The sequence below is a fragment of the Pinus tabuliformis genome, chromosome 7 (assembly GCF_031772625.1).
Source record: "Pinus tabuliformis cultivar Carrire ecotype Pingquan chromosome 7, CPIR1, whole genome shotgun sequence".
In the NCBI taxonomy this organism is placed as follows: Eukaryota; Viridiplantae; Streptophyta; class Pinopsida; order Pinales; family Pinaceae; genus Pinus; species Pinus tabuliformis.
The window spans coordinates 1880418364-1880490452 of NC_142293.1; positions in this window are offsets into that span (position 1 = coordinate 1880418364).

Sequence of the window (72089 nt, forward strand, 5' to 3'; positions counted from 1 at the left end):
GGATAAATTTTGCAATTCTTTAATAGAAAATTTTCCAGGGAAAACTTTGAATATTAATGATAATTTAGAAGAATCTCAAAAGAAAGAATTAGTAAAGATGTTATAAGAACATTCCTCTGCTTATGCATGGGAATACATTGATATAAAATGAATTGATACTAACACTTGTATGCATCATATCTATATTGAAGAAAATGCCAGACCAATCTGACAACCCCAGAGGAGAATCTAAGGGAAATTGTTAAAGACGAATTACAAAAATTGTTAAATTTGAATTTCATTTATCCAATATCAGACAACCAATGGGTTTCACCATTGGTAATTGTTCCAAAAAAGAATGGAAAATTGAGAGTATGCATTGATTATAGGGAATTGAATAAAGCTACCTTAATAGATCATTTTCCACTTCCTTTTATAGATCAAGTCTGGATACATTGGCAGGGAAAAAATGTTTTCATTATTCGTTGGTTTTAATGGATATAACCAGATCCACGTAACTCCAGAAGATCAAGATAAAACAACTTTTACCTGTCCACAACAAACTTATGCTTATTGAGTACTTCCTTTTGGTTTATGTAATGCACCTTCAACATTCAAAAGGGTAGTTTTAGGCATCTTTTCTAATCTAATTCATGATTGTGTGAAAGTTTACATGGCTGATTTTACTGCCTATGGAAACGCTTTTGAAGAAGCTCTTAAAAATTTGGAAAAATTTATCATTAGATGTAAAGAAGCAAATCTCTCATTAGCCCCTAAAAAATGTTTTATGATGTTCACTGAGGGAATTGTTTTAGGCCACCATATTTCAGGAAATGAAATTAAAGTGGATGCATCTAAGGTAGAAGTTATTTTTAAATTATGAGTTCCAACTTGTCAAAGAGATGTTAGAATTTTTCTTTGTTTTATTGGCTATTATAGAATGTTTATAGAAAAAATTACAAAGATAGCCTCTCCACTTTTCAAATTGCTTACAAAAGATTGGAAATTTATCTGTAATTCTAACTACCAAAAAGCTTTTGAAACATTTAAAGAAAAGATTTCTGAAGCACCCATTTTAAGAGGACCAAATTGGAAATTATCTTTTCACGTTTCAGCTGATGCCTCAGATATAGCTTTAGGAACTGTATTAGGACAAAAATAGTTAACTCCTTATGCCATTTACTACACAAGAAAAAATTTGACTCCCGCAGAGTTAGATTACATTATAACAAAAAAAGAGTTTTTAGATGTTGTACATGCCATCAATAAATTCAGACATTATATCACTGGTTATGAAACCTTCATTCACAGAGATCATTTTGCAATTAGATATTTAATGAATAAAACAATTGCTAATGGCAGAATTATAAGATGGATAATGTTATTACAAGAATTCAATATTACTATTTTGGATAGACTTGGAAAACAAAACATAGTTGTTGATTTTCTATATAGAATCTAAAATGATAATAATGATGTTCATGTAGAAGATAATTTTCCTAATGAATAGAATTTTGAAGTATCTATTAGATCTCCTTGGTTTGAAAATATTGCTAATTATTTGGCTAGAACGATGTTACCATAATACTTGTCTCCTAAAGAGAAAAGGAAGGTTATTCAAACTAGTGAATCTTATTCATGGATAAATGAATAATTGTACAAGACAAGACATGACTTAATCATTCAAAGATGTGTTAGAGAGGAGGAAGTACCAAATATATTATAATCTTGTCATAATGAACCATATGGAGGAAATTTTGCTGATAAAATAGTTTCCTATAAAGTCTTTCACTTAGGATATTATTGACCTTCTCTTTTTAAGGCTGCCAAGGAATATGTTGAAATGTGACTGTTGTCAAAGAATGGGGAAACTTGTTCCTTCAGATGAAATGCCTCTACAACCTCAGGTAACTATTGAAAATTTTGAGAAATAGGCTCTGGATTTTTTTGGTCTAATCAATCCACTGTTAAGACAAAAAAGGTACATTCTTGTTCGTATAGATTATGTCACAAAATGGGTAGAAGCTAAAGCACTTCCTTTTGCTACTGAAAATGTTGTAGTTTCATTTATTTTTGAGGATATTTTTATTCATTTTTGTGTCCCAAGGGAAATTGTGACAGATCAAGGTAGTAAATTTACATCCAAGTTGGTATAGAAGATAATGGAGGAGTAAAAATCCAAACATTGGAAGTCAACTCCATATCATCCACAAGTCAATAGACAAATTGAATCTACCAATAAAGTAATTGAAACTATTCTTACCAAGACTCTACATCTGCATAGAAGGGATTGGGCAAAAAACCTTCCAAAAGCTTTAAGGGAATATAGTACCACATGGAGAAACACAACATGAAACACTCCTTATGAAGTTGTTTATGGAAAGGAAGTCTTGTTTCCTATTGAGCTCTAAATAAAGACTTTTAAAACAACCACCATGTTGGGTCTTGATCTATTAGAATCTCAAAGACAAATAATGGAGCAATTAAATGAACTTGATGAGATATGAAAAATATGTTATTCATAGAACCAATATAGTCCAACAACAAAGATCCAAGTGGCAAGATAAGTTTATCAAAGAAAGAAAATTTCAGCTTGGTGATTGGGCATTACTTTTTTTTGGGGCCTTCATTTTGAATTTTGAGTTTTGTGGAAAGAAAAGTAAAGACATGTGGTGGGGACAACTGTTGGAGTTGTGGAGCTGACAGCTGAGGGAGGGATCAGGAACTAAGAGTGAACGAGCAGCTGCGGCAAGGTGGCGAACAAGAGAAAGAGCAGACGAACAAGGACAGATAGAAGGCAACTGAGAGCAGAGTCAATCGAGCAAGAGACGAGGGGAACTGGCAGTGGGAGTGCGATGCAAATGATAAAAGGAAAAATATAGCATGAGGAAGGGGTTGGTCGTGAAGTAGACGAAGGAGGATAGGATCAAGAGAGCCTTCCTCAGTTGCGGAGAGGTGTGCCTCGTCCTCGGTTCTGGTTATGACTGGTCTTGCTGGTTATGTTCTTTATGTATTTTCTGATCAAGATTCAAGCTTTCTATAATATGTTGTGTACTCTATTATGTTCAAGTTAATGAAATAAGAATTTTGGGACCTATAATGTATTGGTATGATTTATGTGGGTTATTTAAAACTTTTTTTCATGAATGGCTATACGCTAGATGGTTTCTCGTAATGACATGAGTAGAATAGCTTGATTGGATAGTGTAGTTGATTGACTGTTGTAAGTTATTGATTGAGAAACTCCTTGATACTCCATTCTACCACATATAACTTCAATTGCAACACACCTTGGGTGAGACTCATTGCCCCTCCGAGTAAGATGAAAACATTGGCATTGTTCTAGACTACAGTAGAGCCTTGTTGGCCCCTTGTTCCTGAACCCAGATGATGAGCCCCAAATTGGGTAACTTATTGGGCTCATTTTTCCTAATTTTTCTTGATCAATCCACCATTTTTCATAGATTATGCATGTTTTTTAAGTATGTTTATGTTATTTGAACGAATAAGGGTGGTCACTTTACCAAGGAGGCTAATACGTGGTTATTTCAGGTTTTTTTGGACAAATTTTGGAGTAAAGCCAAGCAATTATAAGCCAGGTGACAACCAAGCATATAGAATCAAGGGTGAGGATTCGTAGGGAGGTTGTCTCTTGCATTAAATGGCCCTTCCTCAAAATATCCACCCTCAACTCGGAGCTCAGCAGGCCACTAAAACAAATCCTAAAGGCAACCGAGCAACTTTGTGAAGAGTGACTACTTACTGGCAGTTTGAACAACCGAGTCCCTTGAGTTAAGGAGGGTTGCTAGGACCCTCATAGGGCATAAATAGGGCATCCTCTTTCTTGCATCAGTAGGGCTAGCTGGTAAAATTAGGGTTTGCTAGGGTTTACGCTTCCTTTCATCTTTCCAATTTCTTTCTGCAAGTAGATCAGCCTTCTTCGAGTTAGCTTTCATCCATCAGTTAAAAAGCTTCTTCTCAGAGCTCATAGAAGTTGGCTTAAGCTCCTAGCGGACTTGTGCCAGCTGATCAAGTGACAGCTGCGGCAAGAGCTAGTACTTGTGCATACAACACCGTCGCTTCCAAGTTTGTTACGAACTACCAGGTTGAGAAGAGTAAAGAAGGGAGTCCCAAGAGTTGCGGCATTATTGCTGCAATACTGGAGCCCACCACCTTTTTGGCGTCGCTGCCGGGGAAGCGTCAGAGTATTTGTGATTGCTGCTTTTCTTCTATTTTTTTTCTACTCCAACCTTCTACTAAGTAGTTTATTTCAGTTCCATTCTGCAATTTCATTTCTGGAAAAGTAAATTAGACATTTCCTTCTTTCATAGATTAGCCTTTCAATTCCGCAATTTCAATTCTGCAAGCATAGAATAGAATTTCAATTCTGCAAGCGTAGAATAGCATTTCCATTCTACAAGTGTACTCTAGCATTTCATTTCTACAATTTGATTTCAACAAAATAAATTAGTCCTTTCCTGCTTTCATTTCAATTCCGCATTTTCATTTCCGCAAGATAGATTTTAGTTAGTTGCAATTCCATCTGTTTCAGTTTTGCAGGTACAAGTAGAAAAAAGGAAAAGAAACCAAAAATCTTTTCATGCCTCGTAGGAACAGAGATAATACCGGAAAATTCCTACCCAACACCCCCACCACTTCACTGAGTCACCCTTCTCTCTTCTTTGGTGGTAGTGACCTATAAGAACCTATAGGTGAACCTCCTGAGATATACGAAGATCCTATAACAAAAGAAGAGCAAGAAAACATTCCTTTTGAGACCATGGCTGAAAACAGAAATGGTAGAGAAGATGATGAGAGAATAGAAGGTGCCTTTCCCATCCGAGAGACCAACGGGGACATGAAGATGAAGAACAAAAGTCCCTTAGCCTTACCTCATTTCCATGGATTGACCACTGAAGACCCTGATACCTTCCTGTTTGAGTTTGCTGTCCTTTGTCGAAATTATGGCTGTGCAGAAGATGAGCAAAAGTTGAAACTCTTTCCGTCTACCCTCAAGGATGCAGCATTATGCTGGTTCATGGGGCTACCTAGAAACAATATCACAACTTGGGCTCAGATGTAGCAAGTCTTTAACAACAAATACGGGACTACTGTAGGTCAAAGGAAACAAAGGGAGAAATCTTTCGGATGACCAGGGAAATGATGAGTCTTTAGAAGACTACGAGGAAAGTTTCCAACTCAGTTATAAACGGGCCAGGTGCACACTTGAACCTGAATCTCTAAAGCTGGTTCTGCTCCAAGGAGTCCCTAAAGACCTTCTAGATACCCTTCACATGCTCGTTGGAGGAGACATCTACCAATTGCCTTATGAGGACATAAAGACTGTGTTTAGAAACCATTCTAGGGTAGCCCGGAAAAGAGGTAGGGGGAATCCACTTTCAGCTAGTAGCACCTTCTCCAAGCATGAGTTTGCTAATCAGATGGAAGACCTCAAAAGTGAGATGAGATAGACCATTGCCATGCAAATTGATACTTTCTGAATCCAAAAAAAGAAAGAGGAAGCTGAGAGGGCTTTGGCCATTTTTTTTCCCAGATGTACGAGGAAGCACCTTAAGAATGAGTGTCCATTGCACTCAGTAGAGGTATGTTTCATTTGTGAGGAAACCCACCTCACAAACCAATGCCCAACCTTACCCAGATTTAAAGCCATGTACCAAGGGACTGAGGCAACCACTGAACCTCTCTACTTCCTCAACCAAAGGAGGCTGCATGGGCCCAGACCTTACAGCAGGGGATGCAAGGGACAACCAAAGCTTATTATAGCCCCAACCAATCTTCTCACATAACTTCTTGGGGTCCCCCTGCTCATCCTTCCTGGTCCACACCTCCTGCGTGGTCTTATCCATCTCAATACCATAATCAACCCACTGCTCATTCGTTTCACTCACATGTCTAGCCACAACCTCAGTAGAATGCACCTCAACCAGGGTGGATGCCCCAATACAACTCTCCTCCCGCTTTTCTGCCTCCACCACCTGCTCAGCCACAACCATTACCTCCTACTCCTCCAAGACAACCCCATATGTCTGCTCAACCGAACTTGAACCCCAATAGCCGACAGGCCCAACAGGTATACACTAGGGAGACAACATGCCCTACCTATGCTGTGGAGATCCAGGAGATCAACCTGCGATCTGGGAAGACCCTTCCAGATTTCCAACCTCCTCTCCCAGAGGATGAGGAAGAGAAATAGGAGAGTGAACCCGAAGCCATTCCACCCTTTCCTGAGCAACTAACAGTAACCACACAACCAAACCCAGAGGAGACTGAACTTCTGGGAGAACTTAAACAGTTGTGTGTGAAAATACCACTTCTCCAGGCCATAAAAGATGTACCAATATACAACAAATTGATTAAGGATAAGTTTTTCAGGCACTCAAGCAGGCGAAAGAGAGATGCCTTGACTATCAATGTCATAGGACAATTGTCCGATCTAATGTTGGGGCAATTAATCTGTCCAAAGTATTTGGACCCTGGAAGTCCTGTAGTTGATGTCCACATCATTGGCACCATTATCCCCCATACCTTGATTGATCTAGGGGCTGCCATTAATGTGATGACCAAGGACACCATGCTTTAACTCAACCTTCAGAGTTCTTTAAGGAAGACCTCGACAGTCCTACAGTTAGTAGATTGCTCCACCGTGACTCCCAAAGGGATTGTGGAAGATGTCTTGGTCTTTGTTGACTCTTGGGAGTACCTTGCGGACTTCTTGGTCCTTCAGCAAAAGGAAAATCTCACTGGATACCCCCTCATTTTGGGAAGGCCTTGGTTAGCCATTGCGAATGATTACATCAGTTGTCGAGCTGGAAGCATGACCATCAAGAATGGGCCCATGTCCAAGCAACTAGTTCTATACCCTCCTGCCCAACCTCTGCTAGAACATGACTTACCACTTTGGTTGGAAGAGGGAGATGAAGATGAGATCTACTCTGCACCCTTGTGCACAGTAGAAACCATCAGGGGAGGCCCTCAAACCGAGGATGACTTGATTGAGAATTTGATTCAAAATCCACCTCCCAATGCACTTTCCTTAGAGGAATTGGTGGAAGATACCCAAGCCAGCACTTTAGTGGACCTCTGTGTGATTGATCCGACCTCTCCCAGAGTTAATAATGTGGAGTTTGGCCCCGAAAGAACTTTAAAGATTAGCTCCTCCCTATCTCCCTCCCAGGAGAAGGAGTTGTGTAGCTTACTGAACAATCACTTGGATGCTTTCGCTTGGAGCTATAAGGAGATGAAAGGAGTCCATCCTTCGGTCTATACCCATCACATTTACATTAAAGGAGATTGTAAACCAGTCAGGCAGCCTCAGAGTAGAATGAATCCAGCCCTTAAAGACATTGTCAAAGAAGAATTGCAAAAATTGTTGGATGCAGGATTCATCTACCCCATCTCCGATAGTGAGTGGGTCTCACCTCTAGTGCTTGTTCCCAAGAAAAACAGGAAGTGGAGAATCTATGTAGATTATTGAGAACTTAAAAAAGCCACCAAGAAAGACCATTTCCCTTTGCCTTTCATAGATCAAGTGTTGGATGGACTGGCAGGGAAGAAGTTCTTCTCTTTCCTAGATGGGTTCAACGGGTATAATCAGATCCAAATCAGCCCGGAGGACCAAGATAAGACCACCTTCACTTGTCCATGGGGTACCTTTGCCTACCAAGAACTTCCCTTTAGGATATGAAACGCTCCTGCCACTTTCTAGAGAGAAGTATTGAGAATATTATCTAAGTTGGTCCACGATTCGGTAGAAATCTATATGGATGACTTTACTCCTTATGGGTCCAACTTCCAAGAAGCATTGACTAATCTGGGAAAAGTTCTAACCAAGTGCATTGAGATGAACTTGTCCCTCAGTCCCAAAAAATGTGAATTCCTGATGACTGAAGGGACCGTGCTAGGTCATACCATTTCTCAGCAAGGACTACAGGTGGATCCTAACAAGATTGCTATCATCCAGAAGGTCCCACCTCCTCAAAAGGTGAGAGATTTTCGGAGTTTCCTAGGCTTAGCAGGATATTATAGAAGATTCATTAAAGATTTCAGTAAACTAGCCTCGCCATTATTTGGCCTCTTGGGGAAAGATGTTAAGTTCAAATCGACTGACGACTGTCAAGGGGCTCTGGAAGAGTTGAAAGATAAACTAGTGTCTACCCCGATCTTGAGAGGTCCAAACTGGGCCCTACCTTTCCACATCCACATTGATGCCTCGAACAAAGCCATAGGGGCAGCCTTAGGACAAGTTGAGGAGAAACTGCCATATGCCATATACTTTGTCAGCAAAAACCTGTCCAAGGCAGAAATGAACTATATTGTAACCGAGAAAGAATTCCTAGCTGTAGTCCATTCCCTAAACAAGTTCAGACACTACATCACTGGTTATCAAAAATTTGTACACACTGATCATGCTGTGATTATATATTTAATGAATAAGCCTGATGTCAATGCTCGTATCATTAGATGGTTACTTTTGTTGCAGCAATTTGATTTGACTATTGTCGACAAGCCAGGTAAGGAAAATGTTGTTGCTGACTTCTTGTCTAGATTGGATTTGCCTGCAGGTGAAGAAGGGACAGTGGATGACTAGATGCCAGATGAACACCTGTTTTCTATCTCAGTACTCTCTCCATGGTTTGCTGATATAGAAAATTACTTGGTCTCAGCACAGTTCGCTCCGCATCTATCTTCAAAGGAGAAGAGCAAAATTGTAAGGAAGAGTTCCCCATTCACTTGGATCGGGGGCACCCTGTTTAAACTTGGTCCAGATCAGATCTTGAGGCGTTGTGTTAGGGAGGAGGAAGTCTTTGACATCCTCCTAACCTGTCATGACGGACCTTGTGGAGGCCACTTTGCAGCAAAAAGGACTGCTTTCAAAATTCTACAGGTAGGCTTCTATTGGCCTACTCTTCATCAAGATGTCAAAAGATACATCAGCCAGTGTAACCGATGTCAGAGGATGGGGAAACCAACTCCAAGGGATGAAATGCCTCTCCAACCTCAAGTGACCTTCGAGCCATTCGAGAAGTGGGGCATGGATTTTGTGGGTCCTATCAACCCTCCTTCAAAGCAAAGGTGTTACATCATTGTGTGCACTGACTATCTGACAAAGTGGGCAGAAACAAAGGCAATCAAAGCAACAACAGAAGAAAAGGTGGTTGAGTTTTTAAGGGAAAATATCTTCTACAAGTTTGGCTACCCAAGAGAGTTAGTCACTGATCAAGGAAGCCAGTTCACCTCCAACCTGATTGAAGACTTGCTCGCTCATCACAATATCAAGCACAAGACTTCCACCCCATATCATCCTCAAGTAAATGGGCAGGTGGAAGTCACTAATAGAGCATTGGAAGGGATTTTGACTAAGGTGGTGAGCAACAACAGAAAGGATTGGGCATATCGCCTAGTTGACGCATCTGGGCCTACAACACCACTTGGAAGACTATAACAGGTTTCACACCTTATGAGTTGGTCTACAGGAAGAAAGCTTTGCTGTCCATAGAGTTTGAGTACAACACATTGAGGGTGGAAGCTCAGCTGGACCTAGATCTCAGCCATGCTCAATGTGAAATATTATTGCAGCTGAATGGATTAGATGAACAACGAATGCAGGCTCTCCTCCACTCAGAAGTAGTTCATCTTCAGAGGAAGATATGGCATGACTAGCACCTTAATGAAAAGCAATTCCAGCCGGGAGATTGGGTGCTGCTATATGACTCAAGATACAAGGATTTCAAAGGAAATCTGAGGAAAAGATGATTAGGACCATATACAATGGAGAAATGCAATGACAATGGTTCAGTCCTTATCAGGATCATTGATGAAGAAGCCATTCCCGTGATTGTTAATGGGCATCGATAGAAAATCTACAGAAAACCCCTTTCGAGGCAGGAGTTCATTGAAACTTTGGAAAAATCAGTGCTGGTAGTGGAGCAGGGCTCTGTCTCTAGGCCTCCCACACCTTGATCATCAAAAAAAAAGAAGAAAAGGAATACAAAGATCCCTGGGTGAAAACCTCTCTGAGGTGCCCAGGGCAGATAGTGGGGGTGAAAACCTCATGGAGGCACCCTTGTTGTCCCTCAGAAAATAAAGAAATGGAATAATAAAGATCCTTGGGTGAAAACCTCTATGAGGCGCCCAGGGAAGATAGTGGGGGTGAAAACCTCATGGAGGCACCCCTGCCGTCTCTCTCTCAAAAAAAAAAAAGGAGAAAAAAAGAAAAAAGGGAAAAGAAAAAAAAAGGAAGAAAAAGAAAAAAAGAAACAGGTATAATCTCTGTAAAATTATTGTAGGTTGCAGGGAATACATTGCAGATAAAGAAGGTCGCGAAAAACAAGTACAGGGGTTTGTACCAGGCTACAGGACATCCTTACAGACACTACCTCCATAGCCACTCACTTTTCCCAGGATTTGAACACATTCAGGTCGAGATTCCACCTCCTATAGGAAGTTCTGGGCTTTCTACAAGAAGTTCTGCATTTCTACAGGAAACATCCTATAGAGCCTTCCGACAGGCCAAATTCAATTTTAGAAGGGGATTTGAAGCTTGAAGTCTATTGATTAGGCATGCAGCCACCCCTCTCTTCCATCCATCACCTGTTTCATCTCTTCCCACCGCCATTGCAACAATCTGGTTATGTATTCCTGCACAGTCATACAAAGAGTCCTGTTTTCCTCAGATTGATATTTTTTTTCAAGTGACAAATCAAGCACGCAAAGGCTCGCACACTCTACCTGTCGAAGCTCCATCAGGACTCTTCATCCACGAATACAACCTTGCTCGTTTAAGCATGCATCCCAGGAGGAGAAGCAGCTATAGGATGTCCTACAGGAATCCTGTAGCAGCCGATCCATCTGGAGCACATACTATGGAGTCAATAGTAGTTGAAATCGACACAGGGGACATGTAAAAAATTCCGCTTGGATGTGAACACCTCCTCGACAGCTGAAATCAGACAGAGCCTGTGCATGCAGTGTTTACAACCATAGGATCGAGTCCCAAAGCCGTGCATACAACATCAACCAATGAAAGAAGGAGTTCCAACACTGGTGCACGAAGCAGAAGTGAGCAAAGCCATTGTTCCATGTCTCGAATCCCACAGAACATGTCCACGGGCACACAGGTAAGTGTCTAACCTTATTCGTCAAATTGCATAGACTATATTCCGAAAATTGCATGTCTGTGAAATGGGTCAGATTGAACGAATTCAGTGGCCAGTCAACTGGCCACCCACAGTCAGTTGAATGGCTTCATGGGCTCCGAACGAGCTCGGTTACATTCGAATCTGCCAAAGAGACGTGCAGCCGACACATGGAAAGTGTCTAGCCAGGGAGAATCGGCGGGATTGGCAGTGGTGGCGGCGTTTAATGGCAGAGGAAAGGTAATGGCAGTCAGAGACACGCAGAGGAATGATGTCCGTGATGTCCGATAGTGGGGGTTTTGAGTTGTGGCTTTCCCTAGATATTTATTTTTTTATTTTCCATTGACTTGTCTTCATCTTGCTATTATTGTTTTCATTGATCTATTGGCTTCCGCTAGTTGAAAGTAGAAGTAGATTCTTGTCTGGTGCTTTAGTAAATTGCATCATCTTGTGAATCTACAAGATTTTATATATTTGCACTATTGCAACTCTTTTGTCAAGTGGAAACATTGAAAGTATTGGGAGGATCATAGATGAGATGCATTGTAAAACGGGGAAAGAAATCCAATTTTAAGATTATAGTTACAGATAATTTTATTTGTTAATGAAATATTATTCATTTAATGGCAGATATGTATTAATAATTTCATGTTTTGCACTTTTGTAATTCTTTTTTACTAGATTAACTCTTTGATCTAATAGTTTTATAGATCTTCTATTTATTTTCGATTTTCTCTTGTATTTGAACAATTTGTTGAGTAATTATTTACTCAAAAATTTCCATCTTAAATCAATTTAATTGCCATTGGAATTGAGTGAACTACTTTCATATTTCAGCAACACATCTTTTATCATTTTAAATCTCTAAATAGAGCATGTTTTTCATTAAATATTTCAATTGTTAGAAATAATTCGACAACTTAATACTCATCAGAAAAAAATCATGTTAAATCCCCAACACATTTAAATCATTACACTTGGTATTTGGGAGCCATCTCCTAGGTATCGAGTTAGAGTAGTTTTCCTTGTTTTTTTGCGTCTGTAAGTACACCTGAATTTATATTTAGTTCTCATATTTTAGAAGTTTCCTTACACAGGAGAAATTGCATTGATGGCTTGGCTATAGTAGATCTTATCTACAAATATATTAAACTTGCAAAATATTCCCAAAAAATAACACAAGAGATTGATAGAAATGAAATATATTTTTATTATGATCTGTAAAAAACCCTTGAGGTAGGGAAACACCACAAAATCACTCCTTAAGGAAGGAGAATACTCCACAAGCCATATGCTTGTCAATACAAAAAACACTACTTGACATATCTGCCATAAAGAGTTTCTAACATCTATATAGGCTTCATACATATAATACCATGGGCCCTCAATACCATACATCCAGTACCATGGGCTTATTTCATTTACCTCACATTAAGTCCTAACTACTTGTGGTCGCTTGCCTAATGCAAGTTAACTACTTTATTTATTAACTATGACTCATTTATTCATCATAATTAACTAAACTAACTAATCGTAGTCCTATTTTATAATGAGGGTCACCACTTATAATCATCATTAATGTGGGTAACCATTTACGACCTTTATTCACTAAATAACTATTTGTGGTCCCCTTTTTAGATTACAATATGCCCTTGGGTACACCCCTCGGTATCCCATATTATCCACCCTTACGTATACTACATTCCATCCCCCTTAAAGCATGTTTCATCTCTGAAACATGAGAATAATACAAATAATAAGATCTACTCAAAAGAGTAGTCCACTGGTACCATGCACGTGCATGCATCCATCCATCTAAGAGAAAGGTGAACACTTTATCTATTAGCTGCCATGCTCGTTTGAGATGGAAACTGGTTCTTGTGGTTCCCATGTGTAGATGTGTTGTGCGTATATTTTCATACCTCTTTATGTGTCCTTTAGGTGCCTTCATCTTTGTTGCTAATCGGTGCCATATTGTTGGTTGTTGTCTTGCTGATTGTAGTCTTTTTGGGTGACGTGGGTGGTGATATTCCAAAGCTTTAATTCATGGGGTTTCTTTCTTCAATTCCTCAACTGATAGTGCTTGAGTGGTGTTTGGGTCCTTTTGTGGCACTTACTTCTCTTTTTGTGCTAGCTTATCTTCAAAATTTGCTTCCACTAAGGACTCATCGTATGATCTGTTAGTGTCTATAGAGGTTTATGTTTGTGCCTCCTTGGGATCTACCATTTTACTAATGGAATATCCTGTAAGGTAATTTCTTCTTTTTGCACTAAAGCTTCAAAAATTTCTTTTGTACATTCACATTGATTGTATTGTTGAAGCCCAAAATTTTCTCTTTTTGACTACCTTCTTACACTCCATCCTCCTTATTTTTTACTCTAATAACTCTAATTGAGAATTAATATACAAGGTTCATGGAAATAACAGGTACTTAAACATTTTTTATTTCATAAGTCTCATTCTTCTTTATTATTTAACTTAATATTTGCATGAGCTATTGAATTGCACCAATTCTGTAGCTAATGACTGATTCTATAGCAAAGTCGAAGGTTTGATAGGTTTTGAAACTTTAGCCGAGGAATGAGACATATGGGTAGGTGGCTAATCACTGGCACACCGATGTTTATCTGTCGTCCATGGTATAGATCAATTATGAGAACACCACATAGGCTTAGTTATCGTGGAAGTGAACAAATGAAGAAGGAGTCGAAGGCGAACCATGCGAGCGAGGAAATTAATTGAAGCAGATATTTAGCCTCATGATTTGCTTCTCTGATAGAAAATCACGAAGAAATCATGAGATATTATATTTTTATGATATTTTTAGTCTTTTTCGAGTAGGATAGGCTCATAAATCTCTAAACAGTTATTTGATGGAGGTTATAAATATACCTCTCTGCATGACAAACACAAACTTCAATATTGTTTGAAAAACTATGTTTTACAGTTATAAAACTTTGTTTTATTTGATATTTGTGATGTGCATTTCCTTGATGCATATATAGTCCATTTGAAGAGTCGTGCTGTTGCCTACATCTCGCAGGAGGCCCCCCTAGAGTTGTAAGGTTTTATTGTTTTCAAACTAACATTTCAATTTTGCCTTCTATATTGTGTTTAATTCATTTATTTCACTGATAGTTCGATTGTTAATGAATACTTTTAACAGTGATCATAGAGTTGATAACAGAGCACATTTTGTTTAATCATTTTGTTGTAGGATGAATGAGTGAAGCCAAGATCTCTTGTGCACATGATAAGTAGTATAGCAGAGTGTGGATTGAGTTACAATTTATAGTACAGTTTGAGTTTGGTGAAGAGGATTTCAATTTCCAATTAGTGTTAATTTCTCTTTTTCTGTCAGAGTGATTTAGATTTAGTTTCATTATTTAGTTGAATAAGTGCGATATTTATTTTTGCAAAGTGTAATCTTCCTTTTAAGCAAGTGCGATAATCCTAGTTTCTTATTTCCTTTCAAGTAAGTGTGGTAATCCTAGTTTGATATTTCTCTCAAGAAAGTGTGATTTTTCTTTCAAGTAAAGTGTGATTTTTCTTTCACGTAAAAGTGATATTTCATTTAAGAAAGTGCAATAAGTTTTATTTCATTTTTGTTAAAGAGTGACATATTTACTTTCATGAATGAGTAATGAAAACATGTGCATCTCAATATCTGAATTTAATCTAGGAATTGCTTGAATAATAAGTACTTCTAGTATATACATTACACATACACTTAATTAGTATACTAGCCCTGATATATAATTTATGTAGTAATTTAACATCAATTAAATTACCAAACATTTTGGTGTCATTTCCGGGGAAGTGTATATAGGAGTCTTCTTCTTTTTCTTTTCATTAAAAAAAATAAAAATAAAAATGATATGCATAGGGAAAGAGATTCTAGAGGTAGATTTGTAAATAGAGGTAGGAGTTTGATTCCAAAATCATCACTCACCCCACTATGACCTCGTAGTGCCACACCATCCACCCAAACTCATATTCCATCAATTGCAGGTAGGCATAGACTTCCTGAGGTACTTAGATCTGAAATCCAACCAAAAGATTGACCAACTTCCTCTACTGAAGTTGTAGTTGAAGAATGAGATCCTACATCTCCAACTGAAGGAGTAATTTTTATATCTTCAATTGGAGAACAAATTCTAGGATAAGAATTATAAATCCCTAGTGAAGAGGAACAAGAAGAAACCTATTTTAACATTACATTGATAGAAGAACCAAAGGAGCTAGAGGAGGAACTGGAAAAAACAATTTTGGAACATTACATTCGTTTTGAGGAATCTACAATGGCAGGAGAAGGGCAAGAAGAAGTACATAATGTGAATGGTGAACAACCTAGTATTGGCGGTGGAAGAGGTGGAGGAATAGGAAGAGGAGGTGGTAGGATAGATATAGAACCTTTTGGATTTCCCATCTTTGATGAAGATACCACAATCACAATAAAAAGTATCTCACCCTTCATCCTTCCTAATTTTCATGGATTAAGAAATGAGGATCCTAAAATATTTCTCACTGAGTTTGAAGTCCTATGTAGATCCTATGACTACTTGCTTGATACTCAAAAGTTGAAATTGTTTCCAGCTACTCTTAAGGATGCAACATTAAAATGGTTGATGGGATTATGAATACATTTTATAATAACATGGTAACAAATGAAAACTGCATTCTTAGAAAAAATACAAGGATTATTGTATGCCCCATAACATTAAAGATGAAGTCTTTAAAATAATACAAAAAAAAGATGAAAATATTGAAGATTTCGTTGAAATATTTTCTTATAATGTAGAAAGGGCTAAAATGCATAATCTAGATGAAGAAACTTTGAAAACTCTCTTACTGAAATCTATCAGAGGTGAGTAGATAGATCTTCTCAATTTGATGGGTTAAGGAGATATATCTCAGTTATCATTTGGAGATACTTGTGAGTTATGCATACACATTTCAAGAGGAAAGACAAGAACTGGGAAAAATCCAAGAGATCCTGTTATGTGAAGGATTAATAAATTTGCAGCTGGGACAATAATTACGGCTAAAATAGGAAATTTTATTGACAACTTTAAAACAAATACTTTGGGGAGTCTTAGTGAACAAAATGTTGAAAATGTTGCATTATCTATATTTTGTCCAAAATGTGGAAAGAAGCATGCCTTAAGAGAATATTATCTTGACTTAAAAAGAGTTGCAACCTATATTATATGTGTAGAAAATCACGATACAAAGGAATTTCCTTTAATACCAGGTCTTAAAGTCGTTTTTCAATAGAAAGTAATGCCAAATCAGGTAGAACCTCTTTGTTTTTTTGCCAAGACACAATGGAAAAATCCACAATCGAATATGACTCAAGGTTTCAACACTCAAACATATGCACAACCATCACAAAGAAATTGGACTGCACCCATGCCTTGGAAACCTTGGCCTCAAGCTTGGGAATAAGGATGAAAAACTCCTTATGGAAAGTACCCTCAATATCCTCAATTTCAACAACCTTACCCTGTTTTTCCACCACAATATTTTCCTCAGCCTGTTCAACCTTCTCAACCTCAAAATCCAAACCCACAACTTTCACTACCATTTCCACAAAAGCCAAATCAACTACTTTCTCAACCACTTCCAAATCCAAATAATAAACATGTAAAACTTGTTTACAACATGGAAGGACATAATTTCCAAACTTACATGACAACTCCATTAGGTCTAAACAATGTCCAACTTAGATATGGTAGAGTATTGGGAAATAATTCACCATTCTTTCCTATCCAGGAGTCTGAAAATGATGACCTCTCTGAGAAAGAGACATATCTTAATCAATAGGAAAATCCTAAGAAAGAAACCACCCCTATAAATTATGATGATACTCCAATAAACTCAACTCCCATTATAGAACAACGTTCAATTTCTATTCAAAATCCACCTTTTCCTGAAAGATTGGAAATCGACAAAGGGGTAGAAAAACAAATTGTGTTCCTTGATTATGATATGATATATGAACTGAAGAATGTTTTTCTAAAAATTCCTTCGTTACAAGCTATCAAAGAAATATCAATATTTGCAAAGACAATCAGGGAGTTAAGTATTAAAAAACTAGGAAGAAAAAGGAAAGAAGTTAAAAGGATCTAGTTAGTTGGAAAAATTGTAGATATCATGATGGGAAAGGAAACAACTCAAAAATATCTAGATCTAGGAAGTCCCATTATGAAAAAACACATTAATGGTGTTGAGATTCCAAATATATTGATTGATTTAGGAGAAACCCTAAATATGATGAGTAAACAAACTATGAATCAATTCAAACTTCCTAATATTCAATATACACCTACATTATGGCAACTAGAAGATATATTTGTTATTAAACTTGATGGTGTGTTAGAAGATGTATTTGTATCCTTAGATTCTTTGGAATATCCTGTTGACTTCATGTTCTTGCACCAAAGAATAATCTAGGAGGACGCCCATTGATTCTAGGAAGACCATGGTTAGCTACAACTAATGCTTTTAGAAGTGGTAGATCTGGTGATATGTTTATCTCTGATGGAACTTCGAAAAAGAAATTCACATTATATCCTCTTGCAAAAGAAATGATAGAAGTAGAAAGTGAAGCATGGATAGAAGATGATAATGAAAATTTTGATATACGACCAATTTTTTCTACTTCACAAATATATGAAGAAGATCAAATTCTGAATTTAATGGAAAATAGTGAATCTTCTTCATATTGCGAACAAAATCAAAGTTTTCAAGAACAATGTAATATTAAATATCTATAATCTCGTCAAATGGCTTCACGTTCTATGGATAAATTTTGCAATTCTTTAATAGAAAATTTTCCAGGGAAAACTTTGAATATTAATGATAGATTAGAAGAATCTCAAAAGAAAGAATTAGTAAAGATGTTATAAGAACATTCCTCTGCTTATGCATGGGAATACATTGATATAAAATGAATTGATACTAACACTTGTATGCATCATATCTATATTGAAGAAAATGCCAGACCAATCTGACAACTCCAGAGGAGAATCTAAGGGAAATTGTTAAAGACGAATTACAAAAATTGTTAAATTTGAATTTCATTTATCCAATATCAGACAACCAATGGGTTTCACCATTGGTAATTGTTCCGAAAAAGAATGGAAAATGGAGAGTATGCATTGATTATAGGGAATTGAATAAAGCTACCTTAATAGATCATTTTCCACTTCCTTTTATAGATCAAGTCCTGGATACATTGGCAGGGAAAAAATGTTTTCATTATTCGTTGGTTTTAATGGATATAACCAGATCCACGTAACTCCAGAAGATCAAGATAAAACAACTTTTACCTGTCCACAGGAAACTTATGCTTATTGAGTACTTCCTTTTGGTTTATGTAATGCACCTTCAACATTCAAAAGAGTAGTTTTAGGCATCTTTTCTGATCTAATTCATGATTGTGTGAAAGTTTACATGGCTGATTTTACTGCCTATGGAAACGCTTTTGAAGAAGCTCTTAAAAATTTGGAAAAAGTTATCATTAGATGTAAAGAAGCAAATCTCTCATTAGCCCCTAAAAAATGTTTTATGATGTTCACTGAGGGAATTGTTTTAGGCCACCATATTTCAGGAAATGAAATTAAAGTGGATGCATCTAAGGTAGAAGTTATTTTTAAATTATGAGTTCCAACTTGTCAAAGAGATGTTAGAATTTTTCTTTGTTTTATTGGCTATTATAGAATGTTTATAGAAAAAATTACAAAGATAGCCTCTCCACTTTTCAAATTGCTTACAAAAGATTGGAAATTTATCTGAAATTCTAACTACCAAAAAGCTTTTGAAACATTTAAAGAAAAGATTTCTGAAGCACCCATTTTAAGAGGACCAAATTGGAAATTATCTTTTCACGTTTCAGCTGATGCCTCAGATATAGCTTTAGGAACTGTATTAGGAAAAAAATAGTTAACTCCTTATGCCATTTACTACACAAGCAAAAATTTGACTCCTGCAGAGTTAGATTACATTATAACAAAAAAAGAGTTTTTAGATGTTGTACATGCCATCAATAAATTCAGACATTATATCACTGGTTATGAAACCTTCATTCACAGAGATCATTTTGCAATTAGATATTTAATGAATAAAACAATTACTAATGGCAGAATTATAAGATGGATAATGTTATTACAAGAATTCAATATTACTATTTTGGATAGACTTGGAAAACAAAACATAGTTGTTGATTTTCTGTATAGAATCCAAAATGATAATAATGATGTTCATGTAGAATATAATTTTCCTAATGAATAGAATTTTGAAGTATCTATTAGATCTCCTTGGTTTGAAAATATTGCTAATTATTTGGCTAGAAGGATGTTACCATCATACTTGTCTCCTAAAGAGAAAAGGAAGGTTATTCAAACTAGTGAATCTTATTCATGGATAAATGAATAATTGTACAAGACAAGACTTGACTTAATCCTTCAAAGATGTGTTAGAGAGGAGGAAGTACCAAATATATTATAATCTTGTCATAATGAACCATATGGAGGAAATTTTGCTGATAAAATAGTTTCCTATAAAGTCTTTCACTTAGGATATTATTGACCTTCTCTTTTTAAGGCTGCCAAGGAATATGTTGAAATGTGACAGTTGTCAAAGAATGGGGAAACTTGTTCCTTCAGATGAAATGCCTCTACAACCTCAGGTAACTATTGAAAATTTTGAGAAATAGGCTCTGGATTTTTTTGGTCTAATCAATCCACTGTTAAGACAAAAAAGGTACATTCTTGTTCGTATAGATTATGTCACAAAATGGGTAGAAGCTAAAGCACTTCCTTTTGCTACTGAAAATGTTGTAGTTTCATTTATTTTTGAGGATATTTTTATTCATTTTGGTGTCCCAAGGGAAATTGTGACAGATCAAGGTAGTAAATTTACATCCAAGTTGGTATAGAAGATAATGGAGGAGTAAAAATCCAAACATTGGAAGTCAACTCCATATCATCCACAAGTCAATAGACAAATTGAATCTACCAATAAAGTAATTGAAACAATTCTTACCAAGAATCTACATCTGCATAGAAGGGATTGGGCAAAAAACCTTCCAAAAGCTTTAAGGGAATATAGTACCACATGGAGAAACACAACATGACACACTCCTTATGAAGTTGTTTATGGAAAGGAAGTCTTGTTTCCTATTGAGCTCTAAATAAAGACTTTTAAAACAACCACCATGTTGGGTCTTGACCTATTAGAATCTCAAAGACAAATAATGGAGCAATTAAATGAACTTGATGAGATATGAAAAATATGTTATTCATAGCACCAATATAGTCCAACAACAAAGATCCAAGTGGCAAGATAAGTTTATCAAAGAAAGAAAACTTCAGCTTGGTGATTGGGCATTACTTTTTTTTGGGGCCTTCATTTTGAATTTTGAGTTTTGTGGAAAGAAAAGTAAAGACATGTGGTGGGGACAACTGTTGGAGTTGTGGAGCTGACAGCTGAGGGAGGGATCAGGAACTAAGAGTGAACGAGCAGCTGCGGCAAGGTGGCGAACAAGAGAAAGAGCAGACGAACAAGGACAGATAGAAGGCAACTGAGAGCAGAGTCAATCGAGCAAGAGACGAGGGGAACTGGCAGTGGGAGTGCGATGCAAAGGATAAAGGAAAAATATAGCATGAGGAAGGGGTTGGTCGTGAAGTAGACGAAGGAGGATAGGATCAAGAGAGCCTTCCTCAGTTGCGGAGAGGTGTGCCTCGTCCTCGGTTCTGGTTATGACTGGTCTTGCTGGTTATGTTCTTTATGTATTTTCTGATCAAGATTCAAGATTTCTATAATATGTTGTGTACTCTATTATGTTCAAGTTAATGAAATAAGAATTTTGGGACCTATAATGTATTGGTATGATTTATGTGGGTTATTTAAAACTTTTTTTCATGAATGGCTATACGATAGATGGTTTCTCGTAATGACATGAGTAGAATAGCTTGATTGGATAGTGTAGTTGATTGACTGTTGTAAGTTATTGATTGAGAAACTCCTTGATACTCCATTCTACCACATATAACTTCAATTGCAACACACCTTGGGTGAGACTCATTGCCCCTCCGAGTAAGATGAAAACATTGGCATTGCTCTAGACTACAGTAGAGCCTTGTTGGCCCCTTGTTCCTAAACCCAGATGATGAGCCCCAAATTGGGTAACTTATTGGGCTCATTTTTCCTAATTTTTCTTGATCAATCCACCATTTTTCATAGATTATGCATGTTTTTTAAGTATGTTTATGTTATTTGAACAAATAAGGGTGGTCACTTTACCAAGGAGGCTAATACGTGGTTATTTCAGGTTTTTTTGGACAAATTTTGGAGTAAAGCCAAGCAATTATAAGCCAGGTGACAACCAAGCATGAGGAATCAAGGGTGAGGATTCGTAGGGAGGTTGTCTCTTGCATTAAATGGCCCTTCCTCGAAATCTCCACCCTCAACTCGGAGCTCAGCAGGCCACCAAAACAAATCCTAAAGGCAACCGAGCAGCTTTGTAAAGAGTGACTACTTACTGGCAGTTTGAATAGCCGAGTCCCTTGAGTTAAGGAGGGCTGCTAGGACCCTCATAGGGCATAAATAGGGCATCCTCTTTCTTGCATCAGTAGGGCTAGCTGGTAAAATTAGGGTTTGCTAGGGTTTACGCTTCCTTTCAGCTTTCCAATTTCTTTCTGCAAGTAGATCAGCCTTCTTCGAGTTAGCTTTCATCCATCAGTTAAAAAGCTTCTTCTCAGAGCTCATAGAAGTTGGCTTAAGCTCCTAGCGGACTTGTGCCAGCTGATCAAGTGACAGCTGCGGCAAGAGCTAGTACTTGTGCATACAACACCGTCGCTTCCAAGTTTGTTACGAACTACCAGGTTGAGAAGAGTAAAGAAGGGAGTCCCAAGAGTTGCGGCATTATTGCTGCAATACTGGAGCCCACCACCTTTTTGGCGTCGTTGCAGGGGAAGCGTCAGAGTATTTGTGATTGCTGCTTTTCTTCTATTTTTTTTCTACTCCAACCTTCTGCTAAGTAGTTTATTTTAGTTCCATTCTGCAATTTCATTTCTGGAAAAGTAAATTAGACATTTCCTTCTTTCATAGATTAGCCTTTCAATTCCGCAATTTCAATTCTGCAAGCATAGAATAGAATTTCAATTCTGCAAGCGTAGAATAGCATTTCCATTCTACAAGTGTACTCTAGCATTTCATTTCTGCAATTTGATTTCAGCAAAATAAATTAGTCCTTTCCTGCTTTCATTTCAATTCCGCAAGATAGATTTTAGTTAGTTGCAATTCCATCTGTTTCAGTTTTGCAGGTACAAGTAGAAAAAAGGAAAAGAAACCAAAAATCTTTTCATGCCTCGTAGGAACAGAGATAATATCGGAAAATTCCTACCCAACACCCCCACCACTTCACTGAGTCACCCTTCTCTCTTCTTTGGTGGTAGTGACCTAGAAGAACCTATAGGTGAACCTCCTGAGATATACGAAGATCCTATAACAAAATAAGAGCAAGAAAACATTCCTTTTGAGACCATGGCTGAAAACAGAAACGGTAGAGAAGATGATAAGAGAATAGAAGGTGCCTTCCCCATCCGAGAGACCAACGGGGACATGAAGATGAAGAACAAAAGTCCCTCAGCCTTACCTCATTTCCATGGATCTACCACTGAAGACCCTGATACCTTCCTGTTTGAGTTTTTTGTCCTTTGTCGATATTATGGCTATGCAGAAGATGAGCAAAAGTTGAAACTCTTTCCGTCTACCCTCAAGGATGCAACATTATGCTGGTTCATGGGGTTACCTGGAAACAATATCACAACTTGGGCTCAGATGCAGCAAGTCTTTAACAAAAAGTACGGGACTACTGTAGGTCAAAGGAAACAAAGGGAGAAATCTTTCGGATGACCAGGGAAATGATGAGTCTTTAGAAGACTACGAGGAAAGTTTCCAACTCAGTTATAAACAGGCCAGGTGCACACTTGAACCTGAATCTCTAAAGCTGGTTCTGCTCCAAGGAGTCCCTAAAGACCTTCTAGATACCCTTCACATGCTAGCTGAAGGAGACATCTACCAACTTCCTTATGAGGACATAAAGACTGTGTTTAGAAACCATTCTAGGGTAGCCCGTAAAAGAGGTAGGGGGAATCCACTTTCAGCTAGTAGCACCTTCTCCACGCATGAGTTTGTTAATCAGATGGAAGACTTCAAAAGTGAGATGAGATAGACCATTTCCATGCAACTTGATACTTTCTGAATCCAAAAAAAGAAAGAGGAAGCTGAGAGGGCTTTGACCATTTTTTGTCCCAGATGTACGAGGAAGCACCTTAAGAATGAGTGTCCATTGCACTCAGTAGAGGTATGTTTCATTTGTGAGGAAACCCACCTCACAAACCAATGCCCAACCTTACCCAGATTTAAAGCCATGTACCAAGGGACTGAGGCAACCACTGAACCTCTCTACTTCCTCAACCAAAGGAGGTCGCATGGGCCCAGACCTTACAACAAGGGATGCAAGGGACAACCCAAGCTTATTATAGCCCCAACCAATATTCTCACATAACTTCTTGGGGTCCCCCTGCTCATCCTTCCTGGTCCACACCTCCTCCGCGGTCTTATCCATATCAATACCATAATCAACCCACTGCTCATTCGTTTCACTCACATGTCTAGCCACAACCTCAGTAGAATGCACCTCAACCGGGGTGGACACCCCAATACAACTCTCCTCCCACTTTTCTGCCTCCACCACCTGCTCAGCCACAACCATTACCTCCTACTCCTCGAAGACAACCCTATATGTCTGCTCAACCGAACTCGAACCCCAACAACCGACAGGCCCAGCAGGTATACACTAGGGAGACAACATGCCCTACCTATGTTGTGGAGGTCCAGGAGATCAACCTGTGATCTGGGAAGACCCTTCCAGATTGCCAACCTCCTCCCCCAGAGGATGAGGAAGAGAAATAGGAGAGTGAACCCAAAGCCATTCCACCCTTTCCTGAGCAACTAACAGTAACCACACAACCAAACCCAGAGGAGACTGAACTTCTGGGAGAACTCAAACAGTTGTGTGTGAAAATACCACTTCTCTAGGCCATAAAAGATGTACCAATATACAACAAATTGATTAAGGAGAAGTGTTTCAGGCACCCAAGCAGGCGAGAGAGAGATGCCTCGACTATCAATGTCATAGGACAATTGTCCGATCTAACGTTGGGGAAATTAATCTGTCCAAAGTATTTGGACCCTGGGAGTCCTGTAGTTGATGTCCACATCATTGGCACCATTATCCCCCATACCTTGATTGATCTAGGGGCTGCCATTAATGTGATGACCAAGGACACCATGTTTAACTCAACCTTCAGAGTTCTTTAAGGAAGACCTCTACAGTCCCGCAGTTAGTAGATTGCTCCACCGTGACTCCCAAAGGGATTGTGGAAGATGTCTTGGTCTCTGTTGACTCTTGGGAGTACCTTGCGGACTTCTTGGTCCTTCAGCAAAAGGAAAAGCTCACTGGATGCCCCCTCATTTTGGGAAGGCCTTGGTTAGCCATTGCGAATGATTACATCAGTTGTTGAGCTGGAAGCATGACCATCAAGAATGGGCCCATGTCAAAGCAACTAGTTCTATACCCTCCTGCCCAACCTCTGCTAGAACATGACTTACCACTTTGGTTGGAAGAGGGAGATGAGGATGAGATCTACTCTGCACCCTTGTGCACAGTAGAAACCATCAGGGGAGGCCCTCAAACCGAGGATGACTTGATTGAGAATTTGATTCAAAATCCACCTCCCAATGCACTGTCCTTAGAGGAATTGGTGGAAGATACCCAAGCCAGCACTTTAGTGGACCTCTGTGTGATTGATCCGACCTCTCCCAGGGTTAATAATGTGGAGTTTGGCCCCGAAAGAACTTTAAAGATTAGCTCCTCCCTATCTCCCTCCCAGGAGAAGGAGTTGTGTAGCTTACTGAACAATCATTTGGATGCTTTCGCTTGGAGCTATAAGGAGATGAAAGGAGTCCATCCTTCAGTCTATACCCATCACATTTACATTAAATAAGATTGTAAACCAGTCAGGCAGCCTCAGAGGAGAATGAATCCAGCCCTTAAAGACATTGTCAAAGAAGAATTGCAAAAATTGTTGGATGCAGGATTCATCTACCCCATCTCCGATAGTGAGTGGGTTTCACCTCTAGTGCTTGTTCCCAAGAAAAACAGGAAGTGGAGAATCTATGTAGATTACTGAGAACTTAACAAAGCCACCAAGAAAGACCATTTCCCTTTGCCTTTCATAGATCAAGTGTTGGATGGACTGGCAGGGAAGAAGTTCTTCTCTTTCCTAGATGGGTTCAACGGGTATAATCAGATCCAAATCAGCCCGGAGGACCAAGATAAGACCACCTTCACTTGTCCATGGGGTACCTTTGCCTACCGAGTCCTTCCCTTTAGGATATGAAACTCTCCTGCCACTTTCTAGAGAGCAGTATTGAGAATATTATCTAAGTTGGTCCACGATTCGGTAGAAATCTATATGGATGACTTTACTCCTTATGGGTCCAACTTCCAAGAAGCATTGACTAATCTGGGAAAAGTTCTAACCAAGTGCATTGAGATGAACTTGTCCCTCAGTCCAGAAAAATGTGAATTCCTGATGAATGAAGGGACCATGCTAGGTCATACCATTTCTCAGCAAGGACTACAGGTGGATCCTAACAAGATTGCTATCATCCAGAAGGTCCCACCTCCTCAAAAGGTGAGAGATTTTCGGAGTTTCCTAGGCTTAGCAGGATATTATAGAAGATTCATTAAAGATTTCAGTAAACTAGCCTCGCCATTATTTGGCCTCTTGGGGAAAGATGTTAAGTTCAAATCGACTGACGACTGTCAAGGGGCTCTGGAAGAGTTGAAAGATAAACTAGTGTCTACCCCGATCTTGAGAGGTCCAAACTGGGCCCTACCTTTCCACATCCACATTGATGCCTCGAACAAAGCCATAGGGGCAGCCTTAGGACAAGTTGAGGAGAAACTGCCATATGCCATATACTTTGTCAGCAAAAACCTGTCCAAGGCAGAAATGAACTATATTGTAACCGAGAAAGAATTCCTAGCTGTAGTCCATTCCCTAAACAAGTTCAAACACTACAGACACTACATCACTGGTTATCAAACATTTGTACACACTGATCATGCTGCGATTATATATTTAATGAATAAGCCTGATGTCAATGCTCATATCATTAGATGGTTACTTTTGTTGCAGCAATTTGATTTGAATATTGTCGACAAGCCAGGTAAGGAAAATGTTGTTGCTGACTTCTTGTCTAGATTGGATTTGCCTACAGGTGAAGAAGGGACAGTGGATGACCAGATGCCAGATGAACACCTGTTTTCTATCTCAGTACTCTCTCCATGGTTTGCTGATATAGAAAATTACTTGGTCTCAGCACAGTTCGCTCCGCATCTATCCTCAAAGGAGAAGAGCAAAATTGTAAGGAAGAGTTCCCCATTCACTTGGATCGGGGGCACCCTGTTTAATCTTCGTCCAGATCAGATCTTGAGGCGTTGTGTTAGGGAGGAGGAAGTCTTTGACATCCTCCTAACCTGTCATGACGGACCTTGTGGAGGCCACTTTGCAGCAAAAATGACTGCTTTCAAAATTCTACAGGTAGGCTTCTATTGGCCTACTCTTCATCAAGATGTCAAAAGATACATCAGCCAGTGTAACCGATGTCAGAGGATGGGGAAACCGACTCCAAGGGATGAAATGCCTCTCCAACCTCAAGTGACCTTCGAGCCATTCGAGAAGTGGGGCATGGATTTTGTGGGTCCTATCAACCCTCCTTCAAAGAAAATGTGTTACACCATTGTGTGCACTGACTATCTGACAAAGTGGGCAGAAACAAAGGCAATCAAAGCAACAACAGAAGACAAGGTGGTTGAGTTTTTAAGGGAAAATATATTCTACAAGTTTGGCTACCCAAGAGAGTTAGTCACTGATCAAGGAAGCCAGTTCACCTCCAACCTGGTTGAAGACTTGCTCGCTCATCACAAGATCAAGCACAGGACTTCCACCCCATATCATCCTCAAGTAAATGGGCAGGTGGAAGTCACTAATAGAGCATTGGAAGGGATTTTGACTAAGGTGGTGAGCATCAGCAGAAAGGATTGGGCATATCGCCTAGTTGAGGCCCCTGGGCCTACAACACCACTTGGAAGACTACAACAGGTTTCACACCTTATGAGCTGGTCTACGGGAAGAAAGCTTTGTTGTCCATAGAGTTTGAGTACAACACATTAAGGGTGGAAGCTCAGCTGGACCTAGATCTCAGCCATGCTCAATGTGAAATATTATTGCAGCTGAATGGATTAGATGAACAGCGAATGCAGGCTCTCCTCCACTCAGAAGTAGTTCAACTTCAGAGGAAGATATGGCATGACTAGCACCTTAATGAAAAGCAATTCCAGCCGGGAGATTGGGTGCTGCTGTATGACTCAAGATACAAGGATTTCAAAGGAAATCTGAGGACAAGATGGTTAGGACCATATACAATGGAGAAATGCAATGACAATGGTTCAGTCCTTATCAGGACCATTGATGAAGAAGCCATCCCCGTGATTGTTAATGGGCATCGATAGAAAATCTACAGAAAACCCCTTTCGAGGCAGGAGTTCATTGAAACTTTGGAAAAATCAGTGCTGGTAGTGGAGCAGGGCTCTGTCTCTAGGCCTCCCACACCTTGATCATCAAAAAAAAAGAAAAAAAGGAATACAAAGATCCCTGGGTGAAAACCTCTCTGAGGTGCCCAGGGCAGATAGTGGGGGTGAAAACCTCATGGAGGCGCCCTTGCTGTCCCTCAGAAAATAAAGAAATGGAATAATAAAGATCCTTGGGTGAAAACCTCTATGAGGCGCCCAGGGAAGATAGTGGGGGTGAAAACCTCATGGAGGCACCCCTGCTGTCTCTCTCAAAAAAAAAAAAAAAAGGAGAAAAAAAGAAAAAAGGGAAAAGAAAAAAAAAGGAGGAAAGAGAAAAAGAACAGGTCTAATCTTTGTAAAATTATTGTAGGTTGCAGGGAATACATTGCAGATAAAGAAGGTCGCAAAAAACAAGTACAGGGGTTTGTACCAGGCTACAGGACATCCTTACAGACACTACCTCCATAGCCACTCACTTTTCCCAGGATTTGAACACATTCAGGTCGAGATTCCACCTCCTACAGGAAGTTCTGGGCTTTCTACAGGATGTTTTGGGGATTTCTACAGGAAGTTCTGCATTTCTACAGGAAACATCCTATAGAGCCTTCCGACAGGCCAAATTCAATTTTAGAAGGGGATTTGAAGCTTGAAGTCTATTGATTAGGCCTGCAGCCACCCCTCTCTTCCATCCATGACCTGTTTCATCTCTTCCCACCGCCATTGCAACAATCTGGTTATGTATTCTTGCACAGTCATACAAAGAGTCATTTTTTCCTCAGATTGATTTTTTTTTTCAAGTGACAAATCAAGCACACAAAGGCTCGCACACTCTACCTGTCGAAGCTCCATCAGGACTCTTCATCCACGAATACAACCTTGCTCGTTTAAGCATGCATCCCAGGAGGAGAAGCAGCTATAGGATGTCCTACAGGAATCCTGTAGCAGCCGATCCATCTGGAGCACATACTATGGAGTCAATAGTAGTTGAAATCGACACAAGGGACATGTAAAAAATTCCGCTTGGACGTAAACACCTCCTCGACAGCTGAAATCAGACAGAGCGTGTGCATGCAGTGTTTACAACCATAGGATCGAGTCCCAAAGCCGTGCATACAACATCAACCAATGAAAGAAGGAGTTCCAACCCTGGTGCACGAAGCAGAAGTGAGCAAAGCCATTGTTCCACGTCTCGAATCCCACAGAACATGTCCACAGGCACACAGGTAAGTGTCTAACCTTATTCGTCAAATTGCATAGACTATATTCTGAAAATTGCATGTCTGTGAAATGGGTCAGATTGAACGAATTCAGTGGCCAGTCAACTGGCCACCCACAGTCAGTTGAATGGCTTCATGGGCTCCGAACGAGCTCGGTTACATTCGAATCTGCCAAAGAGACGTGCAGCCGACACATGGAAAGTGTCTAGCCGGGGAGAATCGGCGGGATTGGCAGTGGTGGCGGCGATTAATGGCAGAGGAAAGGTAATGGCAGTCAAAGACACGCAGAGGAATGATGTCCGTGACGTTGGCTAACGGATCGGCCTGGCCACCTCACCCCCTCACCATGAATTGTGCCATAATTCAAAAATGCTCGGCCAAAGAACTCACGTTAACCGTTGTCATTTACACTTGCAACCGTTCTCAGCGAAGTACGCGTCCTCCTCCTCCGCAGTTTGTTAGCCCGAGCTTCTCGGCCTGTTTCAAAATCCTCCCACGTCCTAGGCTCGTTCAGAAGTGCCATAACATCCTCCAACAGCCAGAAAAGTGTTCTACAGGAAGGAGCTCTACAGGAAACACAACATAGCCTCCCGGAGCAGAGAAACCTGGGCTTTCTACGTCAAAATTGGAGTTTCGAAGAGAGGTAGGCTCGAAAACACCATTCCCATGCATGGTATATATTGAAAACATGGTGAATTGAGCTGTCTTGAATTGGAGGGTTAGAGACAAGTCTGCCTGTGAGTCAAAATAACAGTTTACTTGGGGTTGCATGAAATTTCTTCGTTGATTTTGCGTCCAAGTTTTTCTCCACGGTTCCTAAAAAATTCCTCCTGTAGAAAAGTTAAAGCACTGTCAGGACTAACCTGTGTAAGAAAAATGTGAATTTTACATGGTTATATGTATGCTGGGGGTGGAAATTGAGCTCTGCACTCTGTCTGGGGAAACCCAAGTCTTCCTTCTGTACACGGACAATTGAGTTTTTCTAAAAAAACCAGGGATTTGGTGCAAGGTTGAAACATAAACACCTGAGGGATACTGTCTTCAAAGTTCATGGGAGGAAACCATAAACAGAATTACCCTTTTTGATCAGAGCACAAGCCAAAACAGAGCACTCTCACCATGCCAAGAGGGTTTATCAGAAAGGAACCCTCGGATTCCAGAAAGTTGCATGAAACTCCTGAGGTGGTGAACCTATTCACCCGTGCCAATTGGAAGACCTTTTGTGACAGAATTCAAGGTCATGACGATGAGATTAGAGAGGAGTTCTTAATGTCCCTGCAGCCTAAGTCAAAGACATTGGCCACTGTAAATTTTAGAGGTTTGACCCTAAAGCTTACCCTACAACTCATTAGTCGAGTTACTAATTTGCCATTAGGGATACCCTGGAGCAAAGAGGAGAGGGCATTGGGCCAAAAATCCAAGAAAGAATTATTCCTACCAGAGGAACAGTTTTCAGAAGATAAGAATGGGGTCCGGAGAGCCAGCCTACATCATTTTTGGAGTGAAGTCAGTCTCTAGATCATGAAATACATTACCTGTGAGGGGCGGTTCAGTATCGTCTACAGTTATCACTTTCGGTTGCTAAGTGAACTCAGACATGGGATGGATTTACCCCCAGAACAAAAGTTAAGCATCCCCTATTTCCTCCTACAATCATTAATTGAGTGTGGCACAAAATTGAAGGAAGGGACACTGGATCAGCTAGCCCATCATGGGCTTATCAAGCTTCTAGTGGAAGATGCCCTCCATACCTACACTGTCCCTCTCTCCTGGGAGATTTTCCGCAACATGTCCAAGGATGATGATATTCGAGTTCTGGTCAAGGAACTCACTTCATCCAGCAGTGAAGAAAGGGAGCACATTGAGGCAGAAGAGAAAGCCAGGGGTAAGGAAACACATGACAGACCACCACAGAAAGAACAAGAAGAGAAACGAGGGAAAGGCCAAGCTGCTGAGCCCAAAACTGTGGGTGGAACAAAGGCACCAACACCAAGGGAGAAACCATTGAAAAGCAGGGCAAAGAGGACTGAAAAAGTCCAAGCAAGTGAGGACACAACCAAGGCAACCACACCGAAATTAAAAGGAAAGACACCCCCAGCCAAGCAGACCAAAACAATGAAGACAGTTTCTACAGGAAGCCAGAAAACAGTCGACACAGGACTTTCTACAGGAAGTCTGGAAACGGGGCAACAAAAATAAAAATCGCCTAAGATTTTAGCCAGGGAGGCAGCAGCTGTGCTGGCTACCCTAAGTACCTCTCCAAAGCAAAAAGGGAAGCGGAAGAGGGAGCCTCCCATGTATTTTAAGGCAAGAAGGAGCATGCGGATAAAAACTGGAAGACCCCAGCCACTGTCAAAAGAGCCAATCACAATTTTAGACACCCCAGCTATACAAAAGGAGAGGTCTCCCTCAAAGGCATCCATCACCTATGAACGGGGAAGCCCGAAGACATCCACCTGGAGAGAAAGAATGAAAATGTTGGACACAAAGGCCTCTCTACAGGATGTTGAGACTGTTCTACAGGAAACACTGGCTAGGCTAAAGGAGACCGAAGAAATGGAAGGGGAGGCAGCTAAATCACCACAGGAGGAAGAAAAGGTGGAGAACATTGTGGAACCTAGCCCTCAGCCTAGCTTGGGCTCCTACTATAACTTCTTAGAGGCTGGAAAGATCATTCCCCAAAAATTCACAGTGCCACTTTTCCTTGCACTAGAAGAAGAGAGAGTGAGGACCCACACTTGGATGAATATCGTTAAGTCCAAGGGTGTGGCAGATATAGGTCCCCTAGAGGAACAACTCAAAGAGGCAAGAAGGGAATTGGCTATGATACGACATGTGGAGAGCTGCTAGCAGGCGAAGCTACAGGAAGAAAATGAGCTGCTTAGACAATAGCTACAGTTACATGGATAGAAGAAGGAAGACATGCCTCACATCTTGGGAGAACAACAACAACAGGAGGAGCCCACAACAACCAAAGAAACCCTTGATGAACAGCAGAAGAGAGATGGGTTGCAGGCTGAAATTGAGAAACTAAATAGACAGCTACAGGAGAAGGAATTGCAAGCAGTCCAAGAGATACAGTCTCTGAAACAACAGGTACAAGACAAGGAGGCCCAACTGGCTTGCATGGCCAGCTGGGAAATAGAAGCTCTGCAGTGTAGGAAACCTACCAAATCGTACGCCGTATACCTTAAGGATCAGTGGTTGCAGTTTCAGATCAACACCTTGGCCCAAAGGGGCATCACTCCATTTCAAAATTATTATCAATTTTCAACTTTATGTGGCAGTAGTTCATCAGAAGACAGGGCCAAATTATCAGAGTTTTATTTGCACAACTTATCCCTTCCAAACTTGAATGCATGGGATCCCAACACTTTGATGAGAGATGTCCAACTTATGGCCATGGCCTCTTGGATGAATCATGAGGACAAAAGAGCAACAGAGGTCCGCAGTATTATAGGAAGAGAACTTAGTGATCCACTAATGATTAGAGCATAGCTGGATGACCCCTCAGTAGTGATAAGCGCCCACCAGCACTTGGCCAACAGCGCTCAGGATTTACCAGAATACATTGAGCAATAGGATCAAGCTATTGCCCACTTTGAGGACATGGAGAGACTGTTGGGGGAAAACTGCCTGCACAAGGCAGTGGAACACCCTGCCTCACAGCTTGAAGATAAGAGAATACCACTCTCCCACCAGGATGAGGGAGGCCTTGGAAAGGGTACCTCTCTACAAACAGTTGATGCAAAACCTGCAGGCTAATTGGATTGGTCTGAAATTCAGTCCTCCTTTGTTTTTGAGATTGCTAGAAGGAGTTAAGGAAGAGGAGGAAGATAGACAGAGGGAGGAAGTGGAAAGGAAAGCAAGATTCCACGACCAGGAAGAGGATATCACCGCGAACGCCTGGGACGTGAGGGAGGTGGTCAAAGCCATAAAGGATGATGAGCTAGACTAGTTGCTCAGAGGATGAGCAACCCATTTAGCAGGGGGTGATGATGAGCCCTGAATTGGGTAACTTACTGGGCTCATTTTACCTAATTGTTCTTGATTAATCCACCATTTTTGATATATTATGCATGTTTAATGAGTATGTTTATGTTATTTGAACGAATAAGGGTGGTCACTTTACCAAGGAGGCTAATACGTGGTTATTTCAGGTATTTTTGGACAAATTTTGGAGCAAAGCCAAGCAATTATGAGTCAGGTGACAGCCAAGCATGAGGAAGCAAGGGTGAGGATTCGTAAGGAGGTTGTCTCTTGCATTAAATGGCCCTTACTCGAAATCTCCACCCTCAACTCGGAGCTTAGCAGGCCACCAAAATGAATCCTAAAGGCAGCCAAGCAACTTTGTGAAGAGTGACTGTTTACTGGAAATTTGAACAGCCGAGTCCCTTGAGTTAAGGAGGGCTACTAGGACCCTCATAGGGCATAAATAGGGAGGCCTCAACCTTCGTAGTTTACTTTTGGAACTGTTGGGTTTTGCACTATAGTGCTATCATTGTCTCAGCTCGTTTTTTGTAGCTACTGTTGTATAACTTTCTTGTGATGATTATTTTTTAGTAATGAAGAGTAGCTTTACTTGGCATCAGTTCTGAGTTCTTTATAGGAGCCTGTATCTCTTGGGGTTGGGCCCAACCCAAGTGCCAAGGCCTCCTTTATGTATTGTTATTTGTTCTTTATGTCTTTGCAAAATAATTTCTCTTAAGTAGATTCAAATCTTGTTGATTAACTAGGTCACTGTTGATGATTAGAAAGACTTTTTATGTTCATATTGAGTTGATAGGTTATTAACAGGGAAAATATTCAGAAAAAGGCCATCAAGCACCTCTGATTTCACCTCTCCCTCAGTGGGATCAGGAGCTGGGATCAAGGTGACCTTGCTGCCAACAAAAACATTGTCTTTGCTTTGCCATGCAACCATTGGTGTTCGATTTTTATTTGCAGAAGTTGGTTACATGTTCAGATTCTTGATTGCTCTGCTGCATAGTTAGTATACATGGTTTCATTGCAAATAAATTCCTGTTCATTCTCCTTACTGTTAGCTAGATCAGATTAGGTTAACGTAACTAGGTCTCTGATTTTCCAAGACTTCGTTGATTTAGTTGAAGAAACAACTTGCAGAGCACCCGTACCACTTCTCTATCTGCCCATACTCCATCAATCCCATCTTCTCCATCCCCTAATGTGGATTCTTGCCTCACGTTTTCCATTTGCTCACATAACCCTAATTTTTGTGCAACATTGCTTCCCTTCTCCTTGAACAAATCCAGCCATCTTCATCTTTCCTCATCTCCATCCACCAAGTCCTAGACCTCCTCACACCCCTGTCCTACCTCCATACTCACTCCTTCACCTTTCTCTCTCCATCCATCCTCCAAAATCCCATTTCTGAACAACCTGTAGAAAATTACAGACATCCTGTAGAAATTCCAGAACATCCTGTAGAACCCCTGCAGACTTCCTGTAGAAGCTCACTAATGAGGTTTCTTGATAGCCAAACTCTGTGAAAATATCTGGAAGGGTGTTAGGGACCCCTTAGGCCCTCTCTAAACCTTCCCGACCTCCTCCAAGCATTTCATCTCATCAATCCACCTTTGCACAGTCAAAACAGTTAAATCACATGCATGATAATTCTGGCAACTTATTCAAAAATACAAAAAGATGTTTTTTTCAGATGTTACTGTAGAAGTAGCTTAGACACATGCATTTTACCTTCCTAGAAGTCAATGGCATCTCTTTCAATAGCTTGCATCCTCTTTCTTGCATCAGTAGGGCTCGCTGGTAAAATTAGGGTTTTCTAGGGTTTACGTTTCCTTTCAGCTTTCCAGTTTCTTTCTGCAAGTAGATCAACCTTCTTCAAATTAGCTTTCGTCCATCAGTTAAAAAGCTTATTCTCAGAGCTCATAGAAGTTGGATTAAGCTTCTAACAGACTTGTGCCAGCTGACCAAGTGACAGCTGCGACAAGATCTAGTACTTGTGCATACAGCACCGTCGCTTTCAAGTTTCTTACGAACTACCAGGTTGATAAGAGTAAAGAAGGGAGTCCCAGGAGTTGCAGCATTATTGCTACAATACTAGAGCCCACCACCAGGGTCTCTTCTCTATTGTCATTTTGGTGCCAAAAAATGGTTCCGTTGTCGGGACCTGAAATAAAAAGGAGGGGTTTAGAATATGGTATCAAGGATTTTTAGGAAGGAGATACAAAACTGGTGGGATGACCAAGTGGATCGGTTTGTATAAAAATAGGCCATACTTCGAAGCCGGGCTGTTGCTAAGCTGAACGATGAGATTTATACTTAGAAACTACAAGTGATCAGTACAATATCTTATGTGTTTAAGTTCCTTGGAGATCTGTACAACTGGTTGCAGAGACTGCAAGTGAATGGTCGACCAGAAGGAAAGACGCAATTTCATCGTGGTTGGGTTCCCATAGATCTCGCAATGCTCCATTGGCTTGAAATAGATCTCACAAGAGTGGTAGATTTTTGGGTACATACTACTCTGGACGGATACGTGGTTGAGTTTGCGGAAGAAAATTACCAGTCCTTCTTGAAGGCCGATGCCATGTTCTGATCTGGGCAAAGAGGAAATTTGTTGGAAGAAGTACCTCTTTGGATTAAGATTCTGATGGTGGAAGAAGGCTTGATTCCTTTCCAAGGGTCAAGTATGGCAACGTAAACCTCTAGTGCTGGGGGAAGGACATAAGGGGAGAAATTCTAGTGAGCGAGGGACTATGATGCCAATGAAAGAATGGACGCAAAAGATTCACGAAGGGCTATGGAAGTAAGAGTGAAAGGGAGAGCACGTATAGCAGAAAACTGGTAGAAAAGGGCCATGCAGGAAATGAGAGGGCAATCAGAGGGACCAAACCAAGCAGGAGTGGTGTCGAAGGGTCCAAAAGGAAGAGATGAGATGGTAGAGAACTCTGTTATGAAACCAGATCAAGAAAAGATAGAAAAGATAGATCAATGCCTTAGAATTCAGCCTCTTCGAGGGGGCAACCTCCTTTACATTACATAAATGAACAATTCTTGGATGATACAAATGAAAATACCTCCTTTCTATATATAGGAGTCTAAGGGGTCATAACCTAATCAGAGCCGACATAACAATAATAATGTAAGGGCACAATAATAACAATAGTGGGCTTCTATGGGGCTCAATAGTGACAATATGGAAACTACATGGGTACATCAATATAATAAGTGGGTTATACTAATAATAATAAGGGGTTACACTAGTAGTATAGGGGCCTAACATGCCCCTCTCCTTCAAAAAGCGTTTTCCTCAGCGCTTGAGTAGTTCTTGATGCTTGTATATAAAATTCTTGTCCTCCCATGTGGAATATTCAGCGGGTAAGTTCTTCCACTTGATGAGATACTTTGAAATTGATCGATTTCGTACCTGTTAGGTTCTTGTTTCTGTGGCTGCTCCAGGTTCCAATATTATTTTTCCTTCCTCTTCAATTTCTGGCAATATTGTTTGAATTGGGATCTTTTGCAACTTTTGAATAAGTGGCCATACTTCTTTGTCCTTCTTCCATTCATCCCTTGCTTCGTTTATCCAATCTGTTTGGATAATATAAATAGCACAAAACAATGCTTCCACATCCTCATCCTTGAAGAGTCTTCCCATTCGGTAAGGTCGCCATTTTTTAAGTGCATGTAGTATTGCCAACATTTCCTTCTCATAAATAGCTTGCTTGAGATGTAGCAGTAAAAATACCCCATCACCTACATCAAAACATTTCTCACTACGATGTTGATCTACCTGTTGTTTCATTTGATTTTGCACTGAAGTGGCATTATCCTTTAAAAGTTGGAGAACTTGTTGTTAATGCTCGATGTGATCTTTCATTGCTTGAACCTTTTTCTTCTTGATATGTCCTTCTATCTCTAGAGTTTGAGGAGTGGTAATTTCTTCCAATCCTTTACAAGATATGGTCGCATTCATTTCTTGATGCTCGATGTGATCTTTCACTTCTTGAACATTTTTCTTCTTGATATGTCCTTCTATCTTGATAGTTTGAGGAGTGGTAATTTCGAACAATGAATTGGTTGGATTCATTTCTTCTTTCTCGATGTGATCTTTCACTTCTTGCACCTTTTTCTTCTTGATATGTCCTTCTATCTTGAGAGTTTGAGGAGTGGTAATTCTTGCCAATGCTTTACAAGATATGGTCTGATTCATTTCTTCTTTCTCTAGGGTGGGGTCCTGGCATATATCTTCTTCTTTTGATGTTTCTTGATCCTTTTCTTCCTCCTCTTCATATTCTATGTAAAATAATTTCTTCTCAGCACACTTATGACCTTTAGTGCATTTGCTATCACAATTGTAACAAAGCCCTTTTTCTCTTTTTTCTTCCAATTGTCAGGATAAGAAAAAGTCTAGAAGGTGATAGGAGACCTCCCTCACCAGTTGTGGGGGTGGTGTCTAATGGAAGTGGTCACAACAATCCCAAGGGAGATATGGAAGATGAGATGTGTGGTGTGATGAGACGACTGTTCGCAAAGGACAATACGTTAGACAAAATCAGAAATCCAACCCCCCGAGGCTCAGGTAGCATTCACCTCGACCTTCCCCTAGTACTTTACAATAGTCTTGGTAAATTTGTTGCTAAGTTTCTTAAAGAAATAAGAGGACATAATGTGCATGTTAGATATAAGACTAGTTCTAGTACCTCTAACAGTAGTGGGAATAATAGCACTAGAAATTTAGGATTACAAGGATCTCAATAGCTTAGAACCCAAGGCTTTGTGCTTCTAACATGTTCTCGGACTAGCATGGCAGGATCCTTTACCAGATACCCGTAATTGTCTGGACGAGAGAATGAGGATGTAGAACAACATTGGTACCTATGTGAAGCCATATGGAGAGCTCGCCAAATGCCCGACAATGTGAAGTTTATCGAATTCACGACTATCATGAGGGAGAGGGCCCTGAGGTGGTTTATCAAATGGGCAGAGTTAAACTAGAATCTAACCATAGATGATATCATGAAGAGCTTCGTGCAAGAATTGAAGCTCCCCTAAATAGATCAACAATGGTTGTTAGAGTTGTGGGAGATCAAGCAATGGGAAGGGGAAATTGCTTGGGAGTTGATCTAGAGGTTCAAAGATGCAATCAAAAAACTAAGATATACCATAGATCCAAACCACCAAAGGGATTGGTTTATCAATGCACTCCTACCCATTACCCAACACCCCTAACACAACAAAAGATTGAGACCTTGTAGGATGCTCTGGAGCAAGAAACTTGCATAGCAGCTATGGAAGGGTATCCACATGAGTATCAGAGGGGGGGGGGTGTGTGTGTGTGTCGCAAGACCTATTGATCCTGGGTCTCTAACACTATATAACCATCTTAACAGGGAAATTGAAAGACTTACAATGAGTCTGCCCAGTGAGACCCAATGTGTGGTGCACCCACTGTCTGGTGGAGGGTCACGTCGCGACTGAGTGCTTGAGACTAAGGGGCACGGGTAACACATCAGGGCTCGCCGGACCATCAGGGGCTCCAATCACAACAAGAGTTGCAGTAGTAGGATCACAAGGGGCATTCCCTAGCCACAACCAACCTGAGCACTGTGTGGTCTATAAGGGCTACAAGCATTCACCACGGTTGTGCCTGATACTGCAGAAGTACTCAAACATCCCAAACAAAAAATACTGTGAGTTCTATGTATCCATGACCCACCACACAAATTAGTGTCGAGCATTAGATGCATTAGTAGATCGCCTATACCATTCGACATTCATGATCAATGAGACTGCTCGCGGAGGAGGAGGAGGAACAAGAGGATGAAGAACAGGGGGCAGGGGACCTGTGCATTGCTACAACTGTGATCAAGAAAGAAATGTCACTAGGGACTGTCTTCTCCTGAGAAGACCTTGGTGATCTAAAATCCGGGTCAACGCACACACAACAAAGGATTTCCCAGAACTGATTGCAAGGTGGGAAGAACGAACTAGGTAGTAGGGGATGAACTTGATAAATGCAGAGCCTTGGGAGGTAGAGATAGCTCCACTCTCTAATATTAACATAGTCACCCATGGTGAAAAGAATATGGGCGATTACCAAGGTGTCTATCACCGACCAACCATTATTAAACGTCGTAGTCTAACAATTATGATTTTTTTCCTTGAAAGTAATTCTGGCCATATTTTGAAAAAATCTGGCAAGAATTTTTGTAAATCTAAGTAAAATTTGTCAAACTTCATAATTTTAGGTGCCCTAGAAGTTTTTGATGGTGTTGAATCCATTTCTACCATCAAAAACATGATTCAAACACTACCTCTACAAGATTTTTTGAATTTTTTTACCCAGATTCCGACCACTTTTGGCCATCCAGGAAATTCCTCCACCTTTGTAGACGACTCCTTATCAAATTGGCCTCACCAAAGCATCCATACAATCTTAGAAAACTGATGGGCCTTTAAATTAGACATAAATTAAGGCCCATGCCTCTGAATTAAACATAAATTAAGGCCCATCTGACCATCTTTTAGCACATTAAACCTCTCTTTTTGCATTAGATAATGTATTTTTAACTTTAATATGTTAATTATGAAGGTTTATGAGTAATTGCATATTTGTGCCTAATATTATTTGTTTTTGTGGAATATTATGAGAATATTGGGCAGATTATGAAGATTTGGAGGAGGAGATAATTTAGGGACTTGCTCCATACTATAAGAGGATCAATACTAAAGAATAAATCAACAAGATATTATGGAATTATGGCATAGATTGTGGAACTCCAATGATTGAGAAAATCTAGGAATGTGTTCCCTGTCATTTAATGCAGATTCCTAGTATTGGGAACCAAATACACTAATCAAGGGATTTTGGTGGGGAAACTTTCTCCTTTCACGGGGAATGATTCCTAATCATTTTTTATAACTACCAAGTCGAATTTTCCTCTAGGGGTAGATTTTTATTAATCTTCTTGTGGAGAGAACTCGTATTTTTGCAGTTCCATTGTATTTTCTTGTAAAGATGTAATTGTATTGATGAAAATAATGAATATTGGTGTCATGTTCAGCTTCTAAATCTTGTTCTGCTCCATAGGGCTCTGATTTTCCCTGGGCTTGGCCATCCCAGGAGCCTCAGAGCCCTTTTGTATCATTTTCTTTTCTTCTTGTCACTTATTATTGACATGCATCTCTTGTTCTTGTTTCTTTCTATTTCTACATTTAGTATTAATGATTTCTTGTTGTAGTATTGGGTTAAATGGTTAATGTAAGTTATTTTACAGGATCACAAGCATCATTTCATCCTTCAAAAATATTTTGAAGGTGATAGTAATCATTTAGCTACTTGGATTAGTTTTCTTATTCCCGAATCTAGATTTCTAGAACTCTTTTGTGGCAAAAAACATTAAATTTATGCTATTTTTTAGAGCATTCTAACGATATTCAATCAAGTTGATTCCACTTGCATTAGATAAAAAAAAAATTCTATTTAAAAACAAAAATTACCCTTTTGCATTTGAACTTGATTAGGCTAGGCATTTTATAGATTTACTAGCTCACTAGTTCTCGAATTTCTGGAATTTAGATTAGTAATTTTCCGCTATTTTTTTAGCATGGGTTAATTGTCTTTAAGTTTCTTAGGATAAGTTGCAATCATCATTTCTAATCTCTTAGATTTTGTACTAGTTTCAAAGAATTTTTGTATTTATTTCAAGCACTTCCATTCATGCACCTAGCCATTAGATGGTAACAATTTTGTTTTCTTCCATTTAATAAATCTTCCCTATGCATAGATGCATTTATGTATAGATATAGACAAGAATGCGTGTTTGTGCATGAGATTCTACATTGCAAGGAGACCTTCTCTTTTTCTCTCATCCAAGCCTCATCCACCCATGTTGCCAAAATCCACTAAAATCTCAATCCGAATTCTTGTTTTATAAGCAAAAATTGTCATTTCTATTGAACAAATCCAACCATCTTGATGCCCTTGCTTGAGTTCTGGGTAGTGTCCACCACCTCCATGCCTTATTCTTCCCTTATCCACCTTTCCCAAGCTTCATTCCACCTTCTAGACCACTTCCTAAGCTTTCAGCATGTTCCTGTAGTAAAACATGGGATCCTGTAGGAGAATTAGTACATCCTGTAGACATCTCGTAGGAAATCCTGTAGCAACCTGTTTTGAGCCCGAATTGAGAAAAATCATCACTGAAGCTAGGATTAGGCCCCTACTTGACCTCCATGCCATCAATACCATTGTAACCCTCTTCCTCCATACCTATCTCCCCTTCCAAAGAACAAGGAAAGATTAGCATTTGCATTTATAAAACAAAAAGATTAAAAAAAGAGTTCTTTTTGCACATAGAAACTAATACTCGCTAGATCAGACTCCATGCTCATTTAGTTTAAATCATCACATGTGATAAATAGGGTTAAGATAGGTTTCTTTTACATCTAGTTCAAGATTTTTATGCAGTTAGAATAGGTTTCTTTCCTTGTACTTTATTTCTTGCAATAAGTTAAGGTTTCCATTTTGAGCTTTTGATTTTCTACAATTAGTTTACGATTTGATTTCAGTACATGCACTCCATTACGTCATGACAAAAAATGATGGACACATTGTATGTTGCACATATAGCGCTGATACCTCTTACGTTTGTACAAACCCTGGGTTGATAATTAAAGTCGATAGCCTTGGGAGTTGCAACATTCTTGTTGCAATACTAAGGCTCATCACTTTTTGGCACTATTGCCAGGTTGGTGTCAAAGTATGCATTGTTTTCTTCCCTGGTTGATTCGTTTCTTTTTACATTTTGCAAAAACAAAAAAAGATTTGAATTAGGCATATTTCATTTCAAAAACAGAAAAGTGCATTGCATTAGTGTTTTCATTCAATCATAAAAACAAAAAAATTCTCCAACACCAACCCACCCCCCCATTTGATCACATGGTGCAATGAGAGCTTGATCACCATCCACTTTTTCAGGTAGAAGAAGAAGAGATTGCAAAGAATGTAGAAGAAATGGATGGAGAAGATAACAATGAGGAAGATCCTCTCAGATTCCCCATTCAAGACACTGACGTTAGTGTGCACATGAAGAACATACCTCCATCTTTTCTTCCAAAATTTCATGCTCTAAGGTCAGAGGATCCAGAAACCTTTCTCTTTTAATTTGAAATTGTTTTTTGATCTTATGGTTACTTATTAAAAACTCAAAAATTGAGATTGTTTTCGGCAACATCGAAGGATAGAGCTCTTAAATGGTTCATGATTTTAGGGACTAATTCAATAATATCATGGAATGATATGAAAAATATAAATATCGTGATCTTAAAGAAGAAATATCTAGAATGAATCAAAAGGAAGTTGAGAGTCTAGAGGATCTAATAGATAGGTTCATGTATAATGTTAAGAGGGAAAAACTACATCATTTAGGATCTGAGACACTAAAGACCCTTTTACTTAGAAAAATTAGGGATGAATGGATTAATCTCCTTGATCTCATTAGTAGAGGTGATGTATACCAATTATCATTTGAAGAAATTTGTGAAACATGAAAACACATATCAAGAAGAAGGGCAAGAGTAAGTAAATCAACATCAAGATCAGTAAGTCAAGCTAAACTTGGAAATTTGTTTGATGATTTTAAAACATAAGTTTTTAACAATCTAACCAAACAAGTAGAAATGTTAAGAATGCAAGATGAAGAAAAAGAAGACGCTGATATTTGTGTTGTCCATGCATAATCACATGGTGTTAAACATTGTCCATCATTACCAAGGTTGAAGGAAGTTTACCGAGAGGACAATGGAGCAAGTCAATCACCAAAGCGACTATGTTATGTAGCTCCAAGAGCACCATGTCAGTCTAGTCAACCTAGTATGATGTAAGAGCCTAATTCACAATTTCAAGGTTATGCATATCCACTTCAAAGTAATTGGAACATACCCTTTCCTTGGAAACATTAGCCATCTCAACCCCAAAACAAATCTTAGCAACAAGGTTTGCAAGGAAATTATGGGAGCCATCCACAATATCCTCAATATCCTCCATACCCAACTCCATGTTATCCCTACCATTCATCTCCACCACAACCACAACCTCAATCACATCCATCTTAAATATCCACTCCCACTCAACTACTTGTACCACCATTTCCAAACCCACACATTGAAGTAGCTCAGCCCACTTACAATTCTGAGGTACAACACTTCCAAACATCTCCTATTGAGCTAAATGGTATTCACCATAGGTCACGAAGAGTATTGCAAAAAGAAATACTCTTGATATCATTGAAGGACAACATCCAGAAGAAGAAGATTCAAATGAGAATACCAAAGGATCATGGGATGCATTTGATGAAGAGTAGACAACAAAATCAGAGATCGAGAAAGCTCCCTCATGGTTACCATCAAATCCTCCATGTATTCAAGAGAACAATCGGCAAAAAGAGGAATATTTGAAGTTCATCATAGAAGAAGACATGAAAAATGATCTAGATAAGCAAGAAAACCAAGGACATCAAAGTTTTATTAAGGTTTGGTTCCAAAAGATCAATAAGATGGAGCATCATTCTCTTCTTCAACTATGCTTGATCCTTTCAAAGTCAAATCATTTGGTCTCTGAAATCCAAGTACATGTCAAATCATATATTGCAAGCCTACACATCAGTTTGTTTATCATATTGATGTGCACATGGATCCATTGGAAGTATTCTTATACTTGAAAGTGATTTTGTTTTTCAAGTAGAGTAGGGTGAAAAGAAATAAAACTAAAAAATGAAAAATAAGAGAAAAAATAAAAATCGCAGGTGAAAACCTCCCTTGAGGTGCCTAAGATTGGCTCATTGATTGAAAACCTCTATGAGGTGGCCAATCGGTTGCGAAAAAAAAAAAAAAAAAGAAAAAAAAAAAAGATCCTAGGTGAAAACCTCCTTTGAAGCGCCTAGGTAGACCTACTAATTGAAAACCTCCTTGAGGCGACTAGTAGGCCTAGAAGAAAAAAAAGGAAAAAGTAAAAAATATTTGCTCCATGTATCTCTTTGATGAATGCATGTACTCTCCAACATCTGCAAGCAACAAAAAAAAGTTGGTACCAAAAGAAAAAATTGGTCAAGCCTAGTCAAAAGAAGTCAAATTTTGACTTTCTCCAACAAGGTCAAGGTCAAGGCCATGCCAATCCATCACCCTCATCTATTTCCACCATCCACCCATCATTCTCAAGATTTTCCCATTCAGTTTGCTTGTTGTCCTAAAAACTACAAGAATGCTTTGTTTTACTACAGGAAACATAAATACATAGAGCATAAAACTATTTTTTCCATATCTTGCAAACCATGCATCTATTTGCCAATCTGTTTCAAGGGGAGATGAATATGGAGTATGGTAACATGCTCAAGCGATTTCAGGAAATTCTAGTGCACAGTTTTTGAGAAATCGACCTCCATAACCTACAACCATTTTTGAATTTTCTCGATATTCGTGCATCCATTTAGAAATATGTTTCATGGGGAGATGCATATGGATGATGGTAACCTGCCCAAGAAATTTTAGCAAATTCCAGTGCATGGTTTCCAAGAAATCAACCTCCATCACCTTCAACCATTTTTTTTTCTCTAGATTCGGGCATCTATTGGCCAAGTTTTTTTTATGGGGAGGTACATAATGATGATGGAAACATGCTCTGAAAATTTCAAGTCAATCCATTCTACTGTTTGGGAGATATGGAAAAAACAAGTCTACTACAAGAGATTGTCCTCGTTGTCTTAAAAAAAAGATGAAAAAAAAATAAAAGCGGAATACCAGATTCCTACCTCACTTGCCACTCCATGACCACACCTTCCACTCATTCCAATACCTATTCACCCTCAGAGTAGAGTAAAGATGAAAAAATTAAAGAAAAAGGCAGCTACAGGACATCCTGTAGTTTTCTTGTAGGAAATCCTGTAGCAGCCTATTCTGAAAAAAAACAACAACTCCAAACCTAACCTTCAGCACAATGATTGAGAAATAAGAAGCATGATTGAAGGCAAAAGGAAACTCCTATAGAGCTCAGCAGCAACAGGGGAAGCCAACACTTTCACATCAACAAGAAGACAACCCATCTGCAAAATAAGATTTAAAAAAAAAAATTAGTCAAGAAGATGTACCTCAGTCATGAGCAGCACAAAAACATCAACTCAAAAACAACATGCATGTCTCTCCAACAACCAGCAGGTAGGTACATGTATGAAATATTCTTTACCTCTTCTCTTGAGCATATTATATTTATAAATTTGTTGTCAATGCATGAGAGATGAGGTTTTATAAGATAAGGATGGGTCAGCAGTCTCAACCACCCTCAACTAGTTAATTTCAGCTCACTCATTCACTCATGCAATGTGGAAAAGTCAAATTATGAAGGGTGATGATTTCGAGGAATGGGGACAATATTTAAAAGAAGAAATTTTTGCAAAGTCCAAGTCACCACAACACTCCAAACCCTCCATCCACTTCATATTCACTATCTATCCATCATTCATCCATCCCATTTCATAATTTCAAGAACAAACCCTACACTTTGTCTCACCCTGAAAATTTCTTGAAAAAACAAACATAGCATCCTCTCCATTTTCAAAAACCTACACTGCTCTCTCTGAGCCCTAGCATCATCCTCCAAACCCTCTACATCATTTCTCATCACTCCCATGCAGTTAAAAGACTTTGAAAGAGAAGGAATGGCTGTTACAGGAAGACAAAATGTTGTTACAAGAAGGAAGAAAGGAACAAATTTTGCTGAAACACAAAATGGTAGTGCCTAAGAGAGACCTAATCAAAACAGAGAACTCCAAGTCCATTACTCAATCATCTAGGACACAAAAGAGAATAAGAAGGCAACAAAAGGAAATAAGGCATTCACCATCAAAACATAACTCAAACTGCAGTGATGAAAAGAGGTTTTCCAAGAGGTATCTAATCTCTTTATAGCTTTTGTCCAAGGCCTAAAAGATGTTATAGAAATGGGAGGAAGGCATGGAAGTCAAGTTGAGAGCCTACCCTAGGCTCAAACTATCATTTATGCTCAAAATGGGTTTCATGTAGTTTTAACAGGGTTTACTATAGGTTTCCTGTAGTTTTGAGAGGAATTACTACAAGATGTCCTAGTTCTCATCTAAAGGCATTTTGAAGGTTTCAGAGGTGTACAAATGGTGGAACAAGGTAGCAAAATGTTAGAAAAGGATGTGGAAGACCTTGCCAAACTGAAAAATATTCAAGAACCCATCTTGAATAAGGGGAAGAAGGCAAGCTAATGGTCACAAGAAACAATTATTTTTCTATGCACAAATAGATTTTTGGGCTTGTCCTTGTAGAACTTACAACCAAGATTATTAAGAGAAAGGACTTAAGAATGCATAAGAGAGAGGCCACCAGGGCCATGAATGAGGCACAATGAGGTCACTAAGTTGTTCAGAGGATGAGAAACACTTTCAGTAGGGGGGTATAATGGGCCTCTAAATTAGACATAAATTAATCCCCATGCCTCTGAATTAAACATAAATTAAGGCCCATCTAACCATCCTTCAACACATTAAACCTCTCTTTTTCCATTAGATAATATATTTTTACCTTTAATATGTTCATTAGGAAGGTTTATGAATAATTGCATATTTGTGCCTAATATTATTTATTTTTGTGGAATATTATGATAATATTGGGTAGATTATGAAGATTGAGAGATGAGATAATTTAGGGACTTTCTCCCTACTACAGGAGGATCAATATTAAATAATAAGTCAATAAGATATTATAGAATTATGACACAGATTGTGGAACTACAATTATTGAGAAAATCTAGGAATGTGTTCCCTGCCATTTAATGCAGATTCCTAGTATTGGGAACCAGATCCACTAATCAAGGGATTTTGGTGGGGAAAACTTCCTCCTTTCATGGGGAATGATTCCTAATCATTTTTTATAAGTAACAAGTTTATTTTTCCTCTAGGGGTAGATTTTTATTAGTCTTCTTGTGGAGAAAACTCGTATTTTTGCAGCTCCATTGTATTTTCTTACAGGGATGTAATTGTATTAATGAAAATAATGAAGATTGGTGTCATGCTCAGCTTCTAAATCTTGTTTTCCTCCATAGGTCTCTGATTTTCCTTGGGCTTGGCCATCCCAAGAGCCTCAAATCCCTTTGTATCGTTTGCTTTTCTTCTTGTCACTTCTTATTCACATGCATCTCTTGTTCTTGTTTCTTTCTATTTCTGCATTTAGTATTAATGATTTCTTGTTGTAGTATTGGGTTAAATGGTTAATGTAAGTTATTTTGAAGGATAAAAAGCATCATTTTATCCTTGGAAAAGATTTGGAAGGTCATAGTAATAATTGAGCTACTTGGATTAGTTTTCTTATTCCCGGATCTAGATTTCTGGAACCCCTTTGTGGAAAAGACCAATAAATTTGTGCTATTTTTTAGAGCATGTGAATGAGATTCAATCAAATTGGTTCCACTTACATTAGATAAAAAAAAAAATCTATTTAATAAAAAAAATTACCCAATTTCATTTGAACTTGATTAGGTTAGGCATTTTATAGATTTACTAGCTCACTAGTTCTCGAATTTCTGTATTTTAGACTAGTAATTTTCCGCTATTTTTTTAGCATGGGTTAATTTCCCGCTATTTTTTTAGCATGGGTTAATTGTCTTTAAGTTTCTTATGATAAGTTGCAATTTTCATTTATGATCTCTTAGATTTCATATTGGTTTCAAATAACTTTTGTATTGATTTCAAGCACTTCCATTCATGCACCTAGCCATTAGATGGTAACAATTATGTTTTCTTCCATTTAATAAATATTTCCTATGCATAAATGAATTTGTGTATAGATATAGACAATAATGTGTGTTTGTGCAGGAGATTCTACATTGCAAGGAGAACTCATCTTGTTCGCCTCATCCAAGCCTCATCCACCCATGTCGCCAAAATCCACTAAAATCTCAATCTGAATTCTTGTTTTATAAGCAAAATTTGCCATTTCCATTGAACAAATCCAACCATCTTGAAGCCCTTGCTTGATTTCTTGGTAGTTTCCACCACCTCCATGCCGTATTCTTCCATTATCCACCTTTCCCAAGCTTCATTCCACCTTCTAGACCACTTCCTAAGCTTTTGGCCCGTTCCTGTTGTAAAACAGGGGATCCTGTAGGAGAACTAGTACATCCTGTGGAAGCCTGTTTTGAGCCCAAATTGAGAAAAATCATCATTGAAGCTAGGATTAGGCCCCTACTTGACCTCCATTCCATCAAGACCATTGTAACCCTCTTCCTCCATACCCGTCTCCCCTGCCAAAGAACAAGGAAAGATTAGCATTTTCATTTATAAAACAAAAAGATTAAAAAAATAGTTCTTTTATATTCACACATGAATATAGCAGTTAATACTCCCTAGATCAGACTCCGTGCTCAGTTAGTTTAAATCATCACATGTGATAAATAGGGTTAAGCTAGGTTTCTTTTACATTTATTTCATGATATTTATGCAATTAGAATAGGTTTCTTTCCTTGTACTTTATTTCTTGCAATAGGTTAAGGTTTCCATTTCGAGCATTTCATTTTCTGCAATTAGTTTAGGATTTGATTTGAGTACATGCACTCCATTACATCATGACAACAAAGGAAGGACACATTGTATGCTACACATATAGGGCCGAACTGCTTAAATTTATTCAAACCTCGGGTTGATAATTAAAGTTAGTAGCCTTGGGAGTTGCATCATTCTCGTTGCAATACCGAGGGTCGTCAACAACAAAAGCAATATTATCAGGAAGCGACAAAGTTGTTTGGTAATTTGGAAAATTCCCAGGAGGAAAAAATAGATGGCTGACCAAGACCTGGGCACCCTATTGAGGAATGGTTCAGAATGTTCTTACAGATCATCAACAATGACCATATGTTAGGGGAGCTGCACAAAAGTATGAAAGCAGTGTTGCCGGAGGAAGAAACTGGAGAAGAAAGTGTCTCGACTAATCTACCTGAGAAGCACATAAGAAGAGTCTGAAGAAATAAGAGGAGAATGGGTAGGGAGTTCAGAATTGATGCACAGGTCGCTGGATTCCAGATCAACGATATGATGTTAGACCTGGGTTTCGACATTAACATTCTACCTAGGAAAATGTGGGAGGCACTAGGGAAACCACAGTTTAAGTACTTACTACTCCAACTGCGGATGACCAACCAATACTGCAATCTGTCCATTTGAAGGCTGGAAGATGTGGAAGTATATGTAGCAAGAGTGAAGACACATGCCGACTTTGAGGTGATAGATATAATGGGTGACAAAGATCCTTACCCACCACTGCTCGACATTGACTGGACCTATGAAAACTATGCTATCATTAATCTAAAGAAGGAGTTGATGATCTTTGAGGTGGAAGGAGTATGGGTGATCCAGCCACTGGATCCGTACCAGGGGCCAAGATTCACAGTACCGGTAGATGACTGAGATGAATGAGGAATGCTAGACTAGCTGTACTGGTTGACAACAGGAAAGAGAGAAGATTACATCAACCCCACAACAAAACGATCGATCAGCTAGAGTATACAAAGCTTAGAGGTTGGCTCTGAGGTTGCATGGGATGCTTGGCAGCAAGGCAAATACAAAGTTGATACCATATGTTGTGATAAGATATGCTGCATCAAATGGATTGGAATGGAGGTAAGTGATTATCCCACTTTTCATGGCATAGATTCAATAGATGTATTTCTAAAGAAGATCGATCGAACCATAAGAGAGAGCCACAAGGTACGTTGCTAGACACGACACTGCAAGTGACCCCAACATGCCAGTGGAAAGAACACTGCAACAACCATTAGGGAAATTTTGAGGTCTAAAATGCACCTCCTAAGAAAAATGTGCAACCAAAATAAACTTTATAAGAACCAATAGGATTCAATATGATGATGTCAACCATCGGGGATGATTCACCATTTTTGGAGTAAAAAATTAAAAAGATTAGAAAATAATAAAATAATAAAACTACTTTTTCAACTCATATTTTCAACGTATCTCCCTAAGGTTTTACTCAAATTTCGAGTGTGAGTACTCTTTGGATGCAAATTTTAATTCCTCATCCAAGGCGTACCCATGTTGCATACTTTCGATGGACTCCGTTATAAGAAAAATGAGATATACATGAAAAACCATGATTGCAATAACATTTTTCATGTATTTCTCATTTTTCGTGTAGTGGGGTCCATTGAAAATATACAACATGCATACTCGTTCGATGAGGAATCAAATTATTCATCCAACGAGTGTTTCCGCTTGAAATTTGAGTAAACCCATAGGGAGATAAGTTGAAAATACGAGTTGAAAAAATAGTTTTTTCTTTTTTTCCTCTAAAATTTGATGATGTAATTAAATCCTGTTTTATTATTTCCACTATTATTTTATAATTTTCATAGGAGGCCCATTTTATACCTCAAAGCCCCCTAATGCTCCATGAATGGGAAAGGATCAAGATGGCCATGAGGGAAAGGTTTAAGCAAGCAGGGGACCGACTGTAAGAAATTGTAAAATACAGGGGGAACTCTGATCCCCGACAACACCGAGAGAACTGCACAGACAGATGGAATAGAGAACGGGTTCCAAAGGAACTATGGGCACACATGTCCTTACACACCTTGGGTAAAGTCCCTCAATCATGGTACATACAGGAAGAAATTTGAAGACAAACGGGGGACTGGGACACACTGGCTTAACGATTCTATAGTAGTTTTTTGTTTAAAGATAGTGATTGGAGAACTGACCGAGGCTTTGTATGCTATCAAAAGGATCCTCTTCACATCAGGTGAATTATGGGAAGGATGCATTGACGAAAGGTTCATGTAATACTTTTATGAGTCAGGGTACCCAGAGGTTATGGCTTGCGGAAAAGTGAGCGCAAGCCTAGAGGAGGATGACCTAGAAGGGCTGAGGCACCTAATGTTTCATGAGACCCAAGGAGAGAGGGATATTTGAGAAGGACCTGCAACAAATGTCTTACATTTTCTCCCAGTAAAATTGAGAAAGCACAACAGTGGTAGGGAGGAAAAACCTAAGATGGCATCAATAGGAGACTATTGGGACGAGTACATGACTAAGGATATTTTTGATCTTTTGCGGGAATATGAGAACTTGTTCCCTACGTCGATTGCGGAGTTAAAGGGAATAAAGAGGGATATTGGGGAAATGAAGATTTTATTGAAACCTAATGCCAGGCGAGTGAAGCACAGACTCTACTGACTGAACACAAGAATAAAAGAAAAGGTTAAGAAAGAGATAAACAAGATGTTGGAAGCAGGGCTCAATTTTCCAGTAGACGAAGCAGAATGGATCAGTCCAATAGTGATCTAGAACAAGAAAGATGCCACGGAGATAAGGGTCTACATATCCCCACACCCTTCAGTGACAAGGTCCTATACAACGTTGGGGGAAATGAAGCATACTCCTTCATAGATGGGTTCTCAAGATACCACCAAGTCCAAATAGCGAAGGAGGACAAGAAGAAGACAAATTTCACCACAGAGTGGGGGTCATATACCTACCATGTCATGCCATTTGACCTAAAGAATGTGCCTAGTGTTTTCTCTCGGATTTTCATTACCGCATTAAGGGATTACATTCACCGATTCCTAGAGGTGTATATGGGAAATTAGATAGTTTACAACCTATTGAAAAAGAATGCCAACCTACTCAGAGTGATGTTTGATCTTTGTAGATAGTTGCAAATCTCCCTGAACTTGAAGAAATGTATCTTTTCAATCCCATTTGGCATGTTGCTGGGCCACATCATTTGCAATGATGGTGTTTATGTAGACCCTGCAAAATTTGTTACTATTATAAATATGGATCCACCAGCCAATGTGAAGCAGTTGCGATCGATGTTGGGCCAGACAGGGTATTATTGCAGATTCATCCGCAACTATGCTCAAGAAGGCATAAGCATTCAAATGGTTGGAGGATTGTCAGGCAACATTAAACATCCTGAAGGAAATGTTAGGCCCATCTTAGTACACCAAGACTGGAATAAGAAATTCCATGTACATATATATGCATCGGGCATTGCTCTAGGGGTAGTGTTCGCGTAACCAAGAGAAGGAAACTTGGACCATTCGATCTACTTTACCAGCAGGAAGTTGTCAACAACAGAAAAGAACTACACCATGACTGAGAGAGAAGCATTAGCCATGGTGCATTCCTTACAAAATTTTTGGCACTATCTATTTTGGGGCTCATTCAAGTTCTTCATGCATCACTCAACCTTGAGGTACCTAGTCAACAAGCCGATCTTAAAAGGAAGAATCTGCAGGTGGCTACTGTTATTCTAGGAGTTTACATTCAAATTCATCATTAAACCAGGCTGGTTAAACATGGGACCTGATCATATCTCAATACTGGAGTCAGGGGAAAGTGGAGGCTCCCTCAATGACCAACTACCAAATATTTATTTGTTCTATAGAGTAGCAATACCAGATTACTTAGAGGAAATTGCAACTTTCCTAGACATAGGGCAATGTGTGGAGGGATATATGGCGACACAGAGGAGATATATGGTGGTGGGAGAAATCAATTGCTTGCTAATCGTAGGGAATTTGTACAAGTTGGGGCTTAACCATGTGATTCGGATATGTCTCCTCCAGCACGAATGACATGATGTTCTATGGGAATGCCACTATGGAGTTGCAGGGGGAGACGTTGGAGGGAAAGTGAGGACAAGAAAGGTTCTGTAGGGAGGGTTATGTTGTCCTACACTCTACAAGGATGCTAAAGAGTATGCCAAAGGGTGTGATGTATGTCAGAGAGTTGGAAAAACATCACATTGTGATTAGTTACGACTACATCTGGTACACGTGGTACAGATATTTGAGAAGTGGGGAGTTGATTTCATCGGTCCAATCAATCCACTGGCGCGTCACTCTTAGGCACGATACATAATTACAACAAAAAATTATCTCACAAGATGGGTGGAGACGGATGCAGTGAAATATTGTACAATAGACACAACCATGAGGTTCATTTTTGAAAACAACATATCAAGGTTTGGGTGCCCAAGAATCCTAGCGAGTGATGAGGGAACTCACTTTATAAATGAAACAGTCTCGTCTCTGTTGAAGAATTTCTTAGTACAACACCATAAGAGAAACCCATACCATCAAAAAGCCAATGGGACGGTCTAAGCCTTTAACAAGATACTTGAAAAGGGCATAACGAAGGTATGCTTGGCAAATCAGGATGATTGGGATGAGCGTGTGCTAGCCATGCTATGGGCGTACCAAAGAACAATAAAGAGGTCACATAAGAAAACACCCTTCCAGTTGGTATATGGATGGGAAGCCATTGTTCCGACAGAATTTGCGATACCAAGTATCTTCATCACTCAAGTTACCAATATGATAGACAACGCCTCATTGCACAAGCGATTGGAAGAATTGATGGAACTAGATGAAGCCAGGTTTCTAGCTAAATTCCATTAGTCCGTTGAGAAAAGAAGAAAAAAGGCATTACATGACAAGCACATTAAGAAAAAAACTTTCACAGACGGAGGGAAAGTTTTATTATATGATAGCAAGTTCCAAAAGTTTCTAGGCAAGTTGCAGATGCACTGGTTAGGTCTCTTCATAGTTGCGGAAACCAGGGAGTCTAGAGCGGTGAAGCTCACGCAACTAGATGGAATATTAATACCAGGATGGGTGAATGGCGTAGGTAGGTTTAGAGTGAGTTAGTAGGAGTAGGTGAGTCAAGTAGTTAGTAAGTTTAATTTATTTATTTTCAACACAATAAACCCCACACTGTAGATCAGTTGCGGCATCGATGCCACTGTACTGCAACCGATTGTATTCGGGGAGGTCATTCACACATTTCACAAGTATTTTCCATCGTACTCAGACTATTTTCTGTAATAATTAGGCAATAATACACCTGTCAGGAAAATTTCCGTAGGATCTTTTCCCATTATGGATAGAATTGACTAATAAACATCTGCCATTACGGTAAAAATTATTACCCATCTTCCCCACTTTGTCCTTTTTATATAATATGTCATCTGAGTCAGTTACAGATCAGCCAGTAGTAGATTAACATGATGGAGTTTGAATAGGGAAATTTTCCGCAATAATTAGTTAGTGAGTCTAGTCAGAAGTGTTGTATCAAAGTTAGTCTACTTAATTTTCATGGATATGCTGAAAGTTTTAGAATTTCAAACTCAAGTGGTAGAATTGCTCAAGTCCCAGTTTAAATCTCAACAAAGTTGCCCAAGCATTCACTATCAGCCTCCTATGACTATTTTTATCAACAACGCTCCAGAATTACGAAGCTACTTATATCAGTGCCTAAAGACAAATTGGATGAGCGAATTGTTGTTTTAAAAATGCTATATGGGAAATATGACAAGTCGACACTAGTAGACAATGATCTCTCATATTGCTTCCAATTCCCAGCACTAAAGAGGGAGGTGTACACAAAGTAAATTACAAAGGACGATGGCACCAAGGTGAAAAAGGCCAAGGTAACATTCTAGGGACTTCAACGATCGACATTGATGAATCTGCGGAGTTTAGCAGTCTTCGGAACATCTCTAACTGTAATGCAATGCACCAAACTTCTAGTAATAAGGATTCATGGTGGTTCTCTTTAGTTAGAAAGAAAATATCCCATCCATGTTGATGGCATTCACCGTCTCACCAGATTATCAACAATAGGAAATGCAATCTCGACAGCATTTCAAACAGGCACGAAGAGAGAAAAGAAATAGAGAGACAAAGATTACTACAGCAAGTACAACACCATATGAGGCAGCAAGGGCACAAAGATAGATTTAATCAATAAGGAACATATCAAATTCATTTTCTATACCATCTTTAGGAAGGTGATGCTACATTTTTCTAGAAATGAGTGTACTTTGGACACTAACTCAGTTGTGGAACACTATGTCGAAGGGGCTTTGCTCAATTAGTTTGCATTTCTGCTAAATGATTTATTTAAGGCATGCAAAGATGTCTAAAAATAGAGCACTAAATTTATCTTTGGATACCTTATCATGACCTTAGTAATGTGGAAATGGTGCCCTCCCACAGGCAAGGACTTGGCAAAGATAACAGATGACCAACCACTTACTCTTAGATACACACCGTGGAGAACATCAAGGAACCCAAGCAGTAAGGAAATCAACAAGGCAGCCTTCAGCGAATGGTACCAAAAGATGCTAGAGACCATAAGGGCAACAAAAAAGGTTCCCAAGGGGTTTTTTGATGCATACTCGTAGGACATCTGGTTCAGGGTAACGCATGGCCAAACATACCTCAGACCGCAATGTTTCCACCCAAAGACTTTTCAAATGTGAGCGCAGAAGTTTACATTGGCAGTGGAGGAATTCCACATGGAGGCCGGGTCGTGGCCAGGGGTTGCCTGTGATATCAAAGAAGTATGGTACAAATATTTGTTCGGGGGTATGCTACCACAACCTCAGACAAGAGATATGGTCGAGGGGAGCAGGAAGAGTGCAACGGAGCAGGACTTAGAGATGATGGTCTCTAAAATTCAGAAGTAGATGAGTTCCCTCAAGAAGACCATTTCGAGCTTCAAGGATTCATCAGGTATGGCCTCCAAGTTTTTTGAGTTGTAGGGTTTTACATTGTTTAATCCAATCATCACTACACCCCTAGTCGTGGCTATCCCTCCTTGCAACCCTCATTCGCAATTAAAGCAAGCAATCCCCAAGCCTAGGAAGCCAAAAAGTACTAAGCCACCCACTGCTAAGAAGAAAAAGACCATGGCTACCATGCCCATTATTGACCTCACCAACGAAAGACCGCAAATAGTATTGGCCTCCCCAATCGTCAAAGAAAACCCACTTTCTACCTCTACTGTTTCACCTGGGTCACAAGATCCATCCCCTCATACAACTTCGACCTCCATGACCTTGTCCGACCCAATCCCTCTAGGCACCCGCATAGCCACTAAAGAAATGGAGGTCGACTCGGCCATCCAGTTTACCATGACACTCCCTAGAGGAGAAGGCCACACAACGTCTTTGATATCCTTACTGTTGGGGTCGGGCCCACTACTAGGCGATGAGTTAGTCGCCCAACAACTACAAACTATCGAGATCAAACCATTAGGTGCCTCGTTTCCGTTAAATTTCCCAATTGTTCCCGATTCAGTAATTAGCCCTCCCACCCCTCCAATTATTGAAACATCACTGCCTGAAACCTCAACGACCACTCTAAAAAATCTATTTCTAGTGGCCAACCCCTACAAAGTAGTTTCTCGGACCTGTCCATAATGCAACACAAGAATCTTTAGCACTGGTCCTTTACACATTTGTTCGGTTTCATCCAAAAGGTAGCACAAGAGGTTGAAAATATCCACAATGACCTTGTCATCGAGCATGAGCAATGAAATCAACAACTCGGCACTCTCATGGTGGAGTGAGATCATCTCCGATAGACCAATCAAGAGCTGCAATCACAGGTCGAGCAGGTAACATCCAAGATGTGAACCCTTTGGCCCACTGTTTCTTATTTAGTTATTGAAGGCCCCAAAGATTTTTTCGCATGCACACTGGTTGAATTTTTTGACCACTTTCAAGAAGTGTGCATAGGTTGGTGTCTACCACCATGGAATTAAAGAAGAGTTTAGATGTTGCGAATTCCGTGTGGCCCAATCCATGTGTTAGCTACATCACAAAGATGGAGTAGAGACTCACCACTGCTGTCACACTCAAAGCTTTGCTTAGTGACTAATTGGTGCACGGATACATTTTGATGGAGAAGGTCCATAATTGTTCAAGTAGGTTGGCCCTGAAGAATCAACCCGTTTACCCACTTTGGAAACAAATCCAAAAACGCCTCGCTGAGAACAAGAACTGTAGGGATAAAAACCAGCTGGAGTAAATTGATTTAGAGATTGCCTCTCTTGAAGCCTAGGTGCAGCATATTGAGGAGGAATCGACGAAGACTAAGAAGAAGATTCACGATATTAGGCCACCAGTCCACGCACATGTCAGTGCTCTATGGGAAGTATGTGATGACATGGAGGAGCAGTGGAGCACCCTGCAGAATATCTGTCCCGATCACCCAAACTCCACCACAGCGGAAGAATTCCTCGAGAAAGCCGACTCCATCACAGGCACCTGGCAAACCACACTCGATGATTAGAACCACTTCCACCAAGAGACAATCATCAAGGTACTTAAGTTGGGGCCTTTGTTTGGAAAATAAGGCCAACGTGAAGCAGAGGTAGCACAATAGGAAGCAGGACCGAAACAGACAGAAGCAGAAGCAACAACCCCTCAAGAAATAGAACCAGTGCAACAACAAGCAATAACAGTAGAGGCACTGACAAGAACACATCGGAGCTGAAAACAATAATACAGACAACACTTAGGATAGATTTAATCAGGGATGAGTCAAAGAACTATGGTTGGGGCCTGTTGGGGCCTTCATTTTGAATTTTGAGTTTTGGAGAAAGAAAAGTAAGGACAGGTGGTGGGGACAGTTGTTGGAGTTGCGGAGCTGACAACCGAGGGAAGGAGAAGGAACTAAGAGTGAACATGTAGTTTTGGTAAAGTGGCAGACGAGAGCAAGAGCAGCCGAGCAAGGGAAGATAGAAGGCAACTAAGGGTAGAGTCAGCCGAGCAGGAGATGAGGGGAACTAGCAGTGGGAGTGCAGAGAAAAAGATAAAAGGCAGAAGATAGCACGAGGAAGGGGTTGGTCATGAAGCAGATGAAGGAGGATAGGGTCAGGAGAGATTTCCTTAATTTTGGAGAGGTGTGCCTCGTCCTTGGTTCTGGTTATGACTAGTCTTGTTGGTTATGTTCTTTATGTATTTTCTAATCAGGCTTTGAGCCTTCTATAATTTGTTGTGTACTCTATTATGTTCAAGTAAATGAAAGAAGCAATTTGGGACCTATAATGTATTGATGTTATTTATGTGGGTTATTAAAAACTTTTTTTAATGAATTGCTATACACTGAATGACTCCTCATAATGACATGAGCAGAATAGCTTGATTGGATAGTGTAGATGATTGACTGTTGTAAGTTATTGATGTTCATTGGTTGCAATCTCCTTGATACTCCATTCTACCCCATCTAACATCAGTCACAACACACCTCGGGTAAGACTCCTCACCCCTCTGAGTAAGGTGAAAATGTCGATGTTGTACTATACTAGAATGGAGCCTTGTTGGCCCCTTGTGCCTGAACCCAGGGTCTCTTGCCTATTGTCATTTTTGTGCCAACACTTTTTGATTCAAAATTTAAGGATTTTAAAGGAAAATTTCAAAGTCATTGGGTTGGTCCTTATGACATTGAAACTGTCTTTGATGATGGAGCGGCCATAATCAAAAGCATTGATGATGAAAAAGTAACTTTCCTTGCAAATGTTCATAGATTATGAATTTATCATAAACCATTAACAAGGGAAGAATTCATAAGAAATCTGCAAGATAATCTATATTTGAATTTGGTCAAAGAAGATTCTTCTTCCTCTCCAACTTAGCCTTTCACTTTCTTTTTTCAAAATAATAATAATAATAAGGATAGTAATAAAAAATAAATGAATGAAAATAATTTTTTTGTATAAACATGAAAACCAACATTGTTGGCATGTTTATACATAAAATATAAGTTGAAAAGAAAGAATCCTTGGCAACATAGTTTTTCCTTTTAATTCCCTAACTTATCCCATTTCTTTTTATTTCTCTTTTGAAAAATAAGATGACTACATAATTGTCAATAATCTGCAGCTCTCATGAAATTCCGCAGCTGACTTGACAGATTGCAACTAGGGAAAATGAAGATCATGGAAAAAACAAATTGGATGACGATTACAACTAAAGCAACCTGAGTACAACTTGCAAAAAGGAAAAATCCAAAATCAGCAAGGAAAAACAATAGGTATGTAAATATTAGTTAAATAATAAAGAAAAAAAAGTGAATTATGAATTAAACAAATGTATGACCGTTGTTGCTGCCATTTTGTGTAATGATTACTTTTATTACGATATAACTTCGGTTTTAACAAAAATATATTGTCAAAATATATGACTCTGATATGAAACCTTGTTATCATTTAAATTCACTCCCTTTCTTCCATATACCATTCCACTTCCTTCACATACCATCATAGTTTCTTGTATCATTCCACTCGGCCATGTTCCATTGCCAAAAACACCTCACTTACTACCCAAATTCCATCCTCCATAATCAAATTCCTTCCATAAACCTATGAAAGAGAGTGATTAAGGGCTAAGACTTATTCAACATGAGAGTCATTGTACGCTTAGAGTCGAATGGGGCTAAATTCCTTGAAGGATACCGCAAGTGAAATAGCAGTTGCAACAAGTGCAATGGTTAGAGTTTGTGGAAACATTTGATGGGCATGGGAAAGAAGGGAAAAAATCATTTGCTAGTGCATATGATGGTAGAGGTAGAAATTGGAGACATTAGACTAGTTTGGACAGATTCATTTGTAGCAGAAGCTACTGAATTACTGAGAATTGAGTAAAGTTGGTTCAAAAACATAAAAATCAAAGAAAAAGAATGGGAAGCTTCCTCAAAAACCCAGGTATGGATATCTCTGTTTTTAAGAAGGGAATTCTAGTCACAACCTTAAAGAATAAATGGAGGAACATTAGGGGAATTTTGAGGTCTAAAATGGGACTCCTTAGGAAACCAAAAATCAATTTCTTAAGAAAAAGGTCACAAGTTTGCAAGACAAAATCTTGATGAACAAACCAAGGATGGTAGTAGTCAGTGTCAGGAAAATAAGAAGGACTGACTTAGATGTCCTTGATTAGGCTTCTAAAGATACTTAGTGACAGAGAGAGATTACAAATTTTGAAATTTTGTGCATGAGGACATGCAATTTCCTTTGTGTGGGTGAATGTTAAAGCCCAAAATTATCTCTTTTTGACCACCTTCTTACACTCCATTCTGTTAGGATATTCCGACACATAGGAAATAGTTAAGTACAACTTGGTCTAGTATAGAGTTAGGTAAAGTGTGTTTCTTTACCATTGTACATTTTGTAACTTACAATCCGACGGTCATGATATGTAGTGATCGACGGTTCATTCTCTCCTCGGTATTACCGACACTTGATCCGTGGCTTGACACCTGATTGGTCCATTATTTCTATTTAAAGCGCATGGAGGGTCATTTGTAGGGTAATCCGTGCATGAGAGAAGCATATGTAAAGTTTCATTCTTTTATTAATAAATTGCCTGAAGTGGCCGCGTTGGCTCAAGCCGTGGACTGTTTCCCTCTTTGAGGGTTTTAACCACGTCAAAAATACTGGTGTATTGATTTGCGATCTGGTTGTGAGCGGTGTCCTTTTGTGTTCTGTCTGAGGAACTTACCCTGTAAATTCCTACACATTCTCCTTCTTTTTGACTCTAATAACTCTAATTGAGCATCAATCTAGAAGGTTCATGGAAATAGCAAGTACTTAAACATATTTTATTTCATAAGTCTCGTTTTTCTTTATTATTTAACTTAATATTTGCATGAGCTACTGAATTGCACCAATTCTGAAGCAAAGTCAAAGGTTTGATAGGTTTCGAAACTTCAGCCGAGGAACAAGACATATGGGCAGGTGCTTAATTGCTAGAACAATGATATTTACCTATCTCCATGGTCTGGATCGATGATGAGAACACCATATAGGCTTAGTCAATGAGGAAGTCAACCAATGAAGAAGGATCCAAAGGTGAACCAAGCGAGCGAGGAAATTAATTGAAGCAGATATTTAGCCCCATGATTTGCTTCTCTGATAGAAAATCATGAGGAAATCACAAGATATTGTATTTTTATGATATTTTTAGTCTCTTTCAAGTAGGATAGGCTCATAAATCTCTAAACAATTATTTGATGGAGGTTATAAATCTACCTCTCAGCATGACAAACACAATCTTGCATATTGTTTGAAAAACTATGTTTTACAATTATAAAACTTTGTTTTATTTGATATTTGTGTTGTGCATTTCCTTGATGCGTATATAGTCCATTTGAAGATTTGTGCTTTTGCCTACATCTTGCAAGAGGGCCTCCTGGAGTTGTAAGGTTTTATTGTTTTCAAATTAACATTTCAATTCCGCATTCTATATTGTGTTTAATTCATTTATTTCACTGATAGTTTGATTGTTAATGAATACTTTTGACAGTGATCACAGAGTCGATAACATAGCACATTTTTTTTAATCATTTTTCCGTAGGATGAATGAGTGAAGCCAATATCTCTTGTGCACATGATAAGTGGTATAACATATTGTCAATTGAGTTACGATTTATAGTACAATTTGAGTTTGGTGAAGAGGATTTCAATTTCCAATTACTGTTAATTTCTCTTTTTCTGTTAGAGTGATTTAGATTTAGTTTCATTATTTAGTTGAATAAGTGTGATATTTATTTTTGCAAAGTGTGATCTTCCTTTCAAGCAAGTGTGATAGTCCTAGTTTCATATTTCCTTTCAAGAAAGTGTGATAATCATAGTTTCATATTTCTCTCAAGGAAGTGTGATTTTTCTTTCAAGTAAAATGTGATATTTAATTTAAGCAAGTGCAATAATTTTGATTTCATTTTTGTTAAAGAGTGACATATTTACTTCCATGAATAGTAATGAAAACATGTGCATCTTGATATCTCAATTTAATCTAGGAATTGCTTGAATAATCAACACTTCTAGTACATACAATACACATACACTTCATCAGTATACTAGCCTGGTCGATAATTTATGTAGTAATTTAGCATCAATTAAATTACCAAACATGTACCATATGAGTCCATCCAAGGATATCCCAAAACAACATATCGTTAACCCGTATCTAAATCATAAAAGTTTGAATGTATCACATATTTATTTATGGTAACCTTTAAGTTCTTGTTAGCTTGAGGGGTCTCGACCCAGGTTCAGAGTTAGCTGTGCCAACCAAAAAAACCCTAAATTGCTGGTCCATTCGGAAACAACTCGCGTAGTGTAGGTTGCAGTCTAACCCGAAGGAGTATTGAGGAATGACAAAACCAAGTTTGTGCATCTAGAGGTTGGTGTGATGGGTTCCTGTGGTTTCTATGGCTTATTTCAATCTTCATGAACCCTAACCCTTACAATACAGATAATTGCAGCAACATTTAGAAACAAAATCTAAATCTTCACGAAATGATTTAAACATTCATAACAATAAGTAAATAAGAATATATTCTACTCTCGCGCATCAGTTAAGCGTTTCTCCATATAAATTTAGAATAATATAGCGAATATTCAGAAATTTCATAAGCAAATATACATGCACAGATACATAATTATAGCTTCAAAAACAATCTTTATTGATATAATATTTATGTTACAGACTCTTCTTCCCTATGCACACAGCTACAGGGGCCTATGCACTCAGCCTATGGACTTACCAAGGTCTCCGCGCACACAACAGTAGGAGCCTTCCCCTTCGCCTAAGTATAGGAACAGACTTCCCTGTCTCATACTTACTTTCCCATACAATGATCCTCTATTTATAACTGACTTCCTAGACTCGCTATGACTCCTTTATATATAGCCTTCTCTTTTACAATACCATGGTTCACGGACCAAGGGAAGGTCACAAAATTCCCTATCTTCTACAAAAATAAGGGACTAGAGCCCCTTTTGACTCCTATCACCTTCGTGCTCCTCTCCCTCAAAACATGGAGACTTTACAAGTATATGAAAATTTACAAAATTTACCCTAAGGGACCCCGTCCCAACAGGCCCCCAACACAAGTTGGTGACTCATCCTCGAGTCGCTCTGCTGGTGGTGCCTCGATCTTCTTCTGCTTCTCATTGAACTTGATCTTCAAAACCTGCAGAACTGTTGTTCCCTGCATGGCAGCTTACTACACTTCTTCGTCCAACTTTTCAGTATTTGGGCTTTCAACTGCAAGGCCCATGGTCCTCTAAGTCTGATGCATTCCTTTGAGCTTGCTTTGCACTAACAGAGTCAAATGAATTGCCTCATCTGTCCATGGCTGCGTTCTTGAAGATATGATCACTTCCTTACAACACAACTCGTTAATCTCGTTCTGAATCAGCTTGCCTTCCTGTAGTCTAGTGAGCCTTTTTACTGGTGCTAAGGTCCGCACGGTTGATCTGATCTCGTCAAACTGGCGCTAATTTTCACTAGTGTCCACGCTGATATTTTGTAGAGTTGGATCCTCCGATAGTGAGGTCCATAACTTTATGACCTGCTCAAACAACTCAGTGCAGCCCTTGGCTACATCTTCTAATGTGGCCAAGCCTTGTTTAATAGCAGTTATGTGCTGCTCTCTAACTTCTGGAGGCGTAGTGGGATGCAACTTCAATTGGAGTTCTGATATCTGCAGTTGTAGCTCAAACTTTACTCGACCAATTTCATCCTTTGACTCCTTCAATGCAGTAGCCAACTTGTGAATCTTCTTCGCGGAGGCCGCATCTGCTGGAATCTTGAGCTCTGGAAGCTCACTCTAGGCATGTTCAATCACTGCTTCAAACTATTGGCTTTGCACTGTGATCTCTTATTTTTCTATAAGGGTCTATTCCTTCTCCTAAAAAATATGTTGGTTATTGGTATTGACTTCATTGATCACCAACAGAGCGAGTTTCTATCATATCCTTAATTCATCTGACACCCCTTGGTGTAGCTCATGCAGAGTCTGAATGGGTAACGTGGCCAAATTGAGACTGAGATTCTTTATTTCGAGTAGATGTGAATGTTCTTCCATTGAGTCACCACGCAGGGAACCTTATGGCAGTGGCACTGTGCAAAGATCCATAGTGACTTCAGCATCTAAAACAAACTAGCTTGCTTAATCCAAGCTTGCTTGCTTCTTGCTTAGCTGTACCATGCTCACTTGTATCAAACTTGTTAGTACCTACAAGTCCCTCAAGCCCTGCTGAACCTTGTTGAGCGATTGTTGGTATTGCGCTTCAAAGTGGCTCATGAGGCCCATTGTCGCATCGCAGACCATATCTCCAATTTCATCCAAGTCCCCCTCTGTGAGGACCAAAGGTGTCACACTTGCTGTTCTTTCAAAATTTTGCTTCTTGTGCTGTCCTCGGGTAGTCCTCTTCTTCCACTTTTTGACCACAAAGGGGGATCCCAACTCTGCTCCCCCTTCTTTTTCCGCCTTGGTCTCTTCCTCCTCCTGCGTTTTTGTGGGGTCTGACTCTTCAACCTCAATCGTAGTTTTTTCTTGCTCGACTTCTCTTTCCTTGGTTGCTGCTTCAGCATTTTCTGCGGTTGTAGATGGTTTCTCCCGTGGAGCCTTTTCCCAGGAAACTTTCCAAGCCTCCTTCTTTTCTTCTGTCGTGGTCTATGTTGCTGACTGAGGAAGTTTCTCATAGTCCCCAAGGTCCTAGTCCTCCATTTTTAGATTTTGTATCCAACCCAGCAATGGGCCCTCAAACAACATATTCTCTAGTAGTAAAGGCGTAGAGACCATGAAGTTTGCAACATCTGGATCTTTGGGTACCTTCACTGTGGATTTTGTAGGTGGTATGTCTTTTGGTAGCCGAGTTATTGGTTCAACCTCTTCTGCATTAAGCTCCTCCATTCCCACTCCGTGCAATTCTTCCTCATCCAGATCCATCGGCTCTGTCAGCTACTTGGACTTGTCCATTTTTTGTTGGAAATAATACTGAGAGGGGGGGTGAATCAGTATTATCAGAACTATAAAAACTTTTCAATGCTCAGAAACATATACGCTACTTTCGTTAAGTGAACCAGCGTGTACACGCAACTGTGAATAAAGAAAACAGCGTATAACTAGAAATCTTATAATTCAGTCAGTTTATCTTCAGTTAAGTGCATGAGGACATTATTCACCATATTAAGAGTAAACAGATGCAGTAGAACAGATCACACAGAACCACACATATGAACACCAAGATATAAGGTGGAAACCCAATGTGGGTGAAAACCACCTGCTGCAAGTTGTTTCTATCTTTTATATGAAACTTCAGTTTACAATTCTTTTGTACTGGTGCAGCCTTATACCAGCACGCAGGCTACAACCTGCAGAAGGCTACAACCTTCTCTCGTTCTCCAAACTTCCTTGGAAGGGAGCTCCAACCCCCTTTGCTTTTGTACTAGCTAAGATACTAGTACGTAGGTGCTGACCTACAATCTTCTTTCTTTCAGGTACCACCTTTCATACATTTTCAAACTGTATATTCCTGAAGCACAACATTACAATCTGTAGACCACAATTCATTCAACTTTCACAACAGATCATTGAAGCATAAAACAACCAATACTATCATCATCAAACTTTGAATCACTGAACCACTAAACCCTGTCAATCACCAGACACCAGAACACAGAGCAGTCTACAGAACTCTGCAATAACAGTCAGATCCAATCTGCAAACCCAAAAATCAAGCTTCAAGAGATATACGCTACTTCAATGAGTGAAACCCGCGTATACACGCGCTTTTACCGAAACCAACCTGCGTACAGATCTAAAAATAAACTTTCTCAATTTGCAGCTGTACCAGACATCAGTTAGACCCAGAACATAGCATTGCGACAGTATGCAGATCTAGAAATATGCATAATCAACCATATCATGATAGTGCATTTCAAACCATTAGATCCCGATCTATCCTTAGATCTAGTTCTCCATCAACCGGTGAGATCTTCTCCTTAGCTCAGATCAAGCAATGCATCATCAACCCATAACACTGCATACTGGATCTAATGCTTCATCAGATATTCAAGACATTTCAGATGCACTTGCCTAATGATTTCCTTCTCCTTATATAGCCTTAGGCCTTGTTCAATACCAAGAGCCAAAACCATAGTAACACAATACCATCAACTTCAAAACTAGGGATCGACACGCCCGTCGAGACACAATGGTCCGAAACCATAGGCACAACTTCCAAGGACTAACTGCCATGGACCAAAGGTACGCTTCCACATACACGCGCTTTTGATGAAGCCAACCAGCGTGTACACGCGACTTGGGCTTAATGAACCTGCGTGTATGAACTTCCATGGCATACTGTACCAGGATCTGTCTTCTGATTAAGTTGCCATCACCTGTACCAACCTCTGAGCACCTGTACCAACCTCTGAGTGAGTTGCCATCAAGGAAAACACTTGAATCATAATGCCAACAATCTCCCCCTTTGGACTTGATGGCAATCACCAAACCAAATCACTCTCCCCCTTTGACATCAAGGGCAAAGGGTGGACCAAGATTTTCTCTGCCTTTGCTGAATCATTCCACTGTCCATACTCCCCCTGAGTACCTGCTGAAATCTCTGAATAATCTCCCCCTTTGTATATGCCAAGGTGTACCAATCTGTCAATGCTCCCCCTGAGTACATGCCAAGTCTCTGTACTGCTGAAGTGTGCTGTTCATGCTCTCCCTGACTGAAAGCAAGGTCTACAAAAGATGTTCTTCAAGAAGAACATGACTCTATACATCATAAAGGACCTTCCTATCACTTAGGACTCATACATACATCCATCTCTCAACTAAGTGAGGATATACAAAATTGACTCATCCACCCAACCAAGTGGGAATACATCAAAAATTTACATATGACAACAAATCACGTTGCATCAATCATCCCAGGCATAGTGGGGAAACCAAAATAGGCCGTTACATGACCTTGACACCATTAAAGAAATATCATAAAGAGAGGCATGACATAGAGACAACAGATCTAGACCAAGACTTATGAAGGTCACCAGCAGTATCTGATAAACATCTTTTAGATCAGCAACCAGGATTTCTTTTGGAGAAACTAAATGCCAACAATGCTTTATGAAACTGTTAAGCTGATCCCTCTGAACCTGTGCCTGCTGCACCCCTTGAACTGTGTCTGAAGAATTCTGACATACCCATATCAGATCTTTTAAACCAGAGATTGCCCTTGCTGCTCAGAATTCCATATACGCGATTTATCCTGTACAAAACAGCGTATGCACGCGGATATAATCTCTGCAACAAGCGTACTCCATACACGCGACTTTCACCGCATAAATCGGCGTGTATACGCGTATATACCTTTCGTAACCTGCGTATACCAACTTTTCTGTAGAACAGTTAAGCTTCAACAGCAGTATGAAGCATCAACTACTCCCAGCTTTTGTCTGAGATATTCAAAAGTTTCCCTGGGCAGTGGTTTTGTGAGAATATCCGCAACTTGTTCCTTTGAAGGAACATACTCCAACTTAACCTTCTGCTCAAGCACTTGTTCCCGGAGAAAATGGTACTTGATTGGTATGTGCTTGGTCTTTGAGTGCATGACTGGATTCTTTGAAATGCTGATTGCACTAGTGTTATCACATAAGATAGAAACGGGTGGAGTGCAAGTGATTTGAAAGTCCTGCAAGGTCTGCATCATCCAAAGAAGTTGTGTGCAACAAGATGCCGCAGCCACATATTCTGCCTCAGCTGTAGATAAGGCAATCGAACTCTGTTTCTTGCTGAACCAAGATACTAATCTGGAACCCATGAAGAAAGCACCACCACTTGTGCTTTTCCTATCATCCACACTTCCAGCCCAATCTGCGTCTGTGTAAGCATGAAGAGTGAGATCTGTATTTCTGGGATACCATAAGCCATAGTTTTGAGTCCCTTGAAGATATTTGAAGATTCTTTTGACTGCTTGAAGATGAGTTTCCTTTGGGTTGGCTTGAAATCTTCCAACCATTCCTACTGCATGTGTAATATCTGGTCGAGTACCTGTCAAATAAAGCAAACTCCCAATCATGGATCTATAAGTGGGTTGGTGAACTGCTGCTGATTCATCATTTGCACTGAGGCTGCATCCTGTAATCATGGGTGTACATACAGGCTTTGACTCTTCCATGCCATACTTCTTCAAGATCTGCTTGAGGTATTTAGTTTGAGACAAGAAGATACCTCCTTCATTTTGTTGGATTTGCAATCCAAGAAAATATGTCAATTCTCCAAGAAGTGACATTTCGAATTCTTTCTGCATAACCAAGGCAAAGTTTTGACTCATAGTCTCTTCATTGCTGCCAAAAATAATATCATCTACATAAACAACAAGAATTAGCAATTTGTTATTTTCAACTTTTATATAGAGATTGCTATTTGCTGATCCTTTTGAGAAGCCTTGTTGGTGAAGATATTTGTCCAACCGATAGTACCAAGCCCTTGGAGCTTGTTTGAGTCCATAGAGTGCCTTTTTCAATCTGCATACAAGGTTTGGATCATTCCCAAGAATGAAACCATCTGGCTGCTCAATATATACTTCTTCTTCTAAGTCTCCATTCAGGAAGGCTGATTTCACGTCCATTTGAAATACCTTGAAGTTTTGAAAGCTTGAGAGAGCAAGAAACATTCGGATGGCCTCAAGTCTTGCCACAGGAGCAAAGGTCTCTTCAAAATCTATTCCTTCTTGCTGTGCATACCCTTTACAAACAAGTCTGGCCTTGTTTCTAATTACTTCTCCATTTTCATTTAATTTATTCTTGAAGACCCATTTTGTTCCTATTACATTCTTATCTTTTGGTCTAGGAACTAATTCCCAAGTGTTGTTCTTTTCGATTTTCTCAAGTTCTTCATCCATTGCTTTGACCCAACATTCATCTTTGCATGCCTCTTTCACATTTTGTGGTTCAATGGAGGAGAGTAATGCTAATTAGCTTGAAGCTTCTGCAAGTGTCCTTCTTTTTTGTATTCCTGCTTCTTTCTGCCCCACAATCTGAGTTTCTGGATGATTCTTTTGAACATATCTGGATGGAGTCTTCCCTTCTATTCTTGTCTGCTCCTCTGGTTCTTCTTGAGATTCTTCTTCTTCTTGAGGTTCTTCTTCTTCATCATTTCGCCTTTGAGAGTAACCTTCATCTTCTTCAATGTCTTCATGATGAACTTGCCTAGGAATATATCCCTTCTCATCAACTACTATATCAATACTGTCAACAATTCTGCCAAGTCTTTTATTGTAGCACTTGTATGCTTTGCTATGTGGAGAATAACCAAGAAGAATGCCCTCATCTGCTCTTGGTTCAAGTTTACCAAGTTGCTCATCAGTATTCTTAATATAACATTTGCTCCCAAAGATTTTGAAGTGCTTCACGGAAGGAGTTTTACCACTCCAAAGCTCATGAGGTGTTTGAGTGCTGTTTACTCGGACATTTGTTTTGTTAAGAATAATAACAGCAGCATGTGCAGCTTCACCCCAGAAGGTTGCAGGAGTACCTGATTCATCGAGCATAGCACGAGCCATTTGTTGGATAGTTCTGTTAATTCTTTCCACAACCCCATTTTGCTGAGGAGTTCTAGCTGTAGAGAATTCTCTTCTTATCCCATGTTCATCACAGAAATCAAAAAATTCATTTGAGGTGAACTCCCCACCTCTGTCAGATCTGAGGCACTTAATTTTGTGTCCTGATTCATTTTCAACCAATGCTTTGAAGGATTTGAATTTTTCGAATGCTTCATCTTTGTGCTTCATAAGTCCTAACCAAACAAACCTTGAGAAATCATCAATGAATAATATCAGATATTCCTCTCCTCGAGGTGTCCTTTTCCTAAATGGACCACATACATCTGTATGGACTAGCTCAAGAGGCAAGCTAGCTGATCCTTCCTTCTCTGGAAAGTTAGTTCTGGTTTGCTTTCCAAACTGACAAGATTTGCATATGGTGTTGTCTGGAATTTTGATATCTGGAAGACCACGAACTGCCTGATATTTGCATGCTTTCCTTATTTGTGAAAAGCTTAGATGCCCCAACCTCCGATGCCATAGCCAATGTTCATCATCCTTGCTTAAGTAGCATTGTTGTCTTTCCTCAAAGATATATAGATTATTTGGAGTCCTTCTTCCTTTGATCACTGTTTTACCTGTATCAAGATCTCGAACACAACATCCATTTGATCTAAATATTACCTCAGTTCCTTGATCGCACATTTGACTGACACTGAGAAGATTATGTTTTAAACCATCAACATATAAAACATTTCCTGCTTTGACCTCTTCTTTCAACGGAGCAACACCTTTTCCTTTTATGGCTGCAGAGATATCATTCCCGAACGAAACTTTCTTCCCCTTTTCTAATGCGGTATATGACTCAAGCTTTTCTTTGTCTCCTGTCATATGCTTCGAACATCCGCTGTCAATGTACCATAGATTTTCTTGACCTTCTGCATAAAAGGCTATCCCACATCTTTCTGGTTGTGATTCTTTTATTCTCCATGTTCTAACATTTGAGGTTTGTTCCTTCTGAGTTGTCTTCCGGAATCTGCTCCTGCATTCAGAGTCTTCATGACCAAAGTTATTACAAATAGAGCATTCAACTTCATTTTCAAGAACCGAAAAACTGTTATAAGTCCTCTTCATGATTCCAGTCCTTCTCCCTTGCTTTTGAGCTTCTCTAGTCATGATTGTTTTGTAGGCAACACATTCAGCTGCTTTGTGACCGAAGTTATGGCAAGAAAAGCATTGGCCATTAAAGAAACTTCTGCGGTAATCAGATCTATCATCCAACCGATTATAGCTTCTATTCATTCTTGGAGCAAATTGGGAAGATTTTACCTGTGGCTGATTGTAGCTTCTGTTTGTCCTTAAGGCTGTTTGTCCCTGGTCTTTATTTGTTCTTGAGATAAATTGTCCCTGATTCATCTGATGACTCTTATTTGGCCTTTGCTCGCTTCTCCTTGCTGCATCAAGATAACTTTTAGAGGTAGAGGCTTGAGTGGTTTCTCCATTATAGCCCAAACCTGTTTTGTTTAGAGGAGACCGCTGCACATTGATAATCTCATCCAAAGTTTCAGATCCTTTGACAAACTTAAGATTAATAGCTTTTGTTTTCTCAATTTCTTTTCTGAGACCAACAATTTCACCTTCTAGTTTTTCAAGATGTTTTTCCTTTTCATCAATTTGAAATTGCAAAGTATCAATGATCACATTCCTTTCTTCTATGCATCTCTTGAGTCTAGTAATTTCATCATAGAGATTATCCACATCTACAGCATCCTCATAATCCTCATTTTCAAATGCCATTAACAACCTATATTTATTACCTTGTTCATCTTCATCACTGTTTGATAAGCCATCACTATCCTCATGGGTGTAGTAGCTTTTCTTATTTGTACTTTGTTTCTTGTTCCATCTAGCAGGTTCTTTTCCTTTATCCTTATAAGGACATTTTGCAGCATAATGACCTACTCTTCCACAAGCAAAGCATTTGAAAGGTAGCTTACCTCTGAACCTTCCAGAACCCCTTTGAAGATTTCTGACAAAATTTGATTCTTCTTCCTCTTCTTCTGGAACATGGCTTGCTTCATAGTAATATTATTTTCCTGATGCCTTAAAAGCAGCTTCCCTTCTGTCTGATGGACCTCCCTTTCTCATTTCATAAGCAGTTAGAATTCCATGCAGCTGAGACATAGTGAGAACACGAAGATTTTCCTTTTCTTCTACTGCAGATACTTTAGATTCAAACTTGGGGGATAATGATCTTAGAATCTTTTGAACTACTATAGTCTCTTTTATTTCTTCACCCAAAATTTTCATACAATTAACAATCTCATCTACCCGAAGAAAATAATTAGCCACACTTTCATCATTATACATCTTGAGAGTCTCATATTGAATCCTGAGAGTTAGAAGTTTAGCTTCTTTTACCTGTTCATCTCCTTCATAGCTAGTGATCATTTTGTCCCATATCTCTTTTGCTGATTTGAAGTGCATGACCTTCATGAATTCTGTTTGGGATATACTTCCTAATAGAGTACTGACTGCTTTTGCATTTGTTTCATACTGCTTTTTCTCAGCTGGATCTGTAGGAGTAGCTGAAGGAAAGGCATAGCCTGTTTCTACAATGTTCCAAACTTCTGTACCAAGAGATTGAAGATATGCAGTAACTCTTACCTTCCAATAATTGAAGTTTGTCCCATCGAAAACGGGTGGCCTGATTGATGCTTCTTTCTCGTAGTTGCTCATGATGAACGATCTACCTTCAAGCGATCAAGCTTCTCTGAAGGACCTGCTCTGATACCAATTGTTGGAAATAATACTGAGAGG